The sequence below is a fragment of the Rhipicephalus sanguineus genome, chromosome 9 (genome assembly GCF_013339695.2).
Source record: "Rhipicephalus sanguineus isolate Rsan-2018 chromosome 9, BIME_Rsan_1.4, whole genome shotgun sequence".
Taxonomy (NCBI): Eukaryota; Metazoa; Arthropoda; class Arachnida; order Ixodida; family Ixodidae; genus Rhipicephalus; species Rhipicephalus sanguineus.
Genome location: NC_051184.2, coordinates 70648474 through 70720562, shown reverse-complemented (window position 1 = coordinate 70720562; position 72089 = coordinate 70648474). Strand labels below are relative to the sequence as shown.

The 72089-nt window shown below is 45.0% G+C and overlaps 2 protein-coding genes across 3 annotated transcripts; one reads left to right on the top strand and one right to left on the bottom strand.

Moving 5' to 3' along the window:
• Positions 1 to 14968: 14968 nt before the first annotated feature.
• On the bottom strand, positions 14969 to 41535 carry LOC119405303 (DDB1- and CUL4-associated factor 7). Of its 2 annotated transcripts, none has more exons than XM_037672126.2 (7): positions 41085 to 41535; positions 36736 to 36947; positions 36418 to 36522; positions 34277 to 34483; positions 30197 to 30493; positions 24880 to 24997; positions 14969 to 18881 (listed from the first exon to the last, which is right to left on the bottom strand). In XM_037672126.2, exons 1-7 carry the CDS (start codon positions 41155 to 41157, stop codon positions 18709 to 18711), a joined length of 1185 nt encoding a protein of 394 aa, XP_037528054.1. In that variant the 5' UTR covers positions 41158 to 41535; the 3' UTR covers positions 14969 to 18708. The 2 variants fall into 2 exon arrangements, with proteins under 2 accessions (XP_037528054.1, XP_037528055.1); XM_037672127.2 differs by having other exon boundaries at positions 41089 to 41533.
• A 662-nt stretch (positions 41536 to 42197) lies between these two features.
• On the top strand, positions 42198 to 71486 carry LOC119405302 (R3H domain-containing protein 4). The gene is made up of 6 exons (XM_037672125.1): positions 42198 to 42422; positions 52539 to 52723; positions 56875 to 56999; positions 58992 to 59162; positions 63126 to 63267; positions 66922 to 71486. Exons 1-6 carry the CDS (start codon positions 42352 to 42354, stop codon positions 67041 to 67043), a joined length of 816 nt encoding a protein of 271 aa, XP_037528053.1. The 5' UTR covers positions 42198 to 42351; the 3' UTR covers positions 67044 to 71486.
• The last annotated feature ends 603 nt before the right edge of the window (positions 71487 to 72089 follow it).

Here is a 72089-nt window from a genome sequence, read left to right as displayed (position 1 = left end):
TGGTCACGGCACTTGAAGAAACATGACTATATTTACATTATTTACACATAGCAGTTCGAACAGTCCATGGCGGATGCTTTCTTCTTTCTCTTCTTTCTTGAGAGCTCACGCGTTCTTCTCGACAGCTTCTTCTTCTTCTTTATCTTCTCAACGAAAGGCAAATATTCAATATCCTCCGCCCACCGCAAAGCCGCGCACTTTGAATTCATTACAGCGAAGACAGTTCCATCGGATAGAGAAGCTGGACAGGTCGTCGTATTACAGAGCCTGTCGGAAGTTTAACCGAACAGCTTCTTATATTTTGGTCACGTCCACGATGTACATCTTGGATTCTCCCCATCTTCCATAGCTGCCGTGGGATGCTTTCTTCATAAAGAAGAACGATGTCACCAGCTTTGAGATAGTTAGAACCCTGCACATTGGCATAGTGCGCAGAGCGCAAGTTAAGCAGGTACTCTTTCCTCCATCTTTTTTAAAAATGTTCCAACAATCGCTTACGATGGAGCCACTTTCTCGTGACCGTCGCTCTTGATCCTGAAGTGTCGGCATTTTCGTTCGGATAGGGAAGGCTTGTTAAGCGTTTACCGCTTAAGAAATGAGCCGGCGTTAGTATTTCACTATCCTCGGCTGATGTTGACAGGTAAGTGAGGGGCCGGGAGTTAATTACCGCCTCTACCTCATACAACACTGTGGTTAACTCTTCAGGCGAAAGCTTCGCTTTGCCTAGAATCTTCCGGAGGCTGATCTTGACAGTTCTTATCAACCTCTCCCAGAAGCCGCCCCACCACGCTCCCCTTTCTACAATAAACTTCCACTCAATTCTTCTTTGAGAGCAGTAGTCTTGTAGCTCTCCACCGAACAATACTCCGGCCAAAGAGGAGATTTCCCTTGACGCTTTCTTGAAAGTCTGTGCGTTATCTGTATAGATCACATCAGGCAATCCTCGACGTGCTATAAATCGGCGAAACGTGAGTAGAAAGCTTTCTGATGACATGTCGGTGGCTAATTCAAGATGTACTGCTCTCGTGACGGCACAAGTAAACAGTACAATGTAGGTCCTGGTGTAACTGCCTTTCACATAGAGTGGTCCAGCAAAATCTATTCCAACCGCTTGAAAGGGATCTGATCGGCGTACTCGTTCTCTTGGTAATGGTGCAACAGGTGCGCTGCTTGGCTTTAAGCGCGTCTTGACACAAGCGTTGCAAGCTCTGATAATCTTCTTCACAGTTTGTCTGCCGCGTGGTACCCAAATTTTTCTCGAAGTTCGGCAAGGGTATCTTGTAGCCCTCCGTGGAGTGTTCGCTTATGGCAATCTCTTATTATAAGTTTTGTAAACTGATGAAGTCGAGGCAGCAAAATAGGATGCTTGACTTCTTCTGCTTCCTGTGAGAATTGCAGTCGTCCTCTTACACGCAACCGGCGTTTCCTGTCAAGAAAAGGATGAAGCATTGCTATATTAGACTTGTTATGCAGCTGTTGTTCCTTTCCAACTTGACAGATTTCTTCCGCATAAGCATCCTCTTGAACCACCTTGACCCAGTAATCTTCTGCGTCGCAGATTTCTTCGGCTGTGAGGTGCGCTTGGCCTCTGATACTTGAACCTTTGCAACCTTTTATGAAACGAAATACCCAGGCAGTTATTCGTAATACTTTCGTCAAGCATGAGTGATGTTGAAGATCCAAAATAGGCATATATGTTCTCACATGTAGAACTTACACAACGACTTTAGCTTCATTTAAGTCTACATAATCACTAGGTAAATCTTCAAGACTGTTCTTGGGCCATCTATCCTCCATTTCTGTTAACCATGGTGGTCCTGTCCACCACAATGTGTTTGTCTTGAGAAGTTGCAATGGCATTCCACGTGTGAGGTAATCCGCAGGATTATCCGTACCGGGGCAGTGTCGCCATTAGCCGTTCACAGAACATGCTTGAATTTCAGTCACTCTGTTTTCGACAAAAGCTTTCCATTTCTTTGCGGATCCCTTTATCCAGTGTAGTGCGACCTTGGAATCGGTCCAAAAGAATGTTTCCAACCTGCAGTTATTAAGAGCATCCTTCAGAAAGTTCCCTAGCCTTGCTCCAAGCAAAGTTCCAAGTAATTCCAGTCTTGGCAAAGTCACTTTCTGCAGAGGCGCCACTCGCGACTTCGCCATAATGAGGTGACTATGAGCGACATTCTCTTGATCAAGGAATTTCAAATACGCACAAGTTCCATACGCCTTCTGACTAGCATCACAAAATATGTGAAGTTGCATAGAGTGACTTGTTAGCGCAGTCTTCATCCATCGCGCGATAGTCATAGAAGGAAGGCACTGCAGATTCGAGCACCATTTCTTCCACTGTACAGCAATATCCGAAGGCAAATCTTCGTCCCAATCTGCTTTTCTTTGCCACAGCTCCTGAAACAATATCTTGGCCTGAATGCTGAAAGGTGCAACCATTCCCAGTGGATCGAATATCCTTGACACTGCTTGCAGCACATATCTCTTACAAGGTCTTTGCCCGTTCTCCAAGAACCTTAACGCTGATTTTGCCGCTACTGTCATCTGGTCTGTCATAGGATCCCACAAGAGCCCCAATATCTTGACAACCCCTGCGCTTGCACCATCTCCTTCAGCTGTACTAATGAGATCTCTCAGCAGTTTGGAATTTGATGACCATTTCCTCAAACGCATTCCTGCTCGCTCCATAATGGCGTTTGCGTCTCGGTATATTCTTTCTGCTGAATCCTCATGTTCGGCTCCGATAAGAAGGTCATCAACATAGAATGATGCGGCAAGCCGCTTGGCCGTTTCTTCGGTTGGACCTTTCACTGCCTTCATGTGATGTTGTAGTGTGGCGTTGAGCAGAAATGGACTTGATACGGTACCAAAAGGAACCCTTGTCATGCGCCATTCCTCTACGTCAGGCTCAGTATTACTCTCAGAGGGTATTTCCTTGAACCATAGGAATCTCAGTGCGTCTCGGTCTTCCATTTTTACGCTAATCTGGAGAAAGGCTTTCTCTATGTCGGCTGTCAGAGCAACACGGTTGAAGCGAAAGCGTATGAGAAGAGTAACCAAGTCGGCTAGTAGCTTTGGTCCCTTCTCGAGATGCTCATTAAGGGATGAGGAATCAGGATTGTGAGAGGATGCGTCAAAAACTACTCTTACCCGAGTTGTCGTGGACTCGGTTCGCACAACTGCATGATGCGGCATGTAGTAAATCCGACCTGCTTGCTCCACAACTTGCTACGGTACTCTCTCGGCATGCCCCATCTTCATATAGTTCCTGATGGTGGCATCATATTCCACAGCAAACTCCGGATTGTTCTTCATTCTTTTCCCCAGATACTTCAGCCGCTTCATTGCTTGTATTCGGTTATCATCTAGTTGTCCACAACTTTCTTTCCACGGAAGCGCGACTTGGTAGCGACCATTGAAGAAAGTAACCTCCTGTTCAAATCTTTCCAGCACCCTATTCTTTTCTTTGGTCGGAGTGTTCTCGGCTGGCATAATCTCGATGCTCTCCAAGTCACAGAACCTCCGTAGAATCTCGTCAGTAGAGTCAGCAGACGTACTTAGTCGCAAGACGCATACGTTGAGAGCTGATTCCAAAGAGGTGTCAAAAGAAAATGGCCCTTGTAACATCCATCCGAAGGCAGAACCCATCGCCACCAAGCTTTTCTGTCCATGGTATCGCTTCGTCTCTCCCGACATGAATTGCCCAAGCTGATCAGCACCGATTAACAGGCTGATTCCTGGAACTGCAGCCATGCCAGGTATCACCAACTTGTCAGCAAGGAGATGGCCTTCGATTTCGATGTCTCTGACAAAGTCATGGTCGGCTGGTACTTGCACAACATCCTTGCAGACGAATGGTACTTCAATGGCGGTTAACAGGTACTCCTTGGTGTCATACTGACTGTGAAGTTTTAGTTCGACGGCACGATGTTGTCTCGGAACGGAACTTGTCTGTCCAAATACATTTAGCTGTAGATTGACCGATCCAAGTTCTTTCAATCCAAGCGTCTTGGATACATCTTCACGAATAAATGTACGCTGGCTTCCGCTGTCCACAATGCCACGAATATAGGCCTTTTGTGTTTTCCCCATGACCCATGCCCTAAATGTTTGCAATGAGACTTCAGAGTCCACGTACGAATGAGAGCTGGTATGCAGACTGTTTGCAGTTACGGAGCCTTCGTGTTCTTTCTTCTTAGGTCTCCACTTGGGATCACACACTGAAGAAACGTGTCTACCTCCACATGTTCCGCACTTGACCTTTCTGTAGCAGTCCTTGGCTAGATGCCCTCTTAAGGTGCATCGATAACATCTCTTCTCGGCAGCCAATTTCTTCAACTTTTCTTCATGGGTAATACTGCTGTCACAAACTGGAGTCGCGTGCTTTGCAGATCCACAAAACAGACATTCTTTAGCCTTGGCTTTCAAGGAAGACTGCAAGACCGCTGCTGTTGGTAGAGTGGCCTTCAAGTTCCTTTTCTCTTCGGGTGGACGGGCGCCTTTCTTTCCTTTCAATTCATGAGCTTCACTTCTTTCGCGGCTTTCAACTTCCACGCGAAGATACTTCAGGAGTTCTTGCAACTCCTTCTCGGCTGTGTCTGTCGATGATGAGTCATGCTCTTGTTGTCCCGCGCTTGCATTATCTGTCGTAGACGGTGGTGACCTTAGGTTGGCTTCTTTCCGGTAATAGCCAACGACGATGTCTGTTGGCAGTGCCTTCAACAAAATATCCGTCATCATAGTTGCATAACTGGCAGGACTGACGTTTAATCCTTTCAGACCTCTGATGTGACACTGCACGTAATCCAAAAGCTTTCGAAGGTTGTAGACGTCTTCCGACGAATCAACTGCTGGTAGAGCGCGCAGTCGGCGTAGATGGTCCTGTACGATACGCCGGCTATCTCCGAAACGACTCTTCAGAATCTCGATGGCATCGTCGAAGCACTCGGCCGTCGCTTGCAGACCAGAAATTGCGGCGGCTGCGTCCCCTTTCAGTAGAGTCTTTAGATAATGAAACTTTTCTCCTTTTGTCAGGTTTTCGTTTTCCTCCACAGAGGTCTTAAACTGCTCCCAAAAGGAAGGCCAGTGGCAGAGCTGTCCGTCAAATGTCTGCAGCTGGAGTGTGGGAAGCTTGATTGCCTTGCGCGGTGTGCGATCCTCGGGCGTCTGGGGTGGCCTTGCAGGTAGAGACTGGGTTGTCGTAGAACAAGGGTTTTGACGCAATTGCCACTCCCGAGCCTTCAGCTGTCCCAGCATTTCTAGCGCAGCGTCTTGGTATGTCAACACAGCTTCAAACTCTGTAGCGAACTCGTCCTCTGGAATAAGCTCTTCCAGCTCGGCGTTAACTTTATCCAACTCTGCGTTGTTGCCTTGTAGCCGTTCAATCAAAGATGAAATCTTTGCACTGTCAGCACTTTCCATCACGGCTTTGGCTTCATTGATGAGACGCCTATTCATCTGTCGTCGCGCCGCTCGCTTCTCTTTCAGTGCTCTGACGCGATTCATGTTGCTTCAACAATGCGTGACCATGCTCACCTCAATCGACTGGTCAGTTTGCTGTCACGGCGAAAAGCAGCGGCATATGTCCCTTCAGGATTTCCTTTCTGGCTTCTTCTAAGGTTGCCGCTGTCCTCACGACGTGCTGTCTTCCGTTCAAAAGTTCCCGATGAGCACTTGTAGCATGTATTGTCCCGGCGAGTACTCCGGATGGGTTTCGGCACCACACTTTGTGAAATAACTGGTCACGGCACTTGAAGAAACATGACTATATTTACATTATTTACACATAGCAGTTCGAACAGTCCATGGCGGATGCTTTCTTCTTTCTCTTCTTTCTTGAGAGCTCACGCGTTCTTCTCGACAGCTTCTTCTTCTTCTTTATCTTCTCAACGAAAGGCAAATATTCAATATCTTTCATGTTCTTTCCAGTGTTCGTCAGCCTCTAGAACGGCCCAACGAAAGGACCATCACGCGATCGTGACAACGTGGGTTTGGAATTCGATTTTCTTGAAGTCTGAATTTTCCTGAAATGTCTTTTCCTGATATCGGCCTTGCGCGTTGTCCAGCAGATCGCCTTTAGTCCGTCAACTTTAGCCCGTCTCCTAACTGCCTCCTAACCGTACTTATCGAAAAACCGAGGCAAGGTGTGTGACCGGGCTAGTTGGTATTCCATAGTGACGTGAACAGCGCGGTTCTTTATCCTTGTGTATCACACGCGCTGTTCACGTCACTACGAAAAACCGAGCTAGGCAAGCACGGTTTACAATCACAAACCGAGAAGCTGACAAGATGGCATCTCCTGCAAGCTGGTCTTCGCTACAGTCACACAAACAGTTATGACCGATGGATACATGACAACACATTCCACAAGACACTTCTTCACTTCATACACAACACCGGCCTAACGGCACACATTTAACACAAATATACACAACAAATATTATGCCTTAAGGGCAAGTCTATGTCGCAAAAAAAAAGAAAAAAGATGGCGGGCTATCTGCGAGTGCACATCCGGGAACCGGTGCTTCGCGTTGTTTGAGGATTTTTACGGAACGCGACCAACAAAGATTATTCCTTCCTTGGCGGGGTTAGCGAGAGGGTATACAGCCATATCGCTATACACTACCACGGTTCTCCGCAGAATGACGAAAAATTTGCTTAGTGGCTGCTTCCCTACTTCACAAAAATTATGATGATTTATAGCGTAGTGGGTTCCTGGCAAGTGCACTTCTATTGGTTGCCAAGGAAGCCCATAAGGCTCCCATGATCCATTTCCTCAGGCTCTCAATAAAATTCATTCCTTGTCTCTCTCGCTCTCCGTTTCTCTGATTATCGTATGTTATAAAGCGTGGTGGAACGACCGGGCGTCACATAATATGAATTACGTAACTAGTGGGTCGTTTAAAACTTCCAACCCATTACAAAGGGTTCAGCCATAATTCTTCATCGTCATCAACCACCGCAATAACAACGTGCACATAATGCCTCACAGATGGTACCTCGCTTCTCCGCAAAATAACGAATAATGTCGTGGTGGGTGCCTCTCAACGACCCAAAAATTATGATTTGTGGCGTAGTGGGTACGTTGCTAATGTAGTTGTATTAGTAGCCACAGCAGAGTTTAAAACGGGCTCTAGAAATGCCGCTCTTCCAGCTTTCGCTGTGACTGTGCTGCGCTTTCCGCGCAGGCCTGGCGTTTTTTTAAACCACAATGTCAACGGCGGCTTCACAGCTTTTCTTCAGAGATTAATGATTTGTTTTATTCCATTCCGCAAGATGAACTCCTCCCGTGCGTGGAAACTGCTATTGGCGCTCATGGGGCAGTGAAGTTCCAAAATGAAACGGGTCTTAATACTGACAAATTCTTAGAAATTCTTAGGTTTTATCTTTCTTCGACGTTCGCCTCTTGGGGCGACTCAAACTTCATTCCAAGAACCGGCGTTTTCATAGGCTCTTTTATTGCGCCTTGTTTGAGTGACTTATTTCTGGCCAATAAGGACCGGTTAGTGCGTTCTCGGTTGGAGGGACTAAGTGTAGCAAGATTTTTCCGGTATGTTGACGACTACCTGATTTCATTAGCCCCAACACTGGTTTGCCTGACGACGTGACAACTTCTGTTCACTCTGTTTTTATCAAATGCCTCAGGACTCTTGTTCTAACGTTTGAACCACCCGTTAATTTTTAAGATCTCACCCTCACTTTCGCTAGTAAGCAGGTATACGTTGGTGTTACCAGCCGAGAGGCAAAATCTCCATACTTCAATATTCATCCGCTCAATCCAAGATGGTCAAGCGAGGAATCATCGAATTATGCTTTAACAGTGCCCTGTTGCAGTCATGCCCCCACTTTCTTCAAAAAAAGTTTTGATAACCAAGCCGCACGTTTGTAAGACGCGGCTCACCCGTTGCATGTGTTGTCGGCTATGGCAGGTAGCATACTGAAGAATGTCTAGGAAGATGACCGCAAAGCCATTGACCATGTGGCGCGTCAAAGAAAGAAAATTTTTGTCTTGCCTTACCTCCACAATATCAGTCACAATCTCAAAGAAATTGGAAAACGGGTAATTGTGCTACCTGCTCCGCTAAATCTGCCGAGCTTGTGCGCTAGAGTAAACGCGGGTGTGCGCAAGCCACGTGGATTCGACGAGAAGCACCGCGAACCTATTCTGTATTGTGTAGAGGGTGTGGTTCATTACACTCCGCTCACATCTGGCAAAGGGTATGTACAGGCGGCTGCACGAATGATCGCTTGCGAGAGCACAGGTACAAAGTCGAAAAACTCGCCTTGTCAGGCCACCTCGCCGCGCATGGCGCACGTTGCGGTTGCAATCCCCCGCTCAACCGCGCGCATTCTCTGGCCAGAAATCCCGACCAGCTCACGAGGTAATTATTGAAGCGCTCGAGAATAAAAATACCATTAAACACAGCGCAAAAACACGGACACAGAAAAGGAGTACGCTACACAGCGCTATCAACTCAGATTTATTAAAGAATGCATATACACATACATATATGTATACTCATACATATAAACACGTGATCCCAAACAAAAAGAAAAGAGGAGATTTAGGGATTGGCAATTAGGAAATCTAACTCAATAGTATGCAACAGTATTGACGGCCTCGTGACACATGCTTCACCAAATTTGCTGATAAAGAACGCCATCAGAGCATACCGGAATGTGCACCTGCACATTCCGGCGTGCTTTGCTGGTCTCCGACGACGTGATTGTCAAACCCGATTGTTCAGTCACTTTCCTCACTCGTGTCATGGTTGCGAGGTACAAGACGCATACTTATAAGAACATCGTTGGACCCTCGTTTATTGTCATCAGGCATTTTTCATCCTGAAGTCACTGCTGCAGCATTCTGGCTGAGCCTTTTCTTCCTTGTCGCTGTTGCCTCAGCTGTAGGCAATTTTCGAGTGAAGCTTGCCTTAATTGACCTGTTGTAACGAGCGGGGGCAATTTTCGGCCGAGTGGAGTGGGCTACAAAAAAATGTGTTGTTCTTGTGTAGCAATCGGGGTACTTCTCAATTCTGCGCTAAATGCAACTCCACTGCTGTGAAACCTGAGGAATTTAGTTGCACTGGCAACCGGCGATTCTCGTTCGTAGAGTCCCCACTGCTCCGTTTGCAAAACCGTCGATGGTGTCAGTATTTGACGTAAGCATGTATAGGGTTTCCCCGGCACAAGTAGAATCTCGTTAGAGAGATTCCCAAACTTGGTGTGCGACATGCGCTCTATCTTTTGCTGCGCTTTACCGACTTCCTGCTTGTTACGGCAGTTGAGATACGTGTCGTCTGCAGCGAGGTCAGTCAGGTTGTCCCCTCTTCACACGTAGCGAGGAAGGTGCCGCAGAAGCTCCGGTGGGAGGAGAAATCCCGCGCTTGATGAGCTGCTAGCTGGCTCCCTCTCTTGCGCGGCGCGGGTATCAGCCGCTTGTTTCCGAATCATTTCTAGCGATTTTAAGGAAACACAGCGGTCACGTTTTGGTTGCCTCTGATAATTATAATATTTTAGACCTCGTTCGTTTGTTTGAACTAGGTTGATTTTAGCCTTCAGCATAATCACGCCCCACGAAATTTACGGATGGACGAATAGCCGGGTCCCTTAAGTGCTGCGCACATAAAACGACGAGGTGTCTATGATCGTGCACGGCAACACCGCGTGTGATGTGCCAGGGAAGAAACGACGTTTGATCGTTGAGAGCGGACGGAAAGAGAGGCTCCGAGACCGTCGTGGCTCCCGTACTTGTCTGCTCGGCTGGGGCGCTTGATGCGCACGGGCGGCTCGTTGGTCCGCTCGTCGCCATCCGCCACAACCGTATCTTGGGAGTGAACCGGCGGAGCTTGGTCCACTGGGTCGCTGTTCCAGAGGCCACAGGCGGAGCCCCCGCTTAGAGTGGTGTCAGCTTTTGAAAGGGCAGGTGCCGCCTCCTCGGCCTTGGCGGCAGCGTGGCCGCCATTTTGAATCCCCCGCCCGGTCACTTGTGCGTGGCGCGCGTGCTGTTTTTAGGTTGGTGCTCGTTTCCCTCCAGTTTTATGCGCTCGCTACCGACACCATGGCCGGGTGTTGCGTGCCGCAGGGCACCAATCATTTCAGAAACGCTGGGAACTGTATCGTTTTAGAAGAAACTGGGTTTCTTGGGACAGTAAAAATCAAACATGACAAGCGGAATCCGAAGAACACATTATACACTTGCAGCGTAAGTTTCCGGCCGGTATTTCGAATGCGCACAAGCAAGGATAACTTCTCCCGGTGTTAACCTTGCGTAATAAATGGACACACTGATATCAGCTACGTGCTTAAAATGCTTTGGTTCACGTGTGCATGATCCTGCATTTTTCTTCGCAAACATTCTTTGCTGCATTTGTATGGTCCTGTATCTGCCTTTGATTTTTGCTTTCGCTATTTTTGTGATTTGAAATGTATCATGGAATATATTATGCGTGTTTGTCTGCAGATCAGATCCTTGTTTTTTCCTAATAATAATTATTTGTGAGAATTTACGTCCCAAGAACCCCGATATGATTATGAGAGGCGCCGTATATAGTGGGAGGCTCCCGAAATATTGACCATCTGTTGTTGTTTAACGTACACCTAAATCTATTTCACCTCCATCGAAATGGGGCCGCTGCGGCAGGGATTCCATCCCGCAACCTTCGGGTCACCAGTCCAGCACCATAACACAAACCACGGCGGGTTCTTGTTTTCTATATTCCTTTCCGTGTTTCAAGTACGCCTTCTGTGCTGGTCTGATGCCCATGTATGTATGTGTGCAGTTAAATGTTTTTTATCCTTCCCTGTTTCTGTGTTTCAAGGTTACATTTTCGTGCTGTCTTAAATAATTACGCAGTCCGTGTTTTTTTAATCATTTACGATCACTGTGAATCGACTAATGGCAGTTGTGTTTTATTGTGTAATTTGCGTTTTATTTGTGTAATTGCTTCTGTCAGCGCAGCATTAATGCGCACCAATAAATGGCCTGTACACTGGATATTAATGCACGCACGCACGCACGCACGCACGCACGCACACACGCACACACACACACACACACACACACACACACACACACACACACACACACACACACACACACATTCAGTATTTTATTTCTCTGAGCAAACATAATTTATTTATTTATTAGTAATGTAAGCCCTGAAGGCTCATACAGGAATGCGCATACAAACAGTTCTCGCGAAGCGTCTATACAAAGAAGACGCATGAAAACAACAAGAAGACGGGGAAGCATTGTGTACAGTAGACACTCTATGTCAGTAAAAAAATACAAGAAACAAAGTCAAGTTGTACAATGAGTACGTCATGGAAAACCAGTTAATGAAATAAAAACTCACAGGCTCCCTTATGCGCTCGCTTATACGGCTCGAAAGCGAAAGCCATCTTCTTCCTCTCAATTTTTCGCCCACAAAGAGCGGTTTTGCATTGCCTCGAAGATCGGAGGCACCTCACCTGGTTTTGCACTGCCTCCGTGATCTGCCCACTTTTGACCAAGCTACGATGTCATGTGATAACGGCATCATATGACGTCACGCCAAAATTTGTGAAGCCCTGATGACGTCATATGGTGACGTCATCACGTGACGATCATTTTTCGCATCCCTCATCCCCAACATGATCCCCAATGTAGCGGTACGCTGACGCCGGAGACGCGGGATGCCGACGGTCAAATGTCGCGTTTGATGAGGCATTTAAGGCTTTCGCCTTAAAAAATACATCCGCCCGAAAGTCACGGGTTCGATCCCGGCCGCGGCGGTCGCATTTAGGTGGAGGCGAAATGCTAGAGGCCCGTGTACTGTGCGACGTCAGTGCAGGTTAAAGAACACCAGATGGTCAAAATTCATGGAGCCCTCCACTACGGCGTGCCTCATAATCATATCATGGATCTGGCAAGTGAAACCCCAGATATTATTATTAATAAAAGTGACAAATAAACGACGCCGTGGCCGCACATCTGCCGCACAAAGTGTAAAGGAAACACTCAATAATAATGTGCATGCAATTAGGCATGCGAGAGAACCTGCAGATACAGAAAAAGAAACTGCAGATACAAAAAGAAGGAAAAACGCACTGATACTGCGCGCGTGCAAAGTTTTACGGCATACTACTCAACAACGTATTCATCGTTTTGATAAGGACTCAAGGTGCAACTCGAGTGCCGATACAGTAGCGGCTACTGATTGTGAGAGAGAAATGTCAGCAATAATAATGATAACGAAGCTTTCGTTTCATTTTAGCAGGATATTCGCACCATACTGCCCCTCGGCCCTTTATTCTGTGCACAATATGTATGATGCCATTTATAATAAACGAGTAAATTGTTTGCAAACTGAGCAAAATGAGCCACCTTAATCGCGCTTAGGCAGCTTCGCAACATTAAAGTGTGTGTGTTCAGATACATATACTGCTGCTGCTGACATGTATACAAATACTTTAAACGATTATTTGTGTATTTGGAATGCAGAGCTTACGAGAAAATTAAGTAAGGCTTTAGACTTTGTCGTTTCCGGCGTAAGGAAGAGGATTGGTTTTCAACATAACAGAGTCTACGTCTACCTCTAGCGCATAACACATGCACAGGCCGTCAGCTTACATGAATTACATGCTTCCTTAATAAACATTTAGGCAACAACAGCAATAAAAGCTGTCCAAGCATCAAAAAAGAAAAAGAAAAAGAGAAAGCTCACTAGCGTGCACTTATTTCCGGACGTATCCGCGCACCGCAAGCGCTTTGTGTAGCGCGTTTCGCATGCTGCCGAGCGGCGGCGGGATTCGCAATGGCGGCCGTCGTAGCAGACGACGCGCCTGTCCTCACCCTCAGCGGAGCGCGCGGGTCATCAAGGCACCCTAGCCTGCAGAGAAGCCGCCAGCCTCCTGGTGTGCTTTTAAAACGAAACTAGTATTGACTGACCTGTGTAGCTGATTATGGTGGTGTTCCAAAAAAAACCCTCCTCACCCACAAAAAACCTTGCTGACCCGCAGCTGGCCGGGTCCCTCCAGTCCGAAAGCGATTGCCTTCAAGCAGTCACAGCGACAGCAGCGCCCGTCTCTCCAGTGGTCGCCCACGGAGACAATACCTTGTGCGTGTGTACATGAGGGTATAAGCTCTTCAGTGTTCTCGTTTAAATACGTCGTTTTCTTGCGACTATCACAGCAAGTGCCTCAGCAGTACACCTGTCTCTGCAAATACCGTATAATTTATAAACTGCATCTCATCGTCAAAACCTCACGAAGTTACAAAAAGCATATGGAAAATTCTACATTAGAAACAAAAGATAGCGAAGGTGTACTGAGCGCGACACAAATGCATGAAATCGAGGAATGTCCTCGATCAAGGCCTTCTCAGCCTCTACTTGGCTCTCAATTTTTTTTTTTTTTAACACTGCAAGCTGAACGGGTTGGTAAGTTAACATAGAAGTGGTCGAATAATATTTTTAATCGTCCACCACCTTCGCCATTACTTGGTGAATCCTTATCGGTGAGAGCTTTTCCGCCAATCGATCGATGTTTTTTTGGCGGGTGCTTTAAAAAAAGATCGCAGAATATCCACGGGGTGAATGATGATGAGTGGGGCGAAGCTCCGAGGGAATCATCGATAAACCGTGAAACTCTTCCCTGAAATTCGCCCAGTACGTCATATAAAGAGTGTGAAACACCGTGTACCGGAAGGAGGAGGGATATCGCTCTAAACTTTTAGTGGCATGACTACGGAGTCACACTCATTGCTATCTTCCACACGACCATGCCCCATCTGGGTCATAACCAGATTTTTTTTTTGGAAGAGAGGGGGGGGGGGCAGTTTGACCATCCTTTGTGTATGTTCGTGCATGTGTTCTTGTATATGTGCATGCATATCTAGGCATGCAGATCTGAAAAATCTCGGGTAGAGGGGAATGTTTGAACCTTCCCCTCCCCCCCCCCCCCCTGGCTACACCAGTGCCACCCATTACAAAGTGTTCAGGTATAATTAATCATCACTATCAGCAACCACATCAAAAAAGAATACAGTTGGTTGTGTTGCTTTACAGATGCAAAGTGGCTGCTTCTCCAATTTGAAAAAGGAAGAATTATGGCATAGTGGCCACTTCACAACTGTACTTGCAGTAGGCATTCTAGAATAGTTAGAAAATGCCAGTGTAACGTGCATAGACGTTCCTTTCATCGTGACACAGTTGAAGTGTCCACCAAGAAGCTAGGGCAGGCTAGTGATTGAGAAGGCAATACAAATGGGGCCCGATTGCTCTATCGAATTTGACTCTTGAAGGCAATGCTCAAGCGTCCTCTAATTTTTTTTGCGAAATAAATCACGTGCGCTTCAGAATTGTCCAATATATTAAATAACTCGTTGTCATCTGCTCCAACCCCAGCACCCACTATTTGGTGTTAAAAACTATTTCTTTAGCTTTTTCAATGTCGACTAGCCCCCTCTGTCAAGTGTGGGCAAAATCAATGCAGGGGCGGTCCTCGAATCTAGTCCAAAATGGTAGCGTTCAGCAGTGGCGTCTTCTGCGGCCGCTCACGTCAAACTATGTATTTAGTCAAATACATTTGTCTTGCATTTTTGAAGTTTTTTTGCTTGCTTATCATTTTTAAGTACCTGTGGTACGTTCTGACGTTATTTTCACCATGTTATTTGGTCCTGATGTCCAATAATTCAAGTTCTGATGCCCAAAATATTGGACGTTGCACCACACACAAACCCCAACTTTTACTAAGCTAAGCTTTAACACTTTTTGCCTACGTGGTCTATTCGACCTATACTGAACTTTCTAAAAAAATTCATGCACCTAACTTTAACCCGGGACTCAGGAGGCTAGAGCAAAAAAAAAAAATATTTTACGAATACGTTTGTGCTGGTCAACCAGGCTGCCGAACTGCAGTGCATGACAATGTGAGCTAAGAGACACAGCAGACGTACACAAGTAATGACAAAATGCCCGAATCTTGCAACACAGTATGATTTATTTTTCCTTACTATAAACGCATTTTCAATGAGGTGATACCATGTGCACAAAATGGTTTACTTACGGTGACAAGTATCATTCGATGAAAATGCGATGAAAATTAACAAGACAAAAAAGCAGCTCTTTTTACGATGGCATGTCTTAGCCCAGTTTTCAAAATATTAGATGACCTATTTTTGAACGAAATGAATGCATTCAAATTGTAATAATATTATCTGGGGTTTAACGTCCCAAAACTGCATTAAAATTGTCAATAAATTTCATGTACTAGTGGGTCATCTACTTACTATGCATATTGAATTTAGGTTGCCGTGCACAAATTCAATGGCAACGTAACATACATGTTGGACTTCCATAATTCGACAGTGACGGAATTGACAAAATTGATCAAATCATTGTGCGATTTGAATTGGGAGCAGTGAAATATAGCCAATCACTGCAGTGCTGCTTTACTTGGCGGTGTTTATTCTACCATGTCCACAAATGTAACGCACACAGAGTTATGGGTTCATAGAAGAAAACAATGAACAACCAAACCTAATAAACGCTCGTTTATAACACATGCACACGAGATGTAGCATGCCTGTGATTACGGCAATAAGTACAGTAACATCTGCTGTGCTTGCCTTCAGTGACAAGAAATTTATTTACACTTAATGATAACTGTTGTCCATATGACTGTCGCCCTTGTTTAAGTGCACTGCATTTGATGTTTCAAGTTTTTTATGAGTTGGCCCAGCCAAGTTTAACTTACTGTCAGTTTGCCCCAATCGTATGGAGATATCCAGAACACTGAAAACACACAGTGCAAACATCTTACCACACTTCAGTATGCAAATTAACTTTTCCGAATGAGTTAATTGCAAGTAAAAATTTAAAGTGGTACGTCACTGTTGTCACATCTATGCAAGCACCTGAGCCACTATTTTCCAATTACATTAGCAATGACATCATAAACGCAACCTAATATGTGATAGTGATGTGCTTGCAACTTCTCTGCCACTTTAAAGGAAAAGGTGACTGTTAGGGATAAAAATATATTGTGAGCGTTTTCATTGTAATATCGCAGAATACAAGCTAAAAGTCATTTTTTTCGGTGGGTTTAAGTTGCTCTCGGTGCACTGACTTTCTATCAATTACAGCTAGGTCACATGATGAATTAAATAGTCAGAAATGACTGTCAATGGATTGAAGGCATGTAGTTGCTGGCCGTTCAATGAGAATTTTCCAGTGACGATCAATAGTATAATGAGAGTTTTGAATGAGAGAAATGTACTTCTCTCCACCAAAACAGCCAGGACGTTGGTTTGGGATCAAACCATCGGGAATCAAAATAACGGAAGTCTACTGCATAAACAAAATATACAAAGGCAGCTACCTGAAAATGCTTTCAATTACTACTGTGCTGGAGCTACAGCACACTACAATTCCATGACATGATAATAAGGTCAAGTGCCAAAAACGGCACCACACAGTTTGTAAATGAGACATCGTATGACATAAAGCAGTTAAAAACACATCGATGGGCACTGATGTATCCGAAGCGCTGTACTTCACCGGTGCCAATGTTGAACTCGCAGCGCTGGCCACCACAGTCCACGGGTGACGGAGTAGTCCAGCATGCACTGTGAGGCACGGTGTTAGAGTCATGTACACCATCACAGCACTGTCTCCGAGATGCAGAAAGCAGAGCCACGTCACACCCGCTTTTGCAGTTCACCAACGATGCACTCCGGACACGCATGTTTCTCCACCACCACCACGCAAATGCTGATGTCCACGACCATTGAAATCGATCGCACATCGTACGTTCACTAAACACTACTGCCCATGACCAACACTAACACAATTGCTGGGGCCCTCGCGCAGCTGGTCAATGTATTGGCCACTGGCGCTACTGTACACAGAATGTTTATAGAAAAAAACGTTGGTTTCGCGGAGGTTTCATAGTACTCAGGTTTCATCCACGTCTGCCACGTTTATCTTAAGAACAGAACGTTGCTTTGGTGTACGGCATCTTGCGGTCAGCAAGTTTCTAGCGCGACCACACTACATTATGATGACTGTTACCCTGCGTAAATTCGTGACAAGCCATCGGCGTCACGTCGTGAATGAGATGACATGAATGTGCTGAGAAGTTGCCAGAGAACTGATGCGCAGTGATACTTTAACACACAGGGCTGTACACACAGGCTGTACATGAGACAAAAAAAGAAACATAGACAAGCACTGTCACTGCATTAATCTGCAAGCAAGCAATGATGTGAGAAGCCTTTCCAGACGCAATAGCGCCAGACAGCTCAAGCAGTAAATTCGTTAATTCATCCAGAGTATGTAATGTAAAGGTTTTCCAACAATCGCAGTACTAAAGTGATACTTTCATACTTCAATGAAACCGGTACGAACTAGACCAGCACAAATGTTCTTGGTCAACAGCATCAAACAAGTAGCCACACGTCCTTAAATGTAAATGCTCTCGTGCTTTTGAATGCGGCAGTAAAAAACAAAAAATTAAATTTCTCAAACCACCTGGCCTCCCAGATATCTGGGCCTTCGCAGCCTATTTAAAAAACATCGCTGCGCGAAAAGATGCCAGCCCTCAACATCTTTGGCATTTCAATTATGCACACTACAACGTGATTGTACATTACATGAAATGACCAAGTACAGTGCTGTAGTACAGAACATTTTGTGCAAGCGATCTTTACAATAAAAGAGCGCATCCTTAAAACAAGCCAACAGGCCGTGCTTGCATAGGTTCAAATTGCATAACGCTGCTTGCTTAGCGGTGGGCTACTTTTCATAACAGAAATGAAGATGTTCGACTGGAAATGTTCTACACAAACGTGTTGACAACGTATGTAGAGACTGCTTAAACGCAATACAAGCATTTTCTGCCACTCATCTTTCTTTTGCACAAGTACATTTGTCAACTGCATCTTCCAACATCTCTGAGCCTACCAAACGAAAAGAGGCTACAGTAAAAGACATATTAGTGTGTAAAAGTCTAAAACCAAGATAAAACGCCAAAAAATGACACTTCTTAAGTCTTTTCCAGATGACACGCTGCTACGGAAGGCAGCCTCAACGATCGATATACCACAGAATGCATTTTGAAAATTCAATTGCACGCACTTGAGAAACTGTCTTGCGCCGAGGCGACACCCGATGAGGATGATGAAAGTAGAATAGATGAAAGCGCGACCACAAGCTCGGCACTCGGATGACATGCGTGGCCTGTAGCAAGACAGGCCAGCAAGAACTAACGGTATTTGGCACAGTTAGCCAAAGGCCTCAGATAAGTCACTGGTATAAACGCCATCTTCCATGGAGGAGACACGTGGCTCGGAACTGCCAAACGTCGACAAAATAGACAATGTTCGTCTTTTTTGCACTGCCGCCTCTTTCACAATGTCGAAGTCGGCACACAAGAATATCTTCGTCTGCTTTCAGTAATGGGATTCCTTCAGCGCATGCGCTTCTGCCGTCTTCGTGCCTGCTAGGCCATGGTTGCAAAGCCTGCTTCCAGTTGTAGCGCTTTCACGCAAACGACAAATGTCGTGCGATGATCGAGCCAACCTTTGGGTTAAGTGATTCGACGCGCAAAGGCACCAGCACGCATCCGACTTCGCAGTGTCTTTCAATCCGCCGGAGATCCGTAACGCGCGTTGGCGGCACTCGCGTGCCGAGAAGCGAGTTGCCGGGCCTGGCCGCACTTTCAGACGCGCAGGATCTCGAGGCAACTGTTGTAGCAGATCGCGATCCAGTCGGGCTGGGTCGACGCCCACTGAATCTGGTTGATCTCGCCCTCGGCCGTGTACGCCAGGATGGGGTCCTCGATGGCCCGTGGCATCTGCTGGATGTCCCAGATCAGAGCCTGGTGGTCGTCCGCTGCAGCACATGCGAGAGGTGCAATGGTCATCATCACTGCCATTACGGCCAGCATTTCCATTCTTTAAATGAGGTACTGGCACAAAGAAAACTGCGCGAAGAGTAAAGAACAAACAGAAAGAGTGCCAACTTGCGGCTGAGTTCATTACACTATCACATCTAATATATACAGGAGGAAACAAGATGACTTTTAGGGCTCGTTGCTTCTTTGTCAGACACAAACTAACAGACAACAATGCCAAGGAAAGTATAGGGGATGTTATTTGTAGTAGTTAGGATAAAAATGTGAAGAAAGTGAAGTGGATGAAAAGATAACTTGCCGCCGGCAAGGACCGAACCTGCGACCTTCAAATAATGTGTCCGATGCTCTACCACTGAGCTACGGCGGCGGTCATCCTCTCGTCCACTTTATGGGGTTATGTGCATTTAAACCTAGGAGTGTTAGTCAGCGCCGTTTGCAGCCATAGCGGTGAGTGTCGACCACTCTTTTTCTGCCTGTTGGCGTCGCACAGCACGTGAACTTTTTACGGGCTGGCAGCTAACCAACATCAGCTACGCTCCTAGGTAAAAGACCAGTAACAGACTAATTTGGTATACTAATTTTTCATGTTTATTGGTGATACAAATTTTCGCTGGTACAAATATTTTTTTGTCACCCTACAAGATCATATCATTGAGATTTTACTGCCTATCGTATACATTGAAATGGCCTCAGTAAATATATGTGCTCAAAGATTGCAAAATCTTTTTCACCCAGTTTCAGTCACCAGCGTTCTCACCTATACCGGCCGCAGTGGCCGCATTTCAAGGGGCAAAATGCTAAAGGCCCATGTACTTAGATATAGGTGCACGTTAAAAGCACCAGATGGTCGATATTTCTGGAGCCCTCATAACCATATCGTGGTTTTGGGATGTTAAATCCCAAATTAGAGCTGTGCAAATAGCAAAATTTCGAGTGGAAGCGAATTCGAATATTAAAATGTGAGTGTAGCTCGAATTGAATATTTTTCGAACACTTGTCGAACATTTTTTTAATACTCTGAAGCGAAATTACTGCAAAAAAATTGCAGGGGATCCTTAAGCACATTCTTATGAGATAGCAACATGAAAACATTTCTTTTGGCTAAGTTGGTAAAGTGCTGGAGGGGTAGTGTCGCCTAGTTGTCTTATCAAGAATGAGGCGATGCGGAGGCCGAATTGTATTTATTTACATGATTTGGTGCCACCAATGTGGTGTCGACAAAACTTTACACGTGAAAGGAAAAGACCTCTCCCCCTCCTACAACTTCTGTGGAGGCCTAACTGATGTGGCGGACAAGGGCGCTCTCCCTTCTAGTCCGTAGTTCCTAATCCGCCCCACAGACGTCAATGTATAAGAACATCCGAAATTTTGGGACGCTGAAAATCTTTGGAATCCGCTTTTGCGGACTTTCTGACCAAATTTCAGGTCTGTAACGGCACTAATTGAAGCCCCCACCTCTGCCGCGTCTGTCATCTCGCAGGTTGGAACCAGTGCTTTCATGAGTCGATCCGTCTGTAGCCGTAGCAGAGTCCGAAAGGCAGCTTTGCAACCGATAAGCACCGGAAATGCATGGAAGCGTGATGGTGGCAGGCGGCAAATGCGTCCAACCTTTATGATAAGCATATTCAGCTAACTGCTCAGTAGTGCATATGGCCTAGCGCAGCGGTATGCATACAACCCAAACGCGCTGCCCCTCCGGTCATGCCGCCACTATGTGCGAGACCGCTAAGTGCACTGCACAGACATGCTGCCTTCACAAACGTAAGCAGTTTACCATCGCCGCACCCATGTGCGGTCAAGAACGGAGTGGGCATCACGAACACTTTCATGACAAACGCATGCGCACGGTACAGCAAACACCTCGGCAGAGACGACGTCAGCTCAGTTGGCGATGTGCTGCACACTAGGAACGATAGGCTTTATGCAGCAGCAAATGTTGCGTATCGGCGGAAATTTGGCGATGCGTGTGCATATCGTTTATCTGCGCGTACGCATCGGGGAAATCCGGACGAGTCATCCGCTCTTCCGCCACAGTCTTGTGTTCCGCGTCATTGTTTCCGAACGCTTCATGTGACAAAGCCGTAATCTATTCTGCGCTTTGCTGGTATCAGCAGCGCTTATCATGAGATGCAGATTTGCAATTGGCGGTTGGCACGCAGTTAATCAGGGTTCGCGACAGGTACTGAATGTAACCACAAAAGCCTGGATGCGCACCAAAATGCCTGATAAATGTACTGGGAGGCATTAAAGCTATTTCAGATGTGGCTGTGGCGATGTGACTGCTTGAGTGGATAAATAAAAAGCATGGCTGATCCCTTCACCATAGGAATCGGTATAACACGAAAGTTAAACGTGTCTTCACAGAAGTAGTGCTTATTATGTAGTGATATATCTAGGCTTGGTGCGAATAGCAAATTTTAGATGCGAAGCGAATTTGAAGCGAATAGTGATTTGGTCGAATAATTTCGAATCGAATTCGAATAGTATATATAATATATTATAGACAAAAATGAGCATATCTACCATGACCCAACTAACCAACACAATATATATATTTTTTTATTTAAACAAGGCATGTGCAAATCTCATTCTTTTGGGTTTAGTGTAAGTGGAAGCAACTTTGAATAGTAGCAGGATTTGGGGCTTTCGGTATAATGCAAGCGATAACCTGTAAAATATGTTACGTTTTAAAATTTACTATACTTAGAGCATATAAGCCGGCATAACAAGCTTTTAAACTTAAAAGATAATGAATTGATGTGAGGGTAATTTGTTCATTTAACCTTGCAGTGGGGCTTCGCGGCAGTGCGGATTTTCCCTGGAAAGGTGCATTCACGGTAGAGCACCCCTCCAACGCAGTGAAACCACCTTTACAAGAGGGTTACATATGGACTAATATACACCTATTCGTTCATTTCGAACCGCTTCGAAATTTCCAATCATTTAAATTCGAATCGAAGCGAATTCGAATACTGTAATATTCGTTCGAATATACGATGTGCTCGAATATTCGCACCGGCCGATATATATCAGAGCTTCTACAATGTCTATTGGTGTTTGGCAGCTATAGCACCGTTTGACGTGGATGCACCCACATCGACGCCTAGTGGCACATCTTCATCGCGACAACTAACACTCACGATCATGATTTAACCGTTGTGGTAGCTCAAGTTGTTAACATATACCTGGACACAGCGTATCGTGAATCAACAGCACATCAACAAGCACATAAGCACTGGTACTCGCTATGCATTTTTTCAAAGCGTCGTCAATTAAGGAGAGAAACGGCAAGGTGTGTACTCCCGAGTAATAGGGTAACCTACACCTGTGCACATGCATACACTACCACACTGCTCTTCAGCAACACGGGAGGCAGAGGTTTGTAGCTCGAGCCACGAATGCGCGCAGTCATTCCATGTCCCGCTAGCCTCTGTCTCGCTCCACCAAGGCAGGGCATTCGCCCATTGACATTGCTGCCTTTCTGCAGCGCTTACGGCTGCAGTTTTTTCAGTTGGTGCTATCGCACTGGAAGCAGTCGGCGGCAGAGAAGCACCGTTGGTCCATGTGGAAGCAGCACTATTTCAACAACGAGCAGTCACATGCTAACGCAAAGCGAAAGGCAAAGAACTTGACTGCGTGTAGGGCTACTCCCCAATGCTAGCGCGGCAAGCGCTTTTCGCTGGTGTCTAGAAGCTTTAACCATGGCCTCCAAGAGTGTGCGCCGAGAGGCTTCTCGGAGGCCACACTTTAAGTGTGTCGCTGCCGAATCGTTCTCTATCAGTGCTAGTACCGTATTTACTTGATTCTACCGTGCCCTCGATTGTAACGTGCACCCGTTTTCCGCGACTTAAAAAAAACAAAAAGAGTAAAACATCGATTGTAACGCGCACCCATTTTTTGTGAGAGAAAAGAACAAAAAAAAAAGTCCGTAGGAGTCCAACCTTCGCACATTCCGAAGAACAGGTATTTGGGTTTTAAAGAACTACAGTTTCAAAAAATAAAACACAAAGTCAAACAGCGGGCTTTGCCGTAAAAAATCTTCTGCTTCTGTTTGCACCAGTCTCGCATGCACATTTTGGGAACTCCGCGATGCGGCCCGATTTCTGTCCTTCTCTGCACATGTAATAACTTTTATTTTAAATGCGGCATCGCGGTGCACTCGTCGAATATTTGGAGTCGGCACTTCCATGCCATCAATGCGAACGCAGAACTAGACGACGAACTGCTCAGCACACATACGAAATGAAACAATGGCAGAAATGGCCGAGGCGCGCAGGAGGCGGCCATCTTGATGATGATGATGATAATCTCCTCGTCTTGATGGCGCTCACCCACAAAGGGGGATGGGCCAAGAACCGAGCGGCAGGATGCTTAAGGTAATCACCAATTATACTAATCTTTAAATTTAGGTTAAAAATGTAATTTTTGAAGGAGCAAGCGAACAGACTATTGTTTCGGTAGTTTCTAAGATAAATAACAGATTTCTAATCATAATTATGGACAGAGATAAATAGACTAACACGGTAAACTTTTTGTTTCATTGATGTAATCGAACACAGCAGAGCAGACATCCATCTTGAAATGCCGATGACAATATGACAACAGTTTCTTTTTTTTTTTTTTTCGGTACTCGATTCTAACGCGCATGCGATTTTTGGACTCGTTTTACCGAAAAAAAGGTGCGCGTTAGATTCGAGTAAATACGGTAAGTTTCCTGCCGAATACTTCTCTTCACCGCTCACAGACGGCGGCACCGCCCCGCCCCACCAACAGAGAGCACTGTGCGAGGGAAAATGTGTGAGATATAAAGCGCATTTGTGAAAAGTCGCGCATCTGCCTTGGTGGCCTAGTCGGTAGAGCGCAAGGCGCTTATCGTTGCAGACCGAGAGGTCATAGGTTCGATTCCTGGTGGCGGAACTTTCTCATCCCTTAGCGTCCATTTTGTCAACGCCATATCTGTGACGGAAATAACGTCACTGAAGTCTTAGTAGAGCCCGGCATAAAACACTTTCGTGTTAAAAGCCTAAATTCTTTTTTTTTTGGACTGCCCGATTTTTCGGACGATTTCGCGGTCCCTAGAGAATTTGAAAAATTGGACGTTGACAGTATTATCTTCCGGAAGATTGAATACTTCGAGAGTCAAATTCCAGTGCAAATCGAATTGAACAGCACACACTATTCGACAAATATTCAAAAGTTTGAATATTCACACACCCCTACCCCAAATATTATTATTGGTGTTTTCACCTACTGCCAGTTTCAGCTGTTGCTGTCATTACCACCTTCCATGTATTGCCCTGAAGCAACAATGCAGACCAGAATTTCATATAACCCAAGTGCCAAATTTACCTCCAAATTTCTTATATTTATTGCGTGGTTTATATGCAACAAAAATTACACCATCTCCCGCTAAAGGGGACCATGAGGCGATGCGAAGCCGGAGCACTTGCACGATCGCGTTCCGTTGGCGTTCGTTGGGCATGCTACCGACCTCGCGTCGTGGAATGCGAAGAGGGACTCTACGCGCGTCGTATCTTCCATCTAGCCTGGCCGTTAATTCTCACAGGGCGAGTGGGGAACGCGGTCGACAGGTGGGCGAGAGGGGGGGCAGCGTGGGAGAGGAGAGAGAAGCGGAGGGGACGCGCATGCGTTCGAGCTCATCACGGCGTTGCGCAGGAGAGAATTTCGGCATGTCTAGCCCGCGTTTCAGAGGAAGAGTGGAAAGGGGGAGGAGAGAGGTGGAGGGGAGAAGGAAAGTGGGGAGGGGAAGGGGAGAGGGAAAAGGGGAGAGGGGAGGTGGAGAGGGTGAGTGGAGAGGAGGTGTGTGGAGAGGGTATGCGCATGCGCAGTAAGGGTGGTCACGCCGCACACCACCACCACCGGATTGAGCTCCGCCTTAAGATACTTCGCATCTAAAATATGGTAGTACACAAGACATCACATGCTTCAGAGGAAGTGAAGTCATACTATACTCACCGGCCGTGCAGATGTGGCACGACGAGTGAGGAGCCCAGGCAATGCCGTTGACGCACGCTCGGTGGTTGTTGAGCCGTGCCACGGGCGTGCACGGCACTCGTACATCAAGGATTATCACCTGGGAGAGACACCCAGCCATTAAAATTTGCATAATACGCTACAGCCATAGGTCGGGAAACAAACTGGAAATCACTCAGACTCACTCAAGAAATACCACATCTGGAGGTGGCCATTTTCGCTTTCCACTTAGACAATCGAGCAACATCGCAGAGCGATGAAAAATGAAGGCCACGCGGAAAAAACGAAACTATACATAACGAAGAAAACTATAGTTATTCTTTATCGTGATGAATGATGCAGCGTGTCCATGAATGGCACGGAATGTCTCAAAAGTGGCAATTCAAACCATCGATAGTGAGCTATCGATGCTTTAGGGGCATGGTACAGAAAGAGCTAATTCATTTCAATCTATATCATAATTACCGTAAAAACCCGCGTATAGCCCGAGGTTTTTTTCTAGATTTTAGGGTGCGAAATTTCGGCCCCGTACTATATGCGGGTCCCAAGAATTTTCGGCCCAAATTCAGTTTCGGTTTCGGCATAGCGCGGTGCTATCATCATCATCAGCTGTCTGCGCGCTTCTGCGCTAGGTAGTGTTAGCGGCGTTAGTCTTAACTGGTCAGTTGGTCAGTGGCCTTTGCTTCAACTTGGTGCCCATAACGACGGCCTCGATTTTGCTCCTGTGATTTTACGCCATGTCAGGACCGCGCAGGCAGTACTCTGCTGCTTTTAAAAGAAAAGTTATCGCTGCTGCCGAAACCATCGGCAACTGTGCCGCGGAGTGGCAGTTCGGAGTCAACGAGCGGAGCATTCGCGGTTGGCGGAAGCAGAAGGAAGCCCTCTTTGCATGCAGCGGCCAGCGAAAAAGTTTCCGCGGACCAAAAAATGGAGCATTTCCTGACGTGGAACGAGAACTCACAGACTTTGTGCGGGAGCAGCGAGCTGCACATCTCGCTGTCAACATCGAGCTGCTACAAGCGAAGGCAAGGGAGATCGCTCGAGACAAAGGCATTCAGCCGGAGGATTTCAAAGCGAGCAAGCATTGGGTGTCTCGCTTCATGCGCCGCGCTGGGTTCTCCCTACGTCGGCGTACGTCGATCTCCCAGAAGCTACCAGAGAGCTACGAAGAGCACCTCGTGGCTTTTCAAAGGTACATAATTGCGTTGCGAAAGGCAGTCCCCTTTCAGCTGGGCCAGATCGGCAACGCGGATCAGACGCCGGTCTACCTGGATATGCCCTCGGCGCTGACGGTGCATCAAAAAGGCTCCAGGCAAGTTATCGTGCGGTCGACTGGAAACGAAAAAACGCGGGTGACTGTAATGTTATCCTGCACGGCTGACGGTCGCAAGCTGCCACCCTACGTGGTGTTCAAACGAAAGACGCTGCCGAAGGGGGAGAAGTTCCCGAAAAATGTCGTCGTCCGCTGCCAGGACAAGGGGTGGATGGACGAATCGTTAGTCCTTGACTGGATAAAGTCCGTGTGGTGTCGACGGCCCGGAGCACTGCTGGGGCTCCCTTCGATGCTTGTGCTCGACGCGTTTCGGTGTCACCTGGCCGACTCCGTAAAGCGACTGCTGCGCGACTCCCGCACCGAGCTCGTCGTCATCCGGATGACATCACAGCTGCAGCCGCTTGATGTGTGCCTTAATAAGCCATTTAAGGACCATGTCAAGCGCCTGTACGTGGAGTGGATGAGGTCCGGAGAACCAGAAGTGACCCCTGCCGGACGGCTGAAACGGGCCTCGCCAGCGATGCTCTGCTCGTGGATAGTCGAGGCTTGGGCCTGCATTCCAGAGGCGCTCGTTTGCCGCGCCTTCAAAAAGTGCTCCATCTCCAACGCGCTTGATGGCACTGAGGATGATGTGCTGTGGGAGAACATTTCCGACAAGGGAGCTTCGGAAGAGAGTGCGTCCGACGACGACGATGAATGAAATGTCAATAAATGCATTTTTTCCATTTTCCTCGGACTATATTCGGGTGAAAACTTTTTTTCTCACGTTTGCTATCCCCGAATTACACCCCGGACTATATGCGGGTCCGAGCTATATGCGGGTTTTTACGGTATAACACTATACAGTTAATGTCGCCTATGAATTGCATGGCCTAATGGTCCATCGGATTCATTTGGTTGTGTCTGTAAAAGGTCCTACGACACTCCTCCTTCACCCAAAAGTACTTGCAAGCTAGAGATAACCCTAAATTTTTATGAAACTACACTAGCTACAACAGAACAAGGCCTTAGTTTCATTTGCCAGCAGATGTATGTGCCATGACGCTATGACCATTAGCGTTATTATCAGTATATTGAGAACCACTAGACAGAGAAAGTCACTTGAACTAAAAAGGAAGTGAATTTCCGAGCATGTGACATGTCTGGAAAAAACTCTCACTTTCCACGATCCTGGGCAACTGTCCGAGACATGAGACATTTTAAGATATCTGGAACTTTCAAATCATTGATATGTCGAGCTGTCTTATGATCGCCTTTAAGTTCCGATATATCCGGAATTAACAACCACATTTTAAAAGCGGTGCTGTTTAACGGTGAGGCAAATCCCTGGGCATTCATCGTCCGCACTTTCTAGCCCAGCTGCGAAAGCGATGACTGAGATGAGGGAGAGCATGGGTGAAGCTAAGTGGCTGATAGGGAAGCCTAGTGTAGCAAGTTGAGCTGGATAGAGAAAAGGTGGCAACGTGGAGAGGGTGAAGACGGGTAGAGAGGAGGACAGCGAAGGCAAAAAGCTATGGCGGTAGAGGAGCAGGTGGTATGGAGAATAAGAGAGAGCAGCAGAGCCATTGGCTGTGCCGGTGACGTTGACCAATGGCAGTAGTACGCTCGGGCACAGGTGATGCTGGAAAAGAGGAGGAAGGGCGCGCCTAACATTGGCAAAAGCGGAGGAAAGGTGCGCTGATGCCACCAGCTCCGCTGCTTAAAGGGACACTAAAGGCAAATATTAAGTCGACGTTGATGTTGAAATAGCGGTCCAGAAACCTCGTGTTGCTACTTTTGTACCAAGGAACTGCTTATTTTGAAATAAAATCACGTTTTAGTGTACTGCACAGCATTAGCGCACTTCAGATCACCCGCCTGAAAGAGGTCTTTCTCACGTCATTGTTGCCGTGCCCAGCGTTGCCCGCCTTTACTGCGCGGCGGCGTGTACTGGCAGCGTGCACCATTCGGGCACCCGGCAACATCACATGCATGCGGCATTCTGTCGAACCTTCTGTCAGAGCGGCTTTCATGAGCGTGCAAAACACACACGGCAGTACGCGATACCGAAACTACAACTGAGACGCGACTGCGTGAGTGAAGCAGGGCGCCAGGCGAAGCGCAGTTCGGCGAAAACGGAACCTCTGAACCATGCACGCCGTTCCCCATGGCAACGCCAAAGAGGTCCTTTTTTCCATGAATCTAACAGAAACGAACAAGCAGCATTTTATTACGTCTCTTGATGCACGGAAGGTTTTTTTTTATTGCAGCTAGTTTGATTACGAGTGATTAATTGCAGTCAGACTCTCTCACGTCACCTAGATCATTTCCAAAATGTCCCGCTCGTGGTGCTCATCGTGTGATACATTTAGCTTAATTTCTCGGTAAGTAGGGCACTGCTGTTGATAATACTGCCGTTTTAGACGTTGTCTTACATTAAGCTTTCACTCTGACATAAATTGTTATTTGCCTTTAGTGTCCCTTTAAAGAGACACTAAAGTGAAACAATGACTTGGTTTATATTAATAAATTTTATTCTGAGAACTCTAATGTCGTTAATTTCACCATCATAGGTTTACTAAGAGTAGAAACTCAAGGTCAGTGTTCCACGCTTAAATTTCGTGCCGAAATCTCCGCATGTGACGTCACGGATTTCAAAGTATACTTTTCGTATTTTGGCGACATTGGCTCAACGAAATTTCCTGAAACTTAGTATGTGAAATGAAGTCTATGGCCCAGTCAGAGGACAATGCAAGTCATTTTTACCGATTAGGAACTATGTAGGACCTTGTAGATGTTGTCAAAATTTATGACGTCACGGAGTTTCGCGAGTGAGAGAATTCAAAGATGACGTCGCCACCAGCATTTACTTTCGGTGCGTCTTCTCGTGGCAAGCGTGGTTATCTTGGAATTGTGAAAGAGTAATTTACTAATATAAAAAAAATCGTTTTTCGCTTTAGTGTCCCTTTAAAGGGACACTAAAGGCAAATATTAAGTCGACGTTGATTGTTGAAATAGCGGTACAGAAACCTTGTAGTGCTACTTTTATGCCAAGGAAGTGCTTATTTTGAAATAAAATCACGTTTTTGTGGTCCGCATCGCGTTAGCGCGCTTCAAATCTCCCGCCTGAAAATACAACTTTAATACGTCACTGCGTCCATGCCCAAAGTTGCCCGCTTTTACTGCGCGGCCGCCGACACTAGTAGCAGCAGAGCGGAAGTAGCGGGACCCACAGTAGCAACAACGGGGCCATTGAAGCCATCGAAGCTTGCCGCAGTCCCGCAGTTCCGCAGCGAGCACACACGCAGAGGTTTTGACTGTTCAGCACACTGGCGCAATGGCATGACGCTAAGCCACTTCGAGCGTAAGGGTTCATTACGCGTCACCCAGTGAAAAGACACACCGGTTTCCTTGCTGCAGCACTGGCGTTGTGCACCATTCGGGCATCCGGCAATATCACATGCATGCGGCATCATCGAACTTTCGGTCAGAGCGACTTTCACGAGCGCGCAAAACACACGCGGCAGTACGCGATCCCGAAACTACCACTGAGATGCGACCGCGTGAGCGAAGCAGGGCGCCGGGCGAGGCGCAGTTCGGCGAAAACGGAACCTTTGAACCACGCGCGCCGTTCCCCATATGGCAATGCCACGGAGGTTCTTTTTTCCATGAATCAAGCGGGAACGAACAAACAGCATTTTATTACGTCTTTTGATGCTCGGAAGGTTCTTTTTTTACTGCTGCTAGTTTTATTACTAGTGATTTATTGTAGGCCGACTTCCATACGTCATCGGGATCACTTCGAAAATGTCCCACCCGTGGCGCTCATCATGTGATACATTTAGCTTAATTTCTCGGTAAGTAGGGCACTGCTGTTGATAATATTGCCGCTTTAGAAGTTGTCATACATTGGGCTTTCACTCTGACATAAATTGTTATTTGCCCTTAGTGTCCCTTTAATCAGACTTCGTGACGTTAACTCAGTTGAAGCTGCGCACAATTTTTTCTTTTCACAGTGGCACAAGCACGGCGTTAAAACCAGCTCACCTCACAGGCATCCATGGCAAACGTGGCCAGGTAGTTGGGGTCCTGCTTGTTCCAGGCCAGACGCAGGAGCGGCTGGTGTTGCGGGTCCTCGTAGATGATGGTCGAGTGCTCAAGGTGGCGCAGGTCGAACATCCGCACCGACCCGTCGGCCCCAACGCTGGCAAACATGTCGCGGCCGCCACCCGCTCGAGAGAACGCGATGTCGTACACCTCCTTGTCATGGGCGATCAGTTGTGTCTTGACGTGTCCCGACACGGCGCCCCCTCCCGCCATAGCACGACCCACCACCTGGCCGGTCTGCGGGTAGCAGCACACTATTGGTCAGAACTGTTCAACAAAACAGAACTATCACAGTAAACTATCATTAAACAGAACCTGAAGGGACCAGGAGAATGTGTTCCGTTTAACAGGAGTTCCACTTACTGAGAGATGAACAAGGGTGCGGAATCCAAGTACGAAACCAATCATATTAGGGGTAGTTGTTTTGTTTAAGCAGCAGAACCAATCATATTAGACGTAGTTGTTTTGTTTAAAGCAGCAGAACCAATCATATTAGACGCAGTTGTTTTGTTTAAGCAGCAGTTCAATTTAAGAGATTTCCGTTTGCTGAGAGTCCACTGTTTAGTCAGTTACAGCCTCAGATAAAACGTGAGCTCTGCCCACAGAACCTTAAAGCACCTTCCCTCCACCTGTAATACAAGTTTTGTTGGCGTTTTACATCCCAAAAACGATGTTATGACTATGAGGGACACCGTAGTGGAGGGCTCCGTAAATTTTGACCATCCGTTGTTCTTTAACGTGCACCTAAATCTACGTACACGGGTCTCGAGCATTTCGCCTCCATCAAAATTCCCTTCCCCTGTGAAAGACGATTGTGCTGGCTGGTTTCTGCTCGAACTGTAAGTATTTTTTCTCAGTGAACTTAAATACTACGCATACTATGAGTTAAAGGTTCGTTGGTATAACCTAAAACATTACGTTAGGCTGAGCAGCAATGTTAGGATCCTGGATGAAATTTACCGGGACGTTCAAGCTTCCGACCTAAAATAAGCAACACAAATGTGCGTCTGTATGGGAAAGTCAACTATCTGAAACACGCTAGAAGCACTTGACGTCATGAAAGGAGTAAGCACTACTGGATTGGGGCATCTAAGCAACTTCACTGTGGGAGGGCCAGTGATGGCTGTGGGTGGAGGTGACACCTTTTCGTAGGTTGTAACTGAGTGTAGTTGTACAGCTTCTCAAAGGCTGTGAAGTTCGAAAACCAGTCTTGGGCACTACTACATTGCTAAAAATGGGTTATCAGTAACCAGTTGCTTCTTGTAACATTTAACTCTCACTAATTTTTAAAACGAGAAACTTGTACAATATTTTGTTGTGTATAAGCCACTCATGAAATACAGGAAATTCTGAGGTGCAGTTGGGGTTAGAGTTACACGCCAACTGGCTACACAGCAATGCCTCACGGCAATGCAAGAAAGACCACAGTGATAGTGACAGCTGAAACTGACAGTAGGTGAGAACGGGCAAAGTGGCACTGGCGAGTGAAACTGAGTGAAAATGGAAGTTTTCGCAATCTTATATTTAAGCCCTGTTATTGTGGTCATTACTATCAGGGTGTAATATTATAATTGGCACAATTGAAATGTGCGCTTAATACACAGAGATCTTTCTGAAAATTTTGAGCAGCTTGTGGTCGGGGGAGCAGGTTATGTGTGGCGGTGAGTTGTACGCGAGATAATACAGTATTTCTCACTTATTTATGATACTTTCAGAAGACAGCCAGGCTAATTCTTTGCTGAAGCCTTGGTAAAATTGGGAAATATATAACACTAAGTAGAATTGAAAACTGGGCAAGTTGGTAACGGTTCATAGCTGGTCGAGGTAAACAGCGCAAAAAAATGAAGACAAACGAAAGTCATCATGATCATCATCATCAACCTGTCTACGCCCACTGCAGGGCAAAGGCCTCTCCCATGTTCCGCCAATCAACCCGGTCCTGTGCTTTCTGCTGCCACGTTATACCTGCAAACTTCTTAATCTCATCTACCTACCTAATTTTCTGTCTCCCCCTCACGCGTTTGCCATCTCTTGGAATCCAGTCAGTTACCCTTAATGACCACCGGTTATCCTGCCGATGTGCTACGTGCCCGGCCCATATCCATTTCTTCGTCTTGATTTCAACTATGATGTCCTTAAACCCCGTTTGTTCCCTGACCCACTCTGCTCTCTTGCTGTCTCTTAAGGTTACACCTATCATTTTCCTTTCCATCGCTCGCTGCATCGTCCTCAATTTAAGTTGAACCCTCTTTGTAAGTCTCCAGGTTTCTGCTCCGTAGGTAAGTACCGATAAGATGGAGCTGTTACATGCCTTCCTCTTGAGGGATAGTGGTAGACTACCATTCATGATTTGATAATGCTTGCCGAATGAGCTAAACTACGCACAACACTTGACCACTCGCCACCTATCGCAAAGCGCGTGTCCTAAGTAGACGTACTCCTTTACAACTTCCAGTGTCTCGCCACCTATCGCAAAGCGCGTGCACAACACGCGCTTTGCGATAGGTGGCGAGACACTGGAAGTTGTAAAGGAGTACGTCTACTTAGGACAGGTAGTAACCGCGGAGCCGAACAATGAGAGTGAAATAACTAGAAGAATAAACGAAAGTATATGGTAGTAAATAAAACACTGCACTTACACGAGAGACCAAGAATTGTTGTTACGCAAACAGCGCAGAAAATTTAACGGCTTCTTGTTGAGTGTTGTGCGTAGTTTAGTCTAAGTTTTACTATAATCAAGGCCGTGACAGTGTTTTGTGTTGGCAATGTCATGATGCAGACTATGAAGTTAACTGAAAACTTCGCTGCGCCACCAATGCTTTTCATCTACGTTAATCTGTTAAGTGCAGAGATGACCACATCACGTTGTCTAACAGAACAAAACAATCGGTAAACGGAACTCCCGTTAAATGGAACACATTTTCCTGGTCCCTTCAGGTTCCGTTTATTGAGAATCTACTGCATACACTTTCCTTTGCTTAGACATCACTTCGCCAATACCCAACGGAGATTCTGCATGGAAGATTTTTTTTTGTTGCTTGTAGGCTTGTGCGAATAGTAAATTTTAGGTTCGAAGCGAATTCGAAGCGAATAGTGATTTTGGTCAAATAATTTCGAATCGAATTCGAATAGTATATACCACACATTATATAAAAAAACGAGCATATTTGTCATGACCCAACCAATCTGCACAACGTTTTTTTTTTTTAATTGTATGAAGGCCTGTGCAAATGTCATTCTTTTTGGTTCAAAAGAAGTGGAAGCAACTTTGAATAGTAGCAGGATTCGGCTTTCGGTAGAATGCAAGTGATAACCTGTAAAGTATGTTACGTTTTAAAATTTACTACACTTGGAGCATATAAGCTGGTAGAACAAGCTTTTAAACTAAAAAAATGATGAATTGATGTGAGGGTAATATGTTCATTTAACCTTGAAGTGGGGCTTCGCGGCAGTGCAGATTTTTCCTGGAAAGGTGTATTCACGGTATAGTACCCCTTCACTGCAGTGAAAGCACCTTTACAGGAGGTTACAAGCGGACAGTGCGGATTTTTTTGGAAAGGTCTATTCACGGTATAGCACTCCTGCACTGCAGTGAAACCACCTTTACAGGGGGGTTACAAGCGGATTAATATACACCTATTCGTTCCTTTCGAATACTTCGAAATTTTCAATAATTTAAATTCGAAGCGAAGCGAATTCGAATACTATATTATTCGTTCGAATATTCGAAGTGCTCGAATATTCGCACAAGCCTAGCTGCTTGTGTTAATGCTGTTTTATATATTACCACAAAACCACATTCAGCAAAGCCTAATTTTCAGTCCATAGTGCCTTTTTAGCGAAAAACGACAACACAAGACAGACGGCAGGACAGGTCTTGTGCTGTCATTTCACACTAAGAAGGCACTGTGGATTCCCACCAGCTAGTATGCCAGCACATTGTGTTCGCGAACTAATCTTTCAGTTCCCACTGGAGAACATAACCGATGACTGAAAGCACAATGCCGGTGAGGGCCGTACCTCGAGTCCCCAGATGGTGCAGGTGGTGTCTATGCTGGACGTTCCGAGCAGGTTGGGATCCACCTCGTTCCAGTCGAAGGAGGTCAGGGGAGCACAGAAGTCCGAGTTCTTGTTGTTGTTCAGCAGGCACTCCAGCCGCGTATCCTCGCTCGCACGCCACACCCGCAGGTAGTCACCGCTTGTTGCCAACAGGTCGGGAAACACGCCCTGCAGAACGACCACCAAGACAAAGAGGACGAGGCAATGAAAAAAAATTCAGGAGCTCTTGCCCTGTCGGGAAAATGGGGGCAAGCGAAGGCGGGCATGTGCGTGCCTGACGCACCACATCCCTTTCTTTGTTTCTTTCAACCGCATTGCGCTATGCTCCCTCTTCTTCCTTCCTCCATCCACTGGACCTCCATCCACGTGCTCAGCAGCGCAACACTTGAGTTGCCACAGGCAACAACAATGGCCATGCGTTCATATCCACACAACAACAGAATGTGGCAAGATGAAATGACATGTTGTACTGCCACATCAGAAACGGCTGATTGCCCACAAGCCCAAGATTGAGGGGGCATCGGCTGTCAGAAAACGACGCACGCAACGACGCACGTGACCAGCGCACCTTTGAAGGCCACCACTTCTTTACGCTCGCCGGCGTCATGTTTTTCGTGTGTAGCACTGCCACCCGAATATGTGAGTTATAATGAGCTTCACTAGAAAAAGTTGTGCAATCCGTAAATCGTAGCACAACTGTGGCAGCGTTAGCAGTCAGGCTGGCTACTAACTCTGTCGCAGGGTTCTTTGCATATTGTGAATAGCATTTCAATGACAGGGCCCTTGTTTGTACACAGACAAACACGGAATTATACAAGTGCAGCGTCCATGCTTGTGCCATTTCGTGTTCGCCTAAGTCTCGACGAGTACAGTGTCGTTGAACTTATAACTAAGCGAATAGCCTTTCAATACTTCTCGAGTAAACACTACAGTCGAAGCTCGTTATAAGGAACACAGATATAGCAAATTATGAGTAATGGAAACTAAATTTTGACCACCTGGGGTCCTTTAACGTGCACCTAAATCTAAGTGCATGGGCCTCAATCACTTTCGCCTCCATCGAAAATGGAGCCGCCACAGCCGGGATTCAATCTTGCAACCTTCGGGTCAGCAGTCGAGCGCCATAGCCACTAGACCACAGTGTGAGGCTACAAACACGAAAGGTAGCATAAATACCGAAAGACGTTTCGAAACGACATCTTTTTAATCGTTTCCAAAAGTTGTGGAAATTTTAGTCACACAGCGCACAAAAGTGCATTTGTCTGGTTGCACCACTGTACGAACCGAATGGGAAAACTTCGAACACTAATGCACCAGCAAAGGATGGCACCACTTGCCTAGCATTGAGAAAAGGCAAGTGCAGTAACATGCCGATTTCGATGTCTGGCAGCATCTTTTTATGCTTTTCGTGCATTTTTGTATCTAAGATTATTGTGCAAGCCCGACTGTCGATTCATTAGAGCTGATTTTTTTCTCTACTGTTACAATGAATATTGGATATAACGAAAAAATTTTAAGGTCCAAATGCTACTTTGTTGTAATCAGATTCAACTGTACTGTGAATAAGAACCTTGCTCTCTATTGCTTGTCGCATGCTGTTGCGTGCGTAATTGCGTTTCCGCAGCATGAACTCTGGTACCACTGCTATTGTATTGTACTGTCTTAAACTGTACCAAGCCAAAATGCTCACCTGTGAACTTAAGCTTTTACCGGTGCTGCCATTCACCGAGTCTTAGTAATAGAGTCTTTTAACAAGTTACGGAAATACGGTACGCAAATACGGTAAGGCAGTAAGTAGCATTCCTCCTTTCCCGCTGGTTGTGCTTTGGCCGCTCAACGACCGGGAAAGGAGGAGCGGTACCGTACTGCCTTACCGTATTTGCATACCGTATTTCCGTAACTTGCTAAAAGACTCTAGTATATTGAAATTCGGCAACATGTCTCATTCACAAGTGGTCCATCATGTTAGCATTCTTTTTATAGACCCCGCTCCCCCCCTAGCTTCTAAAGCACTGCAATATTAAAACTGAATATGAAAGGAAGAACAGTGACAACGAGGTTAAGTCAACGTTGCCAGAATCCGTGAGCTATACCGAACTTACCTTAGTGTCGGGTATCCACATTATTTTTGTGGTTGGGTATGGATGGTCGAAGGTGCTCTTGGCCAGGAACTCGGAGGTGTCTTCGTCCAGGGACACCAGTTGCACCTGCAGCCAGGCACAACAGTGTTGATGAAAGCATCAGGGCACAGATTAACAGAAAGGCACCACAATACAGCCCTTACTACAGCAAACAAAGGAACAAACCGAAGCAGGTACATAAACGAAGAAGAGTAAGCACAGATACATATTAACTGGCTTGCATTCAGACGCTATCCAGGTATCCACTGCCAGAAAGAGTGAGCGTGACTTCAAACTTGCCTTGTTGTTGTACTCCTCGATGAAACTGCCGAGGGCGAGCCGAAAGCGGCGGTCGGGCCGCACGCTCCAGTTCATGCTGTACACCGTCCAGGGGGCCTCGTACTTGTAGATCTCCTTGCGCTTTGCACCCCCTGCGGCTGCCGCGGCAGCCACTGCGTGCACCGCCATCTTGGGTCCTTCACTGTTTAGGTTGGCGAGCGTCTGCAACACTCCTGAGGGAAGAAATACAAAAGAAGGGGAATTGTTTGAGGGGCTCATTTCTTCGCGAGACACAACCAAATGAAACCAATAGACACATGATTCGTCGTTTCAACTTTAGTGTAATGATTATGACCTGAATTGAAAGGCATTAAAGCAGATGAAAAAGCACCCTTTCCAATGGTGGGATCCAAAGCAACAGGTTTTGGGTTTGGATCCCACCGAACCCACAACCTTCAATTTAAGACATAATTATTACACTAAAGTTGAGACAATGAACGATGCCCTCTATGCTTTCCTTGGCTTAGTTGCCTGTTGGTTTCAGTGGTTGAGGGAAAAAATGAGACAAAAACAGAAGCTTGTTTCAGCATTTTCATTGCTAGGCTGGGAGACTTTTGATGTGAACTTTCGTTATGGCCAAAATTGGTTATGTGTATTATATCAATGTCACACGGGCACTTTTGATTGTGATCAGGGCCAATCCGGATTTGGCTTTGATCTGGATCAGGTGCAAATTTTTAATCACGATCATGCCAGATCAGGATAAAGACAATTGAGAGTTTGCATATCGTTATCTGGCTCCCAGATCGGAAGCCAGACCGCAATTTGACTGAAGTCTACACCAAACTCAATCTGAATCACTTTGGACCATGTAGCAGCGATCATTGTTGATCGCGATCGAAAGTGCTTGTGTGACACCGGTATTATATACTTTTCAGGCCCCACCACGGTGGTCTAGTGCGTTGGTCTAGTGGTTATGGTGCTCGACTGCTCACCCGGTCACGGGATCGAATCCCAGCCGCAGTGGATGCATTTTCGATGGAGACGAAAATGTTTGAGGCCCTTGTACTTAGATTTAGATGCACGTTAAAGAACTAGTGATGCAGAACTATCGATGGTACTATCGATACTATCGATAGCTGAGTCACTATCGAACTATCGATGGTAAAGGATACTATCGATAGTGCTATCGATAGTAAGTACTATCGATAGTTTAAAATCAACAACGCGAACTCATTGGAGCATAAACTTGGTTCCCCGCGCGCGTGGTACATAGTAGAGCCGGAGGAGCAGGCTGAAGGGCAAGAAAGTTGACATGCTTGCGTTCTTCACCAGAGTGCTTCGCTGACACATGGTCATAAAGTCAGACTATTAAGCTGTAGCGGAAAGGAAGCGGTTACATGGGGTGGAACAGCGCGGCTTCAGTTTTATATTGTATTTGATGATTGCAAAATAAAAAATTATCAAGAACTAAGTTTGTTAATTGTAAGATGTAACTAGTTGCTTTTAAATATTAATTTATTGATGGACATATGCCGCCATTTTCACTGCGCAAATAATTTCTCTCGATAAAAATTTCCTCATAAGTTAAGCGAAGCTTACAGTAGGCTATCGCAAATATTTTGGCAGTTTGGCCAGCCAGCAACAGCATCGTGATTCGCACCACTATGGATAGTTTGTCACGTGGTTGTGACGGTGAAGAATGCTGCAGCAAGACTGGGAAATATGAAGCTCTTTTTTTGGTCGAACTTGTGCCCAGAAAGTCAAAACTAAGAATACAAGCGATACACGCTGCGCACTGATTGCGGCGAGAACAGTCGCCGGCCATCGAGTAATCTGACAATCGGTGGAACGCTTCGTCTTTTATACATTAGTCAACAAACCTTCCAGTGTAAGCTCTGGAATAAACTTGAATATTCGCGTCCGGCGCGTAAAGGCTTAAAATGTCAAACAATCGCGAAACTTCTCAAACACTGCGGCACGGTCTGCGTCAAACGCGGTTAAAAGTCTTTGGGTGAAACCCGAATACATCAAAACAAAGCAATAAACACGCGTGGCAGTAATATCGCTACTAATATTACCAATGGTACTACCGATTCGACTATCGATAGTTTGTCGATAGTAGTACTATCGATAGTTTGTTTACACTATCGATAGTTTCAAAGAAACTATCGATACTATCGATAATAAATTTACCGATAGTTCTGCATCACTATAAAGAACCCCAGGTGGTCGAAATTTCCGAAGCCTTCCACTACGGCGTCTCTCATAATCATATCGTGGTTTTGGGACGTTAAACCCCAGGTATTATTATATTATACTTTTCAGATAACCTTCACGGAGCTTTATGAGGGCTGGTAATTTTTCTTGAAAGAAACGTTAAATATCACTTAAACAGACGATACATGCACCTAGTGGTAGTTAAAAGATAAAAAAAGTAGATTACAGCATGTTGTCTGAAGTTTCTTGGGGCACTACCTGTGCCACTGCCAATTCCCGAAGGTTGGACTGTAGAAACGTGTCGGTTTTAAACACTCTTGGTCGCACACCATTCCAGGCAAGCAATGGGAACTGTGTTTCTTGCAGTTATGTCATGTAAAGCGTGGATTTTATAAAGCCTTAGACTTACGTACATAAAGGAACACCCTAGGAATGCTCGCTTGACTGAGTTTCGTCTAGCATATGCACTCACAATTGAAGTCAAGCTCAGTTTCTCGCAAATTTCGAAGAAGCATCACTTCTGTGCAATGCAGTCATGTAATAACATGTAACTCTGTACCTGTAATCAAGCCACCACACACAAAGGCTTTACCTACAAGCAACAGCTTGGCGAGCTCTAGAAAGGATCGTGTGACGTCATAAATTTGGTAAACTGTGATGTCATTGCGTAATGATTTTTTGCTTCACTTCGTGTTGATGCTGTGAGTTTTCATATTTAATGAGACATCTAAAGCTTCCGCCTCCATATTCAGCATTGACAATAACATAAGTACACAATACTGGGATATCGCTACATGAATGTTCAATGAGTCAATTGATGTCATCCCACTAAGCAACAACGAATTACGCCAGAATTAGCACATTAGTTCTGAAAAGTTCGGCTGCATCCCGAATCTATGCATATTGCAAATATCGCAGATAACCAAGGTATTTAAATTTGTGTGGTATGAGAATTCCTTACGAGGTTAAACTATTACATTTCCTTGCAGCCGAAAATGAAACTTGGTCAAAAATTTCTACAGTTTGTGCATGGTTTAGGTCTCCGCTGTTTATGCTTGATCAGAAACCACTTTATTAAAAAAGCTAAAAACTGATGCACAGTATTCGCGCTAAAAATATTAAGGCCAGTGAATTACCACTTCCATTTATCCTGCTTTATCTAATACCGGTGTCACACGGGCACTTTGATCGCGACCAGGGGCCAATCCGAATCGGATTTCTTAATCGCGATCAATGATGGTCACTGCTACACGGTCCAGACTAATCCAGATAGCGCTTGGCGCTGACGTCAGTCAAATCACTATCGGGGAGCCTGATCGCGATTAACAGAGACCGTGAAGCAGTACCTGATGCTGATGGAGCCTAATCGCTATCGACCCTGATCGCGATTGAAAGTGCCCGTGTGACACGGTGCGCTGCTCATCGTGATCGAGTCCGATCGGGATCGAATTTCTTGACCCTAATTGGCTCAATTTATGCAGGTTTCAGAAAGGAGCCAATCACTGCAGAGAAATTTGATTCTGATCGGCCTTGACCACGATCAGCAGTGCGCCGTGGCACTGGTATCATAGAGTAGGGAAACAAGACCAAGTTAGTTGAACTTTGCAAAATGCGAGGACGTCGCCGCTTTGCTCGTCATTCGGAATGGAACGAGCAACGCTGCAGCAAATTACAATCCGATTTTTAAAAGCTAGACGTCTGATCAACTTCGACTGGCGAAAAATGCCAGCATCGTGGCAAACAGGAGAGCTCGAGGGCGCGTTTTGAGAGGAACGCCAGCTTTACGATATGACGCACGTACGGTGAATGCGTTTTCCACACAGTTTTATGAGCCAACGCAGCACACGTTTAACGGCTCCTCGAACGTTGAGGATCGTCAAATAGCTAAGCTGCGACTTCGTTCAACGGATTTATCCGAAGCGCTTCCCAGCCGATCAGTCACTAGCTAAATCCACGGAGTGCTAAACAAGGCGCAAAAAGAAGAGGACGAAGGAAACACGGTACACTGGACGAACGCTGTTCAGTTTACCGTGCTCGTCCAGCGCTCGTCCGGTGTGCCCTGTTTCTTTCGTCTTTTTGCGCTGTGTTTTCCCAGCTAAGCATGCACCAACTCACCCAAATCGAAGTCTTGCTCCACGGAGCACACTTACTTACCGGCCGAATCTCGAGTTTCGCCAACTCCGGCACGTTTTTCGCTGGGACGAACGGATAATGGCAGCGCATTAAAACGCTGCCGGGCGGTGTCGACGTGTGCCGTTCCAAGAAGACGAGAATCGCGATTCAAGCGAACACCGGCTGCCGGCAAAGGAGCTCATCGTGGAGGGGAACGTGCCACGGCACCGCATAGCAACACGAACGACGCGAGATGCCGAGTCGCCATGGGCGACGCCACGGTTTCGACCACGATCACCACAAGAGACGCGCACACACCGATGCTTTTGGGTTCGCGAAATCACTCGATCACTCCGCCACGCTGTCACAACGCGAGCACCGCCGCACGACACGGAGAATGCGATGGGTCAAACGTAGTCGATCGACGATACAACGAGCGGCGAGCCAGCAGTGCCAGGGTGCCAGCGTTCGCCAGCAATTTTTTTACAGCAGCTGCCAACCATAGTGTAGAAATTAGTTTGTCGAACGCAAGAGTGGCTCCTGCTTTCGGTGCGATTCGCGCCGAAAGCTCACACGGTAGCGCTGCAATCGAAAGTTTTAATATGCAGCTTCAGCTGGGCTTAATTGGCGGCTGTACTCGCGATGGATGTTGCGCTACAAGATTTTGTTGTTCTATATGGAATACATAGAATAATTTTGTTAGTAATTGCAAAGAAACAGCGACAAAATGGGCAAGAAAAGTTTCAGTTCAAATGTTTGTTATGGCTACAGCTTTGCCTTATTTGAAAGACACTATTTGAAACATTAGCTGAGCTATTTTTCTACATTTTACGAATTCGCTTTTATTTGCGATGTGCACTAGTTTTACTGAGAAAAAAAAAAAAACGAGCAAAACGCGCATGCTTTTGCGCAAAAAAAAAAACGCGATTGTAGCGCCAATAAAGCAGTTCACCGGAGGTTTTGTAGAGCACTCTTCTGTGTTTTAAGCTTAGACAATCTTAATCTATATTGTGATATATCACGCATGGAGTTTCTTAGTAAATATTGTATGAAACTCTATGATATCACAACGTTCAATAGCTTCGCAATAAGTTGGTCAACTATGCTTTTCTTTAAGCTCGTGACGTAACTGGCCACACCACCCGTGAAAAGAACACGCCCACTAGTTTACACGGCGCGGGTGTCGTCGCAAGGAGAGGGGCTCGTCTGGCAAAATTTTGTTTTCCGATCGCTTCGCGCTGCGCTTTCGGGTTGTAGTTTTGTATCTCCGCGACTTAGTAAGCACCGCGCGCCTTTAGAAACGCCATGGGAGTCATTCGAAACGGAGCCAACGGGAAAGGACCTTTCAGCGCTGCAAGTTGTGATGTCCTTGACGGGTGAGTACGATGACCGCGCGAATACACGATCGTCGCTTGTCCTGTGGCCTACAGCTGTTACTAGGGCCCGCGGGGTGCGCGACTGGATAGGCGATTGCGTCCTGTAGTGGCATCGTGCGTGCTTGCGACATATGCGATCGCTTTTAGCCTTAATTCTTACCTGTTTAAGGAGTTAAAGGTCAGGAGAAGTCGGGCTCTGCGGGATGCCGTTGGTGCTCACAAGCGCGTTAATATAAGATTAGGTTATGCTTGTTAACCTTAGAAGTATCTTCAGTGCAATTAAATTATGAAGGCGATTGCTTCCTGTAGCAGCATTCCGCCTGCTTGCGACATATGCGATCGCTTTTAACCGATTGACTCTTACCTGCTAAGGATTTAGAAGGTCAGGAGAAGCCTGACTCTGCGGAATGCAGTTGGCGCTCACAAGCACTAAGCGTTAATGTAAGATTAGGTTACGTTTGTTAACGTTAGAAGTCTGCAGTGCAATCAGTTGAAGGTACTGTATGCGCGCTGCCAGTTTTATGATGTCGCGCGTTAGTTGTTGGACATAGTCGTAAATACTGCTAATCAAGAAAAGTCTCGGTCAGATTATAAGTTGTATCATAATGTTAATTTCTCGGTCTTGGTTGCTGCTCAGCCTAGCAAACTTATATCCACTGCTAAATAAAATAGAAAAAAGAAACGCTGTGTCTAAAGGTAGGTCGGACGTACCCGAATTTCAAAAGCTAAAGGTGCGCCCGCGTAGAGATTGCGTTGAGGTGGGGTCACTACTCACTGAATTGATAAAAGCTCGCAGGATGACTGTACTCTGTGAATCATGACTGCTGTCTGGGAATGCACAGCTGTTGCTGATTGCACGCTCTCCTGTTGGTCGCTATCGTAATTGTGTTGCTTGCCTTAACACAAGGTCATTTAATTGAACTTGCTTCTATAATGAGACGCCAAGCTCTCTCTCTGTCACAACATATGCGGCACATCGGCAGCTAATTAGTGAGTCATTTAGTAAAGGCACATTCCCTAATTGTATACTTGTGCGCTGTCTGAGCACTTTGATTACGCCTTGCAGTCTAGTTCCTCACTACTTTGTGACAGGTTTTCCACGTTAGGTCGCCACTAGTTAAAGAAATGCCGAGATTTAAATTTCGAACTTCCTATCTTTTTCGGTGCATTCAATGCAGGGTTCAAGCACCCTAAACCAGGAGAAAACAAAATAAAACACTGCTCAATGAACCACCTGGTATTGTATAAAGGGGCAAAATTTTTGATAGCCTGATGCTACGAGGAAATCCACACATGTTTCTTAGAAACAACACTTCACGCTTACGGGAAAATTTGTCCTAATCCAGGATTTCACCATGGGACCAATGACCTTTCCGGAATGGTTCTCTCCTGTGTGTGCTAACCAGGAGGCTATGTGTGTAAAGGCGGGGGGAGGGGCGACAGTGTTAACCATAGTATCAACTAATAACTTGAAGCAAGAGGACACTGATAACGGCATATTAGAAGTGGTTAAGGAAGAATGTACTGAAAAACTAGTACAACTTTCCTTCTAACTTCATGCTACTAACTGGTGGCTGACAATATTTACCTCTCATGTATACTCCACTACCTTATGGGTTGCCACTGAGATGATTTGTTGTGGTAATTTATTATAACATGGCCCTACAGGCCAGTTTCATTTTTAGTCACCCGGTAAGCGAATGTGTTGTCACTTCGCCATGCATTCACTGGCTATGTTTCTGCCACATCCGCTGTGTGCAAGCGTAGCCAAATGAAGGAATCCGTGCATTCCTCAGCATTGCTAAATGAAGCCAACAGATCTTGTGACGATGTTACAGCAACATTGGTCACTCCAGGTTCAATGTTTCAAAACTCGGCTTTGACACGAAACTACGGCGCACTCAAGTTCAACTGATCTGACCTTTACGGGAACACAAGTGTTGGCGAAAGATGCATGAAAAGTAGAATAAGAAACAGACTGTTCATGCGAAGATGCTATTCAGAGTTATCCGTCGGCATCGACAGACAATGTAGCAGCTATCAGGCCATGATTGGTCATTGGCGTACAAAGCCTAACACTGTTCATGGTAGTGGTAAAGTGTTTAGAAGTTTCATTGCACACTGCACTGCTCAAGTTGTCATTGCCACTGCAGGACAGGCCTTGGCAACCAGTTGCATTTCTTGAGTCTTCAAGCTTTCAGTAACTGATGCACACGAGGGTGGTGCGTGTTGGAGGTAGAAGTAATAGAGGCAACATGGTTTTCGTTCAAGCTAAACGAGAGCTTTATTTTTGTATCGGCACATGTTTCCTTGCTGGTATTTTCCAGTGCGCTTGAATTAGGCCATAAATAACCAGTCGAATTAATGGGAGTCGGCGCTTTCCCAGCAGTTGTGTTTTTATGAAACTGGGTACGCACTCATGTTTGTGAAGAACGTGTGGTTGAGTTTCTACAGCTTTTGAAATATACGAATGCTTCTTTAGGCCCCAAATAGCTGGCTGATGTGGTTTTGCTCTATATCGCGTGGCACTTCCTGAATGATACCGTCAACCTCAAGCCAAGTCGCTACAGTATTCAGGTTATGCAGCTAATCAAAGATGAGAAAAACACTAACATTAAGATTACTTCATTTGTATAAGTCTCCACCTTGATTATCTAAACGGAGAGGTGTTGCGAATGCCCTGTGGTTTGCCGAATGCCACTTTGTCAATTCCTCAACTTGAGAAATTAACTGAGACGCATCAGGGGCAGCTTGCACTTATTCTCAGATCATTTCAGTTATTATTTGAGCTATGCAATGAGATAAAGAGGACAGATGACCGATGTTCAGTTGGAACGATGGAAAGAATGCCAAGAGATTGGAAACACAGCCAAGGCAGGCAGAGAGTTAGGTGGTGTGATGAAATTAAGACAATTTCAGGCATAAAATGAAATAGGCTCGCGCAGGACAGTGCAAATTGGAGATTATTGAGATATGCCTTCATCCTGGTGCAGACATAAGACAAGCTGGTGGTGATGATGAATACTTAAATTTCTATTCCATACTGAATATACAGCGGAGCCCAAAGCAGAATGGTCAGATTTCAGATAAACGCTATATACAGATAACATTGTTCACGTGAACACTGTGTGCACAGTACAATGAGCGAGCATTTCTTTATGTGCACATGCTCAACAACAAAAGGACATTGTGAGCATTGTGAAAACTGACACGGGCCAAGGAAAGCACACAGGTCAATGCTGTCTGTTAACGGAGGTCTTATTCACAGAAACGTGGTAAAATATAGCAGCATCGACAAGAATATAAAAAGTCACACAAACAGCAAAATCCATGAGTCATCAATAAAACACATTTCTTTTGTTGGTGGCAGTACTGACCAACAGCAATGCTTAAAATCCGTGAGAATGTGACCTATGTACCAGTTCTTCATATTTCATGTTGTTGTAACCACTTTCTTGGAGCGTGGTTTCATGCTATTTTTTAATGAACAGTGTATTCATGATACTAAAGCATTGTAATCGCCACATGCTTGAAACAGCTGAAGCCTTTTATGTTGGTCAGACTTTAAGGTATGTGCTTGGCCAATTGTTAACAAAAGAAGAAATAGTTTTATCAATGCTCCATTCTTTTCATTGTTCGTGCTACATTGAGGAGCATTTTTCTTGTTTACGTCGAGGCTGTCGTATTTGGCGGGACATTTTGCGTGCGACATGCAGTGAATCGTGCCTAACTCGCATATTTCTGAGAAAAAACGGCTTTGTTGCAATGCTTACCAACATCTGAGGTAATATAAGTGTGACGTGTGAATGCATCTCGGCCGATTCACATATTCCAAATGTCTCATCTGTTCTTCTTGAGTGCGTTGTTTCCTGCCTGTGGGTATTTGAAATGTTCTCCACGTTTGAATTAAGTGGCTTCAAGTTGCACTGGAAACGTGTTAGGCCAACATAACTTTTTTACTATTTATTTAATGCTGCCATAGTTCTTCTCTCACGAGGTGATTGGTGTTCATGGCTTGCAGTTCAGTTGAAATGACGATGTATGTTTAATTCAGGGCCAACTTCGCTCTCTCTATTCATTTACACACGTAATGCAGAAATGCTTGCATTAGGCAATCACTGAAACAGTTTGAATTAAACTCGCTGCAGTTTACAAAGGAATACAAATTAATGTAGGATGTGCCGTTTACATTTTCCTGTGCTGCCCTCTGCCATTTTGGTGGGGGCCGGGACAACTGGTATCACCAGAACTAAAGTCCCTAGATTTTTCCTTTTTATTTAAGTACCGACAACTGCCTCCTTTCACGGCCCTCTCTCACGCGCAGCTGGTGTCCGACGCCATTTTCTTCCTAACCTGGAAGATTTACAAAGCCATGTGCATCTAGGTACATTAGCCATGCATCTTTCAGCGGACAATATGCTACCGTGACGCGCCTTTCGCCTCCAGTCAACCCCCTGTCATTAGTGAATGGGGGACGCGTTTCACCAGGTGCTGGAAAAGAGTTAGGAAGAACATGGCTACCGAAAACGAGCGTTAGCCAATGAAATTCGTCGCCGGCGCTTCAATGGTTGTCGGTACTTAAAGGGACACTAAAGGCAAATAACAATTTATGTCAGAGTGAAAGCCCAATGTATGACAACTTCTAAAACGGCAATATTATCAACAGCAGTGCCCTACTTACCGAGAAATTAAGCTAAATGTATCACATCACGAGCGCCACGAGTGGGACATTTTCGAAGTGATCCCGATGACGTAGGGAAGTCGGCCTACAATAAATCGCTAGTAATCAAACTAACAGCAGTAAAAAAAGAACATTCCGAGCATCAAAAGACGTAATAAAATGCTGTTTGTTCGTTTTCGCTTGATTCATGGAAAACAAAACCTCCGTGGCGTTGCCATGGGGAACGGCGCGCGTGGTTCAAAGGTTCCGTTTTCGCCGAACTGTGCCTTGCCCGTCTCAGTGGTAGTTTCGGGATCGCGTACTGCCGTGCGTGTTTTGCGCGCTCGTGAAGGTCGCTCTGACAGAAAGTTCGACAAAATGCCGCATGCGTGTGATAATGCCGGACGCCCGAATAGTGCACAACGCCAGTGCTGCAGCAAGGAAACCGGTGTGTCTTTTCACTGGGTGCCGCGGAATGAACCCTTACGCTCGAAGTGGCTTAGTGTCATGCCATTGCGCCAGTGTGCTAAACAGTCACAACCTCTGCGTGTGCTCGCTGCACTTTCGTACTGAGGATTACGAGACCAACCGCAACTTGATGACGGCTTTGAATGTGCCCATCCGAGCAAGTCTTTGCCGCAGCGCCGTTGTTGCTACTGTGGGTCCCGCTACTTCCGCTCGGCTGCTACTTGTGTCGGCGGCCGCGCAGTAAAAGCGGGCAACGTTGGGCATGGCAGCAGTGACGTAGGAGAGTCGTATTTTCAGGCGGGAGATTTGAAGCGCGCTAACGCGATGCGGACCACTAAAAACGTGATTTTATTTCAAAATAAGCACTTCCTTGGCACAAAAGCAGCGCTACGAGGTTTCTGGACCGTTATTTCAACAAACAACGTCGACTTAATATTTGTCTTTAGTGTCCCTTTAAAGGGACACTAAACAGAAACAATGAATTGATTTAGATTGATAAAGTGTGCTCGGAGAACTCTTGTGTAGTGCATTTCACCACCATAGGTTTATTATTAGAGGAGAAAACCAAGTTCAATGTTTGGTTTTTAAATTTCGCGCCGCACTTTGTAATTCGTGACGTAGAAGACTTCAAAGAGCATTTAACGTATTTTGGCGCCACTGGCTCAACGAAATTTCCACAAACTCGTTATGTCAAGTCTCTGGCCCCCTCAGAGCACAATGTACTTTGATTTAACCGATTAGGAACTACGTAGGCCCAAGCAGGCGCCGTCAAAAATATCTTGACGTCACGGCAAATGGTGCGGGAATTCCAAGGTGGTGTTGCCACCTGTATTTTCTTTTTGCGCGTTTTCTCGCTTATTAAGCGTCTTCGCACAGAAAGCGTGGTGTTTTTGTTATCGTGGGAGACTACTTTACTAATGTGAGAAAAATCGTTTTGCTCTTTAATGTCCCTTTAAGAAAGAACAGGGAAAAATCTAGGGACTTTAACCAGAACGAAAGCCTTCGAGATCATTAGGTGTTGCGCGACTTTTCCACCAGGAGAAGGGCACATGAACCATGGCATCATGAAAAAGGCAGATTATGCCAATACGTCAGTTGCTTGGAAATTTAAATGAACACCAAATTCATAACTATACACCAGTAACAGATACTGCAGTTTCTCCTAACTGCCTCTCCCAGAGAACAACACACAAGCGGGATACAAAAGCTTGCAGCTTTTGTGAAACTTGAAACGTTTACACAGGCTTGGCGAAATTTCTACCGCAAGTTACTGCCGCACTTCAGAGTGATTGTTATTTCAGAGCAACCCGAGAAAATTTTGTCCTTGCTAGATGTCTCAATAAGAGCAGCTTATGGTATTATGATATCATTCACTATTGTTGTGTCAAAAGACTCGCAAGTGTGACTCTTCACTTCTTTTTGAATCAAAGAATATCAGAGGGATGCCCTAAAAAATCACTATGAACACCAGTTTGGTTTTAACTATTTGCTTTAAAGGAGTACTGGGACGTGAATTTTAAATATTTTCATATTGTGCTAAATAAGAACACTGGTGTTGAGAACCCTAAAAGGAGTATTGTGGTGCCTGAGAATGCATCGAATATAGTTTTAATACCACTACCCTAAAAAACACTTTTGGTTTCGAAATCGATGGGGCAGCTTCTCAGTGGGCCTATTCGATTTACCACTTCTGGCTACATCTGGCTACCCGCGGGCTGCCAGAGACAGCCAGAACGCATTCGTTTTTTCTCGGGTTGCTCCGCCCACCGCCCGCGCACTTCCGGTGGGCATTCGTTTTTCGCTCTCTGGCTGCATCTGGCGACCCGCGGGTCGCCAGAACTCGCCAGGACGATTTTGGTCTGGCGGCTCTCTGGCCGTTTTCTGGCTAGCAGACGCCAAAAGGGACGATGAGCGCTCGCGACCATCTTTGCGTGGTCTCCGCGGAATGCAAAGGCTTCGGGTACGGTTCCGTACTTCGGGGCCTTCGGCGGCTCTCGGCCAGTGCGACAAGAAGCGTCTTTTCGGCCGAAATCTTCGGCCGTTCTCGGAGGCCTTGAGGATAAAATGCCGAAGCTTCAAGCTCCTCAACCATGGCTGCACAAGTAATTCTAGACAGTCGGGATAACGCCGTTCTCAGCATACAGCGGAACTCTATGCCGTTCTTCTCGTTGCAGTCTGCTTATCAGCAGACACACAACGAGATCTTCGATATTTTCATCCTCGCACACAACGGTTTGGTGACGCCTGCGGAGCCTGCGAGCGCGCAGCAAGGCCACCAGCCCAGCGATCGTAGCTAACAAAATTTGTACTAGCATGTTGGAGCAGACGACGCAGTTGTGAGCCGCCCAGCCGCGAGCCCAAAATTCGATTTTACTTCTCCCGGCCACTTTCTGGTTGCCAGAAGTTTTTAGGCCACGTGATATAACGTCATTTCCTGTCAGAACCGGAACCCGCTGGCTGGTTTCTGGCAGCCAGCGGGCTGCCAGAAAATGGAAAATCGAAGAGCCCCAGTGACGTGTCAATGCAGCGTGATGTCACGGGGAGACAGCAACTCGCGATGCACTAGCGGCAGATCTGTCATCTGCTCATGGTGCACGTAGACGGCGATTAGTGAATTGTCGTCCAGTGACCCCGGCAATGATTTTTGCGATTTAGGCTGCGTGCAGGATGCAGAGTTCGCAAACTCAGTGGAACTGTGTTGGCTTGTCGGGATGATGTCCATTTCGGTGGGGCTTGCTTGCGAATGCTAAGCGACTAAAACTTTAAAATCAGAGTCAGATATTTCGTACGTGTTGTCTGACTCAATGTTTCAAAATTGTGTCAGTACTCCTTTAAGTACAAGAAACGTCTATGAATGCAGTGCAGTTGTTGCCGAGCGAAACACTTATGTTGTTTTCCACGTTTCCAGATAAGAATTGAGATGAAGCTATGTTCCGGGATAAGAGACGGCTTTCCCAGTAGCACAACCAGGTAGCATGCACGTGCAACAGTCGTACCACTCATCTGTTGCCCAATGTTAGAATCGAGTGATTGCACTGAACGGGCAGTGCTGATGTGCCCACAAACGGCTTGAGGGGCGACCGCAATCTTATCTTTGGCTAAAGAGTGGTCTCAGCGGGTGACACTGTCCACCCGCTGTCACTGCACCCGCTGCCACTGTCCACTGCTGCTGTCCACTTCAAGTTGTTGCAGTCAGCAGCCGGATAAGGCAGCCCAGCTGAGAGGTTTTCTGTTTCCTTGTTGACATTTCTTCGTCCCCCCACCTGCACACCTGGTACACGTGAAGCAATGCTAAACACTGGTGTCACGTGATCTCCAGTTTGAAATGTAAACAACTCCTTCTTTGTGTCTTTACTTCAACACATGCAGTGGCAGAATTCGCGCTCGTGAGGAGCATATGCAAGAGCGCCCACGGTGGTGTTCCTGTGTTCTACATCAGCCTAGCTTTATCATAACGGATTGAGAATGTCACATTTCTGTTATTGAGGTAATGGGATGTTCAATCACGTGGTTGTTTGATTGTCGTGGCATGGCTGAGCTGTTTGCTTAATTTCATTTTATGTTGCGTTTCATTTTGTCTCATTTTATTTATTTTCTACCCTCAGGGCCCTTCTTACAGAAAGGAGGGAGGGTCACATCAGCCACCGAACATGATCTCGACTACATAAATAGCACATAAATGCAGTAATAGTACAAATAAATCATAACGCAAGAGTAATGGATGTAGTGTTAATACAAATATAACACAATAAGAATAATAACTGTAAATGTAAACATAGGGTTAGCTATCTAATGCAGGTGCAGTGGGGTCAGTTATGGGTTATTTAAAGAGGCAATAATAAATCTAATAAATCATACTAAAACAGTGATGGAGATGGTGTTAACAATAGTATAACACAGTTAAACTAGTAACCGTAACACAAGCATTTCACTTTATGATTCGGAAGCAGTGAAGTTAGTCATGTCGTGCCTTTTGTAAGCCTTCCTTCCTCCGTGACAGGGCGTGACAGGTGTGACACCAGCTAGAGTTGCATTGAAAAACCTTCCCGCAGATTTACCTGTACCTGTCTTATTTTGTTGACACTAAGAGCAAAATCTGAGTGTGAAACATGTTGAAGCATATGTGTGCTACAATATATATTTGTGTGTACAAATATGTATACGTATAATATAATAATTATTGGGGTTTTACATCCCAAAACTGTGATATGATGAGAGGGGCCATAGTGGGAGGCTCTACAAATTTCAACCACTTGGGGTTCTTTAATGTGCGCCTAAATCTAGGCACACCTCAAGCACCTCAAGTGCGCCTCACGCATTTTGCCTGCATTTAAAATGCGACTGTCGCGTCCGGGATTCGATCCCGTGACATTCAGGTCAGCTGTTGAGCACCACAACCACTAAACCACCGCTGCAGGCAAGTATGTATAAGTGTGTATATATGTATATATACATATATATATATATATATATATAGATATATATGAAAGACACAACCAAATTAATCGAACAGACAATTAGGTCAGGAAAATCATAAGGGACATTAATTGTTGTCTTTAGTGTACTAACTGTGACATAAATTGCAATGAATTGAAGTGGATGAAAAATCACCTGTTCTGTTGGTGGGATCTCCACCCACAAACTTCATATAGGGTTGTGGGTTCAGATCCCACCGACGAAACGGGTAATTTTTCTCTCCTCTTCAGTTCATTTCAATCTATGTCACAATTAGTACACTAAAGACAACAATTAGCATCCTCTACGATTTTCCTTGCCCTAATTGTCTGTTCTATTCATTCAGTTGTGTCTAACATATAAACAAGCCCCTCAAAAAAAAATTATTTCGTTCATTATACATGTGTGTTTCCATATGGGATGTTACCTCCCTGCCAGTTGTTTGCTGAATGTTTGCCAAATGGTTGCAGACTTGTCAAGCTGTCCGAAGACAGCTTTTGTTCTACAATCCCTTCTTCTGTATTTGATTTCAGGTTTAATAGTCATGACGAAGGAGACGAACCCGTGCCACTGGTTGTCCACGTGGACCACACGTCCTCGCTTCTGGAGCGAAGGCGGCGCACCGCGCGCCGGTCGATGCCCGCCTGCGCCGACGTCTCGGGGCTTGGCACCCGTGGCAAGCGGCTGTCATCCAGGAAAGTTCGGCGCCTTGACAACAGTAAGCCCAGTTCAAAAACCACTTTTGCAGGCAGCACGAATTCGAGGGGAGACCCAGAAAACGGCAAAACACAAAAGTGTACCAACTGCACTCGTTTACAACCTAAGAAAAAAAATGGCAGCTCCATCCACAGAACCGCAGCCGGCGCAGCGCGCCTGTTTTCCACCTGTGAAATACAGTCGTGCTAGCTGGTTTCCGCTTGAACCGTAAGTACTTTTTCTCGGCTAATGTGAATACTACGCATATTAAGAGCTAAAGGTTCGCCAGTACTACCGAAAGTATTACATTTCGCTGGGTGGCGATGTCAGAATCCTCTATGAAATTTACCTGGATGTTCAAGTTTCTGACGTAAAACCAGCGACACGAACTTGGGTCTGTATGGGAAAGTCAGCTATCTGAAACAGCCGAAAAGTGGTTGACATCACAAAAATGAGTAAGTGCTATTGGACAGAGCACTTGTGTAAATTCTTTATGGGAGGGACGGCGAGGGCTGTTGGTGGAGCTGACATTTCTTCTTGGGTTTGAACTGAGTATACACGGATCAAATTGCCTGTCTAGTTCACAAAACAGTTTGCAGAACTGCCATGTTCCCATTACCGCAGCTGTCTGATTAAACTTTACTGTTGACAGCGAAAACTTTATTAACGAGGACTGTGACGCTATGCTCCATTTTATACATCAGGTGCAACGTTGCGGAAGCTATGCAAGCAGTTCGGCCTGCAAGTTGTGTGAATACGTGCGTCTTGCGCTTGGCTTTTGTCGTTGTAAATGCTCGTGCAAGTCGAGCACGAGTCCGCGCGTGATACGTCGCTACGGGCTTCAAATGAAACACCAAAAAGCAAGAACAAAGAGACGATAAGCAGTCCAGGACAACTTACCAACAACCGTATGACGGGGTTTTTTTTTTATATCTGAGGCACAAAGCACCTTCCTTTATTACTCAGCCTAAGGACTCAAAAGAAAGCATATTACTGTTGGTAAAATCATTGGAGTATTTCTTGGTGCGAATGCATCCGCAGCAAGGAGTCTCGCTAGCCACCGCAGCATTGCACCTGATGTATGAAACGGAGCGTAGTGTCTATGAAGGGTGCGACTGGGCAGGCTCACTCGTTCTGAGAACGATGGGCATTATACACGCATTTGCCATGCACTGCCCATGTACTGCCTATCACTTGCCTAAAAGTTCGTACTTTTTTTGTGATTTTATGACTTTCTAAATTGCCAATTTTCAACAAAATGGTGCATCATGAATGATGAAATTGACAGTGTTTTGGCATGTAGGCAGAGGTGACATGTTTAAAATGTGCAAGTGCTTTTTATGATAAATATTTGGAGGGCTCGCATTGCCTCTTACTCCACTCACGTGCACTGTCACAACTGCACGAACACTTCTATGGTGCTTGTTGTATTGCCTTTTTTTTTGTTACTCTACACATCACTTCCAGAGCCACGAACAAATGATTTTTTACTTTAATGTCAACCTTGGGGAAAATAATTTTTTTTATTTGCAAGGGGAAGCACAGCGTTTTGTCGCAGAAAGAGTAAACGTAGTTGTAACTAGGACAAAAAAATTATAGTAACACAGGCAGCTTAATTTTGTGCAGGGACATTAGTTTTTCGTACTCTCAGTGAACCATTGGCACATCTAGTACGTTGTGTGCATTTGGCTTTAAAGGCCAACTTGAGCGATTTAAGTACGAGCCACCTTTTGCACAACGCGCAGTCTACCATATACGGATAAGCCTGGTCACTGTGGTCCCTGTATACATGATGGAAAGTGTTTCCGTGCCGTAATGCTCGCGCATGTGCACTCTTTAGCAGGTACGGTATTACCGTACGTTCAGTGTGGTAAGCCGGCACTGCTAGGTAAAACACTCTAATATTAGGACAAAGGGTAATTGTTAGCTGCATTTCGTGACTGTTAAGGTAATTATACAGGGAATTGTGTGCAGCCCACAACGCAACACCACTTGCCACCCATAGCACGCACACTGAAGGAACTGAAATGCACACGCTCAAACGAAGCACTCGCCAAACACACACACGATTGATGCCTTGTGGACAGCAGACGCTGTAGTTGTGCCTCAGTTGTGTCACTTCCGTCACTTTGCCCTAAATGGCGCCACACATACAATGTTGCCAATAATTGTGGGGGAAGCCAGGTGGGACACTCGGGTCAATCAATAAAATTCATTTGTAAAGAATCTGCGCATCTCTTCAGCCTGTAATTTGGCATAAATGACAGAAATGTGCAACAGGACGTACCCAGTGAATTTTATTGAAATCCCTGGACCTCGAAAAATTGCCGGAGTTGTCTTTTAAGGTTTGAGGTTTATTATACAGTGCAGTAATACAATACAAATAGAAAGTGAATATAATACAGAAGGACACCCCAAAGCAAAAACTGTCAGGGGAACCTCCTGTTAATGTATTTATAAAAAAAAATATGTAGAACAAAAAATTCACAAATAAGGAAAAAACAATGAGCAAATAAACAAGATGCAAGTAATTATTCAATGTTTTGGTAGCTTAAAACTGTATACTACATGTAAGTAAAATATACCAGTAATAGAACAGGAATGAAATTAAGTAACATCAATATAACATAACACATACATATCAATATTTAACACAGTTTGTCACTCGATAACTTATATATATAGACACATATTTATATAGATACCCCTTTGTATGCACACATATATATTCTTATTCAGGTAACGGATGTGGTTAGTAGTAATTGTTTTAGATTCTGCTGGAAACAATCTATTTTAAGTGGCTTGATTTAATTAATGTATTTGTTTAATGATACCATCAGGGCCAAGGGCAATGAAAAGGAGAGTGGTTACAGTAAATGACAGAAAAACATAAAAACAGGTAGAACATTTTACTACAGACACTTCTGGTTAAACAGTTTTAGCTAGAGTTAACAAAGGCATATAACATGATACCAGAAAAGCGATAAAAAATTCACTAAGGTTACAGATGTGCGCGTAGTAAGAAATGAAGGCTTGGATAACAGAACGCAGTCAGGTTACACACACAAAGGAAACAAAAAAAAAAAAGAATATTTGATGGCGGAGGATTCAAGGATGCAGAAAACAAGGCTGTCAGGTTGTTGTCTGCGACCTGAACGACGCCTTTGTCCTTGTTTTGAAGTTTGAGGTTTTCTTGCAGTTTTAACAATACATGAGACATGAATTGTCATGGTGCCTGAGCAAAAGGCATGTCTATACATGCCTCATTAGGCTCCTCTCATCACGAGTAGAGCAGACAACAGTGGACAGCTGCAGAAAAAAGGAAAAATACCACAGGCATATACACTCAAACCTCATTATAACAAAGTTGCATCTGCCAAGAAAATAACTTCGTTATATCCGAAAATTCGTTATAAACGTTTATTTGTAACACTGTAGCTATGACAAGACTGTTCTTCATTTACTTCGTTATAACCGATAATTCGTTATATCCGTGTTCGTTATAATGAGGTTTGAGTGTATGTAACATATATATGTCTAGCTACACAAATGGCACAATTACAAATGGACTAGTTCAGTACAGCGTAATAAAGGGTAATAATCCAAGTAATTACAGACACAGTAAATGAGAATGTATAGATTGGTATAGATGGTCTCAGAATAATTGGAGCCAGATATTTTTGGTAGCACGGCAACAAATAGATAAACAAAAAGAAAGTTAATAAAATTATGTAGAACTTGAGCAAAACTAATTATTTTCAAATTAATTTTCGAGAAAGTACTGTTTTGGTTTTTTTTTTTAATGTTGACAGAGTTAGAGAATGTTCCATAATATCAAATAACGTATGTTCATCATTGAGGAGATTAGGATTTTGCGATTGTAATACCGTAATGCTCGCGCACTGAACGCATTTTCTTTTCCGAAAAACCGAAGCAAAGTTGGGGGCTGTGTTTGTTATGCGAGAGAAAAAAAAATTAAAATTTTGACGACTAAAGTTGGGGGTGCGTTTAATATGTGAGTGCGCTCATGTTGCAAGTAAATACAGTAACTGATTTCCGTAGTTGGTTTGCAAATGTTCCTCTGCTAGGCACTGAATGGTTGAATTTGTGCCAAAGACAGTTGCAGGGAGGGCTCGTCATGAGCAGATGAAATGAGTGCGCGTGTGAATGCAGAGCACTTCCTTCACGATCTTGCGGAAGAAGATGAGGACGCGATGGGGCAGTTGACCATTGACGACTTCGTGCACCAATCGGTGTCCGCCTTCTCCCGGTTGCTCGCCGACCTGGACAACCACGAGGTGCGTGCGGTCATCCGTTGTCGCAGCTCTTCTGATTTCCCTGTGTAAATATGAAAGGGACACTTAAGGCAAATAGCAGTTTATGTCAGAGTGAAAGTTCAGTGCTTGAGAATATCTAAAACATCAACGTGGCAGCGCTTCAGCAATCGAGACATTAAGGTAAATGTTGGGTGATTTGTGCCACCGCTGGGACATTCTGGAACAAGCCCCATGACGTAGTAGTGCCTCGTTACAATTAATCATGAGTACTCAAACCAACCATGACAGAAAAGAACATTTCAGTGCATTTCGAGATCGAATAAAATGCGACTAGTTCATTTCCGTGTGATTCATGCAAAAAAGAACTTCTTGGCATTACCCTTGAGAACGTCGTGGCTGGTTTAAAAGTTCCATTTTCGTCGGGCTATTCACCGCTGGCCGGCAGTCATGCAGTAAAGGGCGGGCCTGGCAAATGCTACATAACAAGCCCATTCTCAGAGGTGGGCACTTTGAATTGTGCTAACGGTATGCGGACCACTAAAATGCGATCTTGTTTCAAATTAAGCATTTCCTTGGCACGAAACAAGCTCTACAAGATTTCTGGAACGCTATTTCAGCAATCCACATGGACCTAATATTTGCTTTCAGTGTCCCTTTAAGCATTGTCCTTAACTTGTGTGTCCGAACAAAACGTGACTGTGAAGAAGGGAGACGGGTACAAAGAACTACAGTGTCTTTCTTCGGTCTTGTGTTCCATTCGTTATGCTACCTAAAGTGGTGCTTGTATTGATATGTAACTGTAAGCATTGTTTGGGCACAGGAAGAGGTGATAGCATATAGGACAGTTTGAAGCAAAGTGCCATCCCCAGTGTTACGTTTGTTGGGGGACAATGAAAAAATAGCTGAGGTTTAACTCTTGTGAACGAGAAAAAGGTATTTTTGGCTTGGTTTTACGAAATCTCTGCAGACAGTGCTTCATTAAAGTTGGGCTTTACTCGCAGTCTGGGTTGAAGTCTGGGTCAGTTGGTACATAACACTGAAAGACTAAACCAGTCTAGAAGATGACTAAAGCAATTTGATGTAAAAAAATAGAAACAAATGGTTCACATGTACAGACATCTTTGAAACCACGAAGCAAATTGTGACAAGTGGGGAACTGTGGAAAAATAAAGATAGCAAGGTTGGTTCTTCGGAGCATGAAATTGAGGAAGATGTAAAAGGTATCGTAAAGTGCCAAACAAGCCCTCCCCCCCACTTCCCACCCCTCACCGTCAGCAAGTCAAAATGACCAGCAGTGTGAAAGGGGGGGGGGGGGACACTTTTCCGGAATGGCACCAAAATTCAAGATGGCAGCAATGTTTTCCCTCCAGAAAACATAGTGCATGTGGACTTCCTCACAAGCCTTCTCATTACAACAGCTCATAAACACGAGAAACAATGGCAACACGATCAGACTGCAGGAAGTATGGCATGGAAGCACCTTTGGGAGCACCTGCGATGATTAGCAAGTGCAACAGATCTAAGCAACAAACTAAGATCTTGGAGGCCTTACTTTTGCTGACTACGCATCATAGGTACCATCTTGGAATACAGATCTCAAAGGCCATGCTTTTGCTCGTGGGACCCTGAAAATTGTTATGGGTGTCCTGCGCTAAGTTCGAGGTGCAGTCTTTATGTGGGGAAGAAAATCCAATTTTGACGACATATTTCAAGCACAGGCGCTTAGAGATCAAGCTGCTGAGCAGGATTGGATGGGATTCGAGCAAGCCAGTGTTGCACGGACATGGTGCATGATCGGTGCGGCATGGGAGGGGTGGGTGGGGGGTTGGAGTGTTGCTTTCCTAGTACGGCATGGAAATTTGAAATTAACAGTGAAATAGGAGGGATGCATGCTCGGAGTTGTGCAGTAGGAATGTAACATGTCAACAGGATTCCTTTTTGCACCATCACTGTTCATGCTTGCTTTCTCTTCTCTGCTCAAGGTTAGGGTGGAATGACACCTGTGTCATGCAGGTCTGGGACGAAGTGCTGAACTGCACCGGGCAGCCGCAACCTCTTCCCGAGGACGATGAGTCCACCGAAATTGCCATCGAAGTGGCGAGTAGCCTTCCCGCATCTGGTGGCTGCTTCCAGAGGCTGGACGCGGCGCTGCGGACGCTGTTGCGGAGGCAGCGTGTCCCCCTGGTGAGTGCTTACGGCAGCGTTGAGCGTGGCAGGCGCAAGACAGCGAAGCCACCCCGCTGTTTGTTGGGAGTTTGCGTGGAAGTTATCAAATCTTGCTTTCGGTGAACTCCAGCAGCTTTCGGCAAGTGCTGAAGAACAACTGATGAGACAGAGTGAAACAAAGGAGAAAGGCAGAGAGGTTAACCAAGCATGGCCTCGATTGGCTACCCTACACATAAGGAGGGGGTATGATGGATGAGATAGACTAGAAAGAAAAAGTGTAAGAAAAATAAGAAATGAACAGCTGGTGTGAACGCACACAACATGAACACACGCTGGTAGTAGTTCACAAACGCTTGTAAAGTTCAGTTGACTTCAAGCAGCACGATAGAACTTTCGTGGCCTTGTGCATCTATGAAATCTTGAAGTTCTGTATGCTTGCCTCTGAGTTTCTAATTCTTAATGTGTGCCGTAACGTGTGCTGTAATGTGTCTCACAATGTGTGCCATAATGTGTACTGTAATGTGTGCTGTAATGTGGCGAATGCCCACATTCATGGACACAAATGGTTGCTTTAAGCTCTTTGCTCGAGAACAGAAACGTTGCCTGTATTGTGTGGCTTCCTTCAGGCAAAGCATCTTGCCACATTGCTTGAGGTGAATCTCATTGATAGCCCCTCATGTCACGCTAAAGTTGAGCAGAGGTTTTTATGCCTTTTTACTGTTTAAAAAGGATATACTAAAGGAATGTAAAGTGTTCATCTTTTTCATTTAACAGAGAGGACTGTTACAGGGTTCTTCTATTTATTTACAACCAGTGACTACGACACTCGGCCTGACTTTGGGCATTCTGTTCCAGGATGCAGCAGTTACAATGTGATTGAAGTATTGTGCTCCATTAGTTATTACGTAGAAATGTTCATTGGAGTTGCCCCGGCTCTTAAAAGTAGCACCCCTGCGTGAAGGGCTGTAAGGAAAATGAACTTACCTGACCTTATGACCCTTTGGTCGCTTTGGCATGTTAATTGCCAACGATTGGCCAATCAGTCGTGTTTATTGCTAGGCCCCTCCTAATTGTTACGAGAGCCCTGTGACTACATTTCTTAATTACACGGGACCCTAATCACTCATCCTGCGGGACCCTAATTGGCCTTCTTCCCGTACACTCTTCTTTTCACCCCCTTTCCTCGATCAGTTTCTTCAGTTACATCTTGGAAGATGGAATATCGCCAAGTTGGGTCCAGCTGCATCATTTCCTCAAAGATGAAGGTGCTGTGTCATGGGGTTTTCAGCAAAAAAAAAAAAAGATTGAAAGCCTGGTGATGGGCAACTGCTTCACTGCCGTGGGCGTTGTGTTCGCAGCACGGGCCCGTCTTTGTCAACAGTGTCGCCGTTGCATTAACAGCAATCCGGAGATGGAAGAAAGGAAAACATAACAGAGACGAAGGCACTGCACATCCGGTTGGGGGTGTGTCAGACATCTGTGTAGAAACCTGCATTCCAATCCTGTGCCACAGCTGGAGTCAAGCTGCTGTTACTAAAGCGTGTCTGTATAAGTGTTTCTTATCAGCTTTCTTACTGCTGTCTGATGGTACTGATAAATTTGTGGTTGTACCATGCAAACCATTCTCACATGCCTGCATATAAGAGAGTTTTGACTGAGCGCCGGGGCCACTGTTCACTTGATTCTAGGATGACGTCAAACAACTTGCAGATTATCACGGAGCTTTCGATTTCATTATGACAAAATTTGTAGCGAAGATGTTGCTTGGTGATGTTCAATTTATCAATCGGTCAATCAATCACTCAGTTAATTTATCAGTCGATTTATCCATCATTCTATCAATAAGTCAGTCTAAGGGGAACTTTATCATACAATTAGGAAAATTTCAGGCACGAAAAATCTATGCAGTTTTGTAGAAACTCCTACTAGCTTTCGTCTTGACAGTATTTGCGTGAAAACACAGGGAACATTGTAAATATGAATTTATTCCAGCTAGGCCAACTCACAGTATTGTTTCTGTTGCTTTCTTTTAGTAAGATAATTGCGATACACAGTAGTAAGTTGCATTAATCATTCTACAGACTTGTTCTATTTGCCGTTGACATACTACTGTGCGAGGTTTTGGGGTTGCACTTAAAATATACATGAGTAATGCAAAGATATCGCTAGAGTACGTTTTGGCCCAACAATGAAATTTCAACGGGCTCTCATGTGCGTCACTTGAAGCTCTGCTTTGATTGGTCTGAAGCAAACTTCTGTCTGCCGATTGCCCCAATTGCAAATATACTTACAAGCCATTATCCTTTTACACGTTAGAGACAGTTGCATTTGTCGGGGAATCTGTAAGTTGCACGACAATAATCATCATTTGTTGTTGCTTGCATTTCCTTTCATGAAAACTGCTCTCTTACTTGTGTCTTATCATGAACTAACGGTCAAAATGATTGCGTGCACATCTTCAGTGACCTGGAAGTACCAGACATGTGGCGTTTATTCCAAGGAGAGGCATGCAAGACGTGTGACGACAAAAAGATGCCCTTAAGAGCGCAACTGTTTTTTGTAGTGTAGAAAATTGAGTGGGGCATGCTGTAAAGAATGCTCAGTTAAAGCACTGCACAGTTAACGACAGTGCACAGTTTTTAGGGTGTAATGCTACCAGGCGTGTCAATCTTGTGTTTACTCGCTTTAACATTTCACCTGGTGCATTACTTTAATGAAAGCCACGTAGTACCTCTCATCTGATGCTGTGGGAAAACAATAGAGTATGAATCCCTGGAAAGCATGTAGAACAAATCAGACATTTCTTTGCTCTAATGGGGAAAACGGTTTGAGTAATGGTAAAATTTCATGGCCTATACTTTGCACCACCCACATAATATTAGTAGTAGTAGTAGTAGTAGTTGTAGTTGTTGTAGTAGTAGTAGTGTTGGTTTGAGGAGAGGAAAGGCACTTCTTTCTGCAACTTGTAAGGGAGCACGTCACAGTGTCTTTGGGCGTGGGGGAAAGAGGAGCGATAGAAGAGAATGGAAAGGATAGGCCTCCTCCTTGAAGAACGAGCAACCACAGTAGCGAGTGTCATGCAAAGTACAGTGCTCACAGGCTGAAATGCGACAATGTATGGCTCTACTTTTGTTTTCATCATCTTCAGTTTGTGTCATATTGGCGAAATTTCGACTCACCCTTACATCAGAAACAATATCAAATTTAGCGGCCAGATTCGTAGCGACACGACGCAGTGATCTCGAGCAGTTGTGCATACCAGTCGCTATATCAAAAGTTTTGATGTCTCGTTTCAATCTGTGAGCACTGTGCCTCTCTCCCCAGAGAAAAATGGTGGGTGCCCGGGGGTGCTGGGTTTCGAACCCAGTACTTCCTGCATCGGGATAGGATGCTGTAACCATAGTTTCCTACAACATTTGCTAGAGGGAACTGTGGCGCTGTGACCATTCAGCCACCGTGGGAATGCTGGGTAGTAGATGGATTTGCCTAGTCTTCGTGCTTGCGGCTTCGAATTTACTTGTGGCTTTGTTTATTGTCGTGTTCTGGACATTTGTTTCCCATAAAAGAATGGCTCATTATGAACCTCGTGAGTTCATTTGAATTGGCCAGCCTAAAAGGGTCAAGGTGGTGAAGTGGGAAGGCTAAACTTTCGCTGAACTTCGTCTTGCTACAAAGTGGCTGCAGGCCACACTGAGCCGGAAGAACGAAACTTAGGCAAATCCACATACTGCCCATCATTCCCATGATGGTTGATGCGCTTTGCATTGCAGCTCTCATAGACACCTCTCTTTCCAGTTCAGCCACCGCAACGTAAAATGCCATCCGTCTGCCCTTTAATTCACAATTTCATGACAGTGATTGTTGTGTGGCAGAACTGCATCATGAAAGGCATGCAGTCATTCAAGATTGTGTGTGGTAAACACCTTAGAGTCTTTGCTGTTCAACGCTAGCACTGAGCAGCCACCGGTGTCTGCGCTGCAGGGCACGCTCTGCCTGCTGGAATCTGAGCTGTGCCTGAGCTTCGAGCGCGAGCCGTGCGGGGAGAAGCACTACCGGCTGGCCAGCAGCTTCGAGCGCCTCCTGCTGCACGCGCTGTGCCAGTACATGAGCCTGTTTGCCCACAGTGAGTGTTCGTTGTTCCTAAGCCAGTGCACACATTTGGGCACTTAGAATGTCGTCACGTGGTAGTGATGGTGAAGAAGGTGGCAGTCACGCTGGTAGAGACGAAACTCTTTACTGTGAGAACTTGTTCCAAGAAAACTAAGTGACTGTGAGTACAAGCAATGCACCCTACACTCATTTTGGCGATCACAGTCATCGGTAATCTGATCTTCGGCGGAATGCATTGCCTTTTATACATGAATGATTGAAAACTTCAGCGTTATCACTGGGGCTCGTGTTGGCTCCAGAATAAACTCGACTAATCGTGCAGTGTGCACAGTCTTATCGTAAACATCTAACTCAGTCTTGCAGTTTCACAAACATTTCGGCGCGGCATGCGCTGAGCAATGGTAACAGTTTCTTGTGGATGAAGCCCGATCACATAAAAATAAAAAGTTACGCGCGTGTGGCAATATTCAAACAATACCGCAATATTCGAATTCTTTTTTGACGAATTTCAGAATGAACAGGTAGCCATAATTTACTTCATCTGACCCACCCGAAAAGGTGGTTTCACTGTAGCAAGGTGGTGGAAAAGGTGGTTTCACTGTAGCGATATGGCGCAAAACTGCCTACTCAGGTAAATTCCCACTGCTCTAAAGCCATACTTTATGGTTAAGTGTGCATGTTACCTGCATCTCAGTTATATTTTTGAAAGTTTCAGAACATGTTATATTGGCACACATGGGCTAAATACGGCAAACTTTAATACGTAGCGTATTTTACCACCAATAACTAGCACCCTACTGCTATTGAAATCTGCTACTGTTCAAACTTGCTTTGAAATTACAGTTGGCGACCATTTATTTTGACTCAGTGGGAACCGCCGAAAATTCCGAATTATCTGGAGTCAGAAAAAAAGGAATAACTAAAAAAATGGACCTTTATTGGCCCAGTGGTCAGAAAAACTTGTCTGCATGTCTGCACATGCACGCTTGCGTGCAACCATGTTGGCCTGTATTTCAGCCAGTGTTTGGCCATCAGTGTAGGTCGACAATAACACTGTAACGGCCTGTGCTAAATCCGGATTTGATAGCTGTGGTGTGGGTGGCACGTCATCGGAGTCACTGTCCACCTGGGCTGGCTCCAGGACCTGACGGACTATCTCATATCATCCGACTCGGTGCAGGGCAGGACGGCACTGTCGAAATTGGCAAGCTCCTCAAACGTAACTGCCTCCACGTCAGCTCCCTTAGCACGGAGGTTGTCCAAAATGCCCGCTGCTGCGGTAGGCAGAATGTCAACTGTGCAGTCCTGGCCTGTGGTACTGCCCTCATACGCACTGTCATTGTTAATAACAAATCCTGAGCAACTCTCGGGCAACTTTGAATTGAGGTCGGCCACCTTCCATTTGGCTAAGAATCGCTGTTTTTTTTTCATTGTCATCAATGTCTTGTAGTTGCCACATTTCTTCATTAGTCCCGATGGCACAGATGGGACGTGTGGCGTTGGAGTCATTTCAGCAGATCAGGCCTTGCGTGTCAAGCAACGAACAAGACAGCGAGAGGCGAAGCGTGAGCCTAGAGCATTGCACTTCAGGCATAGCTACAGAAACAACTGATAACTCGAAGTGATCAAATGGATCGAACCAATCTCAAACCATGCCAAGCTGACTCCAAGCATGGCTTGGCCTGGCCATGGTAGCAATTGATGGACACTTGACTGGCTAAAGCCAAAAAGCCACAAACAGCCTTCAAGATTGGCAAGAGTAATTGTGTGAAACACTGGCACGGCATCCCGCCATAGCCACTGAAACTTTTCAGTGCTGGCAACCTAGCAAAAATAATGTCATGACGTTCAACGTCGCTTCTTGTCAGCCAGCCAGAGTCTGAAAAATTGAGTGGTGCACTGTGGGTCATCCAAATTTTAGGCCATGAGTTTACATGAGTTCAGTGGGGTGCATGGCAGTGCCGGGAAGGTGTCCGAATAAACGAATGTGTCCGAATTCCCAGCGTCCGAGTGCACTGTCAGCGACTGTATTCAATACTCATTACCATTAGCTTCAATTCTGCACCAGAAAATTGATATTTGCACAGGCGTAGTTGTTCCGCCCATTGATCATCTGTCTGTAGATTCATGCATTGGCAAAAAAAGGAATTGCACAGAAATATCGCCTATACTGTGACGTTACACTTTGCCTAGCGCAGCGGCCCAGTAGTTAAGGTGTTGTGCTATGGGGGAGATTGGTCTTGGAAATTTTTTTGAAGTTCTTTATAGATTTTGAGGAAACTTGCTGTGTTTGTGTAATTTGTGTGTAGATCTCAAATATGCAATTGTTCTGACAGCTGCACTAGAGCTTGGGAGTGAGATCGGCTTACGTGCAGGTCAGAGGACTAGTTTCCTACATTATTAAGAGAAAAAACTGCTTTGCAAATTTCAAAAAAATTTTAATCAATTTTGACGAATCTTCCTGAGTTTATGTATATTTGTGTGCACATTTACATTATACAATTGTTTTTTTAGTACCATATATGTAGTTTCTAAGCTATGAAATATTTCATATGCCTTTTGAAGAGCAACATTTTTCTTAAACTGAGAGAGTTACATAGTAAATCAGCTTATCTGTAAAAATTGTAATGAGACCTGTACAGAATGAAACGCGAATGGATGTTCTAGACCCATTTGAACAAAAGTTATGATATGTTGAATATTTGTGAGCAATATCCCAGCTCGACTCCCTCTTTGCATTTTGCTCAGTTTAGGAAATATCTTGCTCCCAGAAAGAAAAATAAATGTTTAATATTTCAAAAACTACATATAATACTGATAAATAACTGGATATTTGAAATCTGAATATATATATATATATATATATATATATATATATATATATATATATATATATATATATATCTTTATGTCGTATAAACACTCTGCATATAAATTCAGCAGATTTCATCCAAATCAATCAAGAAATTAACAAAAAGATGTTAAAAACCGATGTCCACCCTGCAACAGTTTTTCAGCATTGTCAGGAAATGCTGCCGGTCAACAGTCGAGGCTCCTGAGAACATCTGAGCTAAACAGTATAGTGCTGCACACGGCTTGGAATTTACAATTAATTGTCGAAGTCAACTAGAAATCACTCTCTTCTCTCGACAAATGATGCCATAAATCAAAAGTCCACAGCTATTGAACATCATGAGTTGCATTCAGCATCGTGAGTTGCACAGTTACTGCGGCCGCCACAAGATGCCGCCACATGCCCGCACGCTCGTGATAACACTAAGAGCAAGGAATAAAAATGAAGGGGCTCCAGGTCATGACACGCCCTGACGAACAGCCATAACTTCTTGCCCCCTTGTCGTTATCCCCCCCCCCCTGCTTAGCTTTCAGCGCACTCACTGGTACAAAAAAAAGAGTGAAGGCATGTGACAAATCCCCTTAATTCCGCTTGTACTTGACAGATTGTAAAAATTTTTGCGTCGGTCAGTTTGTGAAGCAATAAACTTTTTAATGAAGCCATTTCATGATTACTTGGAAATGTGTTGCAAGGCCCCTTTCAAGCCCTTCACTGAACATGTTTGTCTCTTCAGCTGTCTCTGTAACACCACCTAGCCCAGACTTTTACTTTGCTGTAAAAGGTCCTAGTGCGACTAACCTGTGGTGTTCACAGGCTACGACATGGAGGGCAAGCGCTGGACCAGGGTGCGAAACAGCGCTGCCGAATTCTGCCGTCCCTCCGAGTCCCTCTCTGCTTACCTCGAGCGCTACTGGGCTGCACGCGGCACCTGCTGACTGCTTCAAAGAGACGCGTGCAGCTGTCGCCCTCTATTCTCGCGCAACCCACCTGTTATAGCATTAACTGAATTCGCCTCATCCTGACATTCGCCGCCACTGTTGTGTTTTTATAGCTGCTAACAGCAAGGCTTGCCATTTTGTGAAAATTCTCGATAAGCACCATAGTTCCAAGATCAAGATCAGGCCTAGCTCTTGATTAGGCCGAGATCCTGATGAGGCCTAAAACATTAATCGGTCTTATATTTCGTGCAACGGCAGTGATGAAAGACAGAATGAAGAACGGACGCAGATGAAATGAGCACTAACGTAGTCTAAATTTTTGTTCTGTTCACCACGTTTCAGTGCTACCGCTTTGCGAGAAGCATCGCTGTAGTGTTTACACTGTCAGACATTTCTGGAAATGTGGCTTGCTGCTGCCTTCGAAGCACCAGGTTGTATGGATGTTGTGAGTGTGGTCGTTGTAAAACAATACTTTCTTAAAGCAACCATTGCTTCTACTTTATCGTGCAGCAGGTTGCTTATAAGGACATTTTTACCTTAGAAATTCATTTACATTGGAGTAATAGAGGCGAGATTCCAACTCATGTGATGGGTTGAGTTGCCTGAGCCAACTCTTGCGATCTTTGTCGCGAACATTGCTTGTTTTATTGGAAAAATGGTACATTGCAGCTCTTTTCATTGGCTCTAAAAAGAAAAAAAAAAATTGTGTATCACACTAGCACCAGATAGGGCTTTTTCATGTGCACTTTTTAAACTTGTCTTTGACATAATCTTTTTCTATGTATTTTTGCTTTCTTTGCATGCACTAAATTTACTTCACCGTTCACTTCAAAGAAGTGCATGCGCACATTGTTCACAACATTTGCTGCGGTCGCTTTAAAACTTACACTGTTTACACTGATAGCGTAAATTCACTTAGCACTGCAAGTGCTTGATTTGTGCCATCACAGTTTAGTTTGTTGAATTCAGTGTATTTTCTTCGAATCGTGTGTGCTTGAATGTTCATGGTATGTTGTTCTGAACATTCACTCTGTAGTCATGGTGAAAAGATGGCTCACAGATCTCATGCACGCACCACAGATTCATCAAGCAGTTCAAGGGCTCGGCATTTCTGTCATGACACCTCAAGAATTTCATTAATTTCATTCACATCACTTGAGCATGTGCATTATACAAACGTCATTCGATACATTGTCACGTAGTCGGAAGATGCGGTGTAGTGTTTTTGTGCATACAATGCAAACTACTACAGCTTTTAGAGTGGTCGGGTATTGCCTTACGACTTGTTTGGTCTAGCTGAGGTGTTCACTTCAAGCAAGTTTGTAGCAGATTTGCTTAACAACTTCTGGCATAGTCATTGCGGAACATGGTTCACAGCTTTTAATGTCGACTCATCCAACATGCTCAACAATGCCATGATGATAATCTGACTCAAGATGTTCGCCTCAGTTCAGTGCACTCATTGTGTAGTCATATCCTCAGCACTTGCTACCATCATTTGAAGAACTGGACTTGCAAATTTTATACACACGCAGTGCTAACACATTCAACACCGAATGAACCGAATTTCGACTTCGAGATTTTGTACGGAAAAGCTGCTATCTTGTGAATGTGGAGAAAGTGTGCAGAAAGCATGTGCCCAGTTTTAGTTATGCAGCAACTGCTACGCCCAAGTGAAAATTTTATTGCCCTTCTAGCTTTGGTAAAAGAAAAGTCACTCTGTGGGACTTGCGTAATAGAAGTACATGAACGTAGTGCTTTCAAACAACCGTTTCTAACTTGTTAGCAAAGTTAACGTTGATAGGCTAGTCATTACAACGTCGAGAAACGAATACAATGTGCTCACGATTGAGATAACTTTATGCTTACAGCAAACTGGAATGTTGTCATTCTGGAACATGGAAAAAAAACAGGAAGTTCTTAATTAAAGGACTAGACAGCACTCCTAAAATTTCATTTTTCATTTTCAATGCGATTGGCTGTAATCCTAAATGAGATTTCTGAGGATTTTTCTTTCTCTAGTTTTTGCATCATTTGCTGACAATTGCCAGACTTCTATCGTCGTAAGCGTTAATGTGTTGCATGTAACTTGTGACAGGATGCTCTGCGCTATCTTCAATTTCCTGCCATCGTCAGTGTAAATGTCAGTGTGGTTGTGTGCATTTGAAATTCCTCGGGCCAAAATCGTCAGTTTTAGAGAGTGAATGTTCGTTTTTACATCTGAATGTGGTACAGTTGAACCCCTCAATAACGAAAGCCCTCAAGAAGGAAATTCTCGCGGCAATGAAGAAGTCTGGTGTCCCCGGCAAACGTCCATGGAGTTCAATGCATTTGGCCCCCCTCAACAGCGAAGAGATTTTAAAAAGCACTCCCGCAATAATGAAAGTGTCAGTGATCTGCAGAATTTTTTTCAATCCATGGGCTAGTTGGGAACCAAAAAGTTCAAACACTGCAGCACCACTCATTCGATAAGTCGGACAGATAGGCTTCCACCAACAAGCATCGGTGTGACTGTCGCCGTTTACATTCGGTCGGATGATGATGATAACAAGACTTTTTTTTCTGCTGAGGACAGTTTTTTGCTAACGCCCCTGTTGGCAACTACGTCGGCACATAACGTTTCAAGTAACGACACCCACAAAAGGGACGTCATGCTGACAGACGTTCTGTAGACTGTCTAGCTGCTTGCTGCCGCACGTCTCTTCTTGTGCACGCTGGGCTCTCCCATGCTTTCCTTATGTGCAGCGTTTGGTCTTTCAGAAAGGTGCCGCCTTCTATGAAAAAGGCAAGCAAGTTCGCGCGATGTTCTTGGTGCTTTTCGCATCATACGCACTTTCCTCAGCATATACGACGACAACGAAACTGTGGAAAGCTTATTAAGCTGTGAGGTTCGAGCCGTCAAGCTCCTTCAAAGCAAAGTGAAACGGAGCAAGATCAGCGACTTCTTTAAATAAATTTTGGTTGTGCAAAGTAATTGGTGTGCGTAATTTTCTATTTTTGACAACGAAATTCTGCCAACAATGAAGAAAACTCGCTTCCCCAGCGATTTCGTTATTGAGGGGTTTGATTTCCATGTGACAAATGGGAGTTCTTTACAAAAATGATGCTACCGGAACATTTGTGACTGTGTGCCCGAAGAGTTCTAAAACGTGTCTTTGTGGAACACTAACCACTCATTGCGTACTGTCATGCAGTTTTTATCATCGCATTTATCAGTTTCATACCCCTTTTGGGTGTTCTGCGCTATTGAATGAGTTTTATTACAACTGAACCTTTTGACTCTTGCCAACAATGAAATCATTGTACTAACATTAGATTGCACTGTTCAATATGATCTTGATCACTGAAAGCAAACCAAAATAAATCGCCGATTCTATTCAAATTGTATTATCCCCTCCTATCTCGACATCTATTTGACAGAAAGATGTTGCTTATTACTGAAAGAATAACATCCAACTTTATTTTGAATTTGGTGTCCGCATCTCAGCGAAAATGATGGGGTGTCATAAGTTGCTGCTGGTTTTCGTATGTTTTTACAGTTGCATATGCATGTTGATGTACTCTGGGCAGTCCACATTAATCCAGAGTTCCCCAGTACGGCATGCCTCATTATCATATGGTGGTTTTGGCCTGTAATTTAATGAGTTTTTCTTTCATAATTACATATGCACATAAAAAAGAGCAGGAAACAACTTGCCAGGTCAAGTTTCCTGTTTCTGACTCATGGTAATGTACTGATATATTCTTTCTTTCGTGTCCACTTTAAAAATAAGGTTTGCACTTTTATTGCTCCCTTCATTCGTGAATCATCTGTCATGTGAGAATGTTAACTTTTTGCTTCTCATTATTTCCGTGGTGGTTGCTTTGCAATGTCTTTTTTTGTCAACATAGGCCTTACAGGCTCTTTTAAAAATGAAGGTTTTTGAAATGGCATATAAAAAGTAAAAAGGAATCGCTGACACTATAGTTGGGTGACTGTGCAGTTCTTGCTTTGTTCCTTTGTTGCAACCTTTTGCATAGTTTGGATAATTTGTTATATATGTTGTGTCATTGCAAAGTCATATGGGGAATCTGCAGTGAACAGTGACTGTGGCTTGAACCTTGTGTTTTGTTATAGTATTGTGTATTTTAAAAAACATATATTGTACATTTTTATAGTGCTGGTTGCCTACTTTTATGAATATATTCATGTACATTGTCCATCAGAGGGAATGTCTCATCTGTCCATCATCAGTAATACCCTGTTCTTGTCAACTTATGTTCATTCATCCAGGAGAGCGAGCGTACATAACCTTTGCCATGGAAAGCAGTTGCTTCACTAAGGAAGACTCATCAGAACACTTCCACAAGTGTTGTAAAATTTTTCAAATGTCTGCACTGCTATGCTGTCCACAAAACCGCAAACATCGGCATTAAAGGCGGCAAAGGAATTGTCTACGATGCCTGTGGTTTGTTTTTCTTGGTTTCTCAATTTTATGATATTGCATGTGGGATCATTGGGAACATCAGGATTATTCACGTGCCTGCAGTAAAATGTAAGAGATTCTATTCATTATGCAAAAGCATAATCCCAATTGCCCTTTCTGATGCACTCATCTGTGATGCGAGGTCAACGGCACCTTGGAAAATAGAAAAAATGCAAGATTACTAATTGCGCCAAAATGCAGACATTAATTTCATTGAAATGTGACAAAACTTCAAATATTGCAAAAGTAGATATTCAAAGGCACCATTCTGGTGAAAAATTCCATTGAAATCATTTTTCTCCAAATGCGAAAAAAGTTTCAACAATCAAAATATACCGGATTACGCACAAGCAAAATACTGAACACAAAACACCTGTGTGTGTACTCGCTAATGTGCAATAAAACAGGTTTAAATAAACACTGCGTCTTTAATAGCCCTTTAGCTTACCTCTCTTAACGTGAATTGTAGTCTAGCCCAACGCTTGGTCTAGCCAGCCTGTTAATCTATACTCGGGGACAACTTTCTGTGGCAATGAAGGAAAAGCTACAGAGCCACAATGCACGTATCCTACCGCTA

Excerpts from the sequence above, each read along its gene's own strand:
- LOC119405303 (XM_037672126.2), bottom strand. The coding sequence starts at position 41,157 with ATGCGCTGCCATTATCCGTTCGTCCCAGCGAAAAACGTGCCGGAGTTG. Across the intron at positions 36,948-41,084 it reads ACTCGAGATTCGGCCGGTAA|GAGTGTTGCAGACGCTCGCC; the intron begins GTAAGTGTGCTC and ends TTCTTCCCTCAG. Across the intron at positions 34,484-36,417 it reads TGTGGATACCCGACACTAAG|GGCGTGTTTCCCGACCTGTT; the intron begins GTAAGTTCGGTA and ends GTCGTTCTGCAG.
- LOC119405302 (XM_037672125.1), top strand. The coding sequence starts at position 42,352 with ATGGGAGTCATTCGAAACGGAGCCAACGGGAAAGGACCTTTCAGCGCT. Across the intron at positions 42,423-52,538 it reads AGTTGTGATGTCCTTGACGG|GTTTAATAGTCATGACGAAG; the intron begins GTGAGTACGATG and ends ATTTGATTTCAG. Across the intron at positions 57,000-58,991 it reads CCGACCTGGACAACCACGAG|GTCTGGGACGAAGTGCTGAA; the intron begins GTGCGTGCGGTC and ends TGTGTCATGCAG.